The sequence below is a fragment of the Carex rostrata genome, chromosome 1 (genome assembly GCF_964058835.1).
Source record: "Carex rostrata chromosome 1, lpCarRost1.2, whole genome shotgun sequence".
In the NCBI taxonomy this organism is placed as follows: domain Eukaryota; kingdom Viridiplantae; phylum Streptophyta; class Magnoliopsida; order Poales; family Cyperaceae; genus Carex; species Carex rostrata.
Genome location: NC_135918.1, coordinates 15631058 through 15703146, shown reverse-complemented (window position 1 = coordinate 15703146; position 72089 = coordinate 15631058). Strand labels below are relative to the sequence as shown.

General features: G+C 33.7%; 3 protein-coding genes across 5 annotated transcripts; 1 reads left to right on the top strand and 2 right to left on the bottom strand.

Annotated features, from left to right (window-relative positions):
* Window positions 1-2212: 2212 nt before the first annotated feature.
* On the bottom strand, window positions 2213-3015 carry LOC144546469 (uncharacterized). Its single transcript, XM_078295312.1, has one exon. It carries the CDS (start codon window positions 2964-2966, stop codon window positions 2220-2222), a length of 747 nt encoding a protein of 248 aa, XP_078151438.1. The 5' UTR covers window positions 2967-3015; the 3' UTR covers window positions 2213-2219.
* An 11060-nt stretch (window positions 3016-14075) lies between these two features.
* LOC144565698 (extracellular ribonuclease LE-like) lies at window positions 14076-16070 on the bottom strand. The gene is made up of 4 exons (XM_078315555.1): window positions 15975-16070; window positions 15436-15591; window positions 14527-14725; window positions 14076-14371 (listed from the first exon to the last, which is right to left on the bottom strand). The coding sequence occupies exons 1-4, from the start codon at window positions 16068-16070 to the stop codon at window positions 14076-14078; spliced, it is 747 nt and encodes a 248-aa protein (XP_078171681.1).
* An 8265-nt stretch (window positions 16071-24335) lies between these two features.
* On the top strand, window positions 24336-57248 carry LOC144560662 (uncharacterized). Of its 3 annotated transcripts, none has more exons than XM_078309920.1 (3): window positions 24336-24491; window positions 25739-26246; window positions 57196-57248. In XM_078309920.1, exons 1-3 carry the CDS (start codon window positions 24489-24491, stop codon window positions 57231-57233), a joined length of 549 nt encoding a protein of 182 aa, XP_078166046.1. In that variant the 5' UTR covers window positions 24336-24488; the 3' UTR covers window positions 57234-57248. The 3 variants fall into 3 exon arrangements, with proteins under 3 accessions (XP_078166046.1, XP_078166037.1, XP_078166029.1); XM_078309911.1 differs by lacking the exon at window positions 57196-57248 and adding an exon at window positions 26325-26607; XM_078309903.1 differs by lacking the exon at window positions 57196-57248 and having other exon boundaries at window positions 24337-24491; window positions 25739-26607.
* The last annotated feature ends 14841 nt before the right edge of the window (window positions 57249-72089 follow it).

The window sequence follows — 72089 nt, the reverse complement described above, 5'->3', positions numbered from 1 at the left end:
CTGAGAAGAAGAAAGTATCTAGTGGAGGTGGACCAGAGGAGGCAGGAGAGAGAAATAAAGGGAAAGCAGCAGAAGCGGGTGTGTGTGTGTGGGCAGTGTGCTGAATTCTGCAAGGAAACGGTGTAGAGACTAGAGAGGAAGTTGGTTCTCTGCTCTCCTCTGCACTCATCCCCTCTAAGAAGAAATCATGACCATCAACATTCTTGCTATTGCTCATGCTCCTATATTTGTCCACAATATATAAATTATTTTGCTTATTTATGTGCTGTTGGAATCAGAACTTGGAATGAATACCAGTAGGAGTGGGAACATGGTGCATTTGTTTGTAGTAGCATACCGGGTATGGTATTATATGATAAGATAGGAAAAAGAGTAGCTACCTAGCCAGTTAACTAAACAGCATAGCAGTACCATTTGTTTGTTGCAACTATAATGTACTGTACTACTGTATGTGCTAATTCTGTCGTCCTGTAAAAGTGTAAATATCAGATAGATATTGGCTGGGAGGGTTTTATAAATATGTGGTATTGTGGCCCCATTCCATTTTTGTATATATTTATTTATTATATCATAGTATTGTTGAAAATTAATTCAAATTGATTAAAGCATGTACAAATCAGTTTTTAACAGCATAAAAAACTGTATTGGTTATTTTGGGTATTGGTTATTTTAAGCATAGTTATTTTCGGACTAGTTAGCGTAGTGGTTAGTTATTTTTAGCATGTTGTGTAGTGGGTGCTTAATTTAGAGAAGTTGTGGGTGCTTATTTTAGGAACATTGTATTGCTTTAAATACTGCATTACTTTATGTAATTGAGTAAGAGAGAAAGGAAATAAAGCGTTGTTTCTATTCAGAAAAATATTCTTCTCTCTTCAATCTTTTGCATACTGGCACAAAGCATTGCTGAGTTTATCCCAACAAGTATTCCCTCTATGCTGTTGTTGTGTCATGTGTGGTGTGGGTGCTGCGCCTGTCGTATTAAACCAGTAAGTTAATTGTATCAAAGAAGGAAAATTAGGTAATTAGTATTTGTTGAAATTAGGTAATTAATATTAGATCCATGGCTATTATAGTTAGCAATTTCTATTTTAGTAGAGTCAGTAATAAGAGCCATGATGTGCAGGAAATAGCATGAACTGCAGTTTTGGCCATCAGGGGTAGTTATGGTAATAGGTGTTAATTTTAGATTGTAGTGCAGTTATAGGAACTAGTGGCTTCTAAAATTAGATAGATGTATTTGTTATATATCATTAAGCATGTTATGTAATTGATTGCAAGGTGTAAAAAAAGACAATTGAGCAGTTTTGATAAATATGTTTTCTGTTCAGCAGCAGATTTCTGTTTACCAGAATTTTCTGTCAAAATTTTGTTTTCGTACCAGAAAGTATACCAGTTCGTACAAGCAAAAGGCTGCTGCAATCAGCCGAGTATCCAACAGTATTTAGTAGTATTTCTTTGCAGCAATTTGATAATTAATCCTTGGGTATATATTGCATCTTCAAACTAGCAAGGCGTATTATTAAACCAGTATTTGCGTAGTTTCTCAAGGAAAGGAAAAGAAAAGAGAAGTAGTGGAATCAATCAAATAAACTAGTTCAGATGCCCGGTGTGGTACACTTGTGCATCCATGTACGCTCCAATATTTCCATCTTAATTTAGAAAATAAAGTAGACTAATTAAGAGAGGAAAAAGTCCCAAAGCGGATTAACTAGCACAACTTAAATATATACTCTAACAATCTATCTATTTCACAACCATTTATCTCTGTGTGTGTGTAAAGCACATGTATTCCTATATATTATATGGAATCTATTGAAAATGGTGGTAGATCATAAACTTCACATAATATAACATAAATGTCATGAAAAGAAAAACAATTGTAATTAATAGATGGAGGAAAACATAAAATATAAAAAGCAAAAGGGCTGATGGTTCTTTTCACCTTTTCCTTTTAGAGTTGTATTTGGCTGTAAATAAGGGAAAGTTCATTGTGTATGCCTTCTGTTCTGTCATTCGGATTACAAGGCATGCATATGATATGATCATATCATACTTGCTAAATTACCCTCCTTTAAGGCATAAATCTCACAACCAAACAACCAAATAACTAGTAGTAATGATCAACTAAAACACAATTATTATTAATTATTGTCAGATCAAGATGATGATGACGACGATGACGACAATTAAATATTAAATGATTCAGAATATTAAATAATTCAGACAGACGAGCAATCCAAATCCATCTGGTCAGTCTTAGGAGCAGCATGATGTCGATCACTGCACACAGCATCCAAGACGTCGAGGTTGTACAAGATGGGGATGATGAGAAGGGAGCAGAGGAAGGAGAGAATGGGCCCGAAGATCCATAGGAGGAGAGGAAGAGCGGTGTAGAAGAGGCGGTTGCCAACGGTGTTGAGCAGGAAACTCTTCTCGAGCAGGTTGCATATGTAATCCTGTGAAAGGCGGTTGGCGATGACTGATGCACCAGCATCATGATTATGGTCAAGTTTGATATTGATGAGGAAGTTGACCTGGTTGATGAATCGGATAGAGAGGGAGTAGCAAAGGAAGGCGAAGACGAATAGAAGCAGCAGGGAGACATACTTGAGGGAGAGCATAAACTCCCCATGGGCTCCGAACACTGCATCATTCAGTGGCCGCTTTATGCTATACGTGCTGCTCAGCACCCCCGCCAGACCCGTGCAAAGCAAGATTGATGTTGTCCCCATCAGCGTGGACCCCATGATGGCATTCCGGATTGACTGAACCGCCAGGATATTCTTCTTGTCGTTGTCCTTCATTATGGCCGCCACCCAGAGGTGCCGTCCTGCAGAGTTGATGCCGATGAAGGTGCGGTGAGGCTCAGTGCGCACCTTGTGCCATAGCCACCCGTGGTATGCCATCAGTAAAAACACGGCAAGAGGCACCAGAACCAAATCCAGGTAGCTCGTTCGCCACTCCATCGTATTAATCTCTCTCTCTCTCTGTCTGTGTGTATATATGTGTGTGTGATAATTTAATTATATATATTAATTTCCTTGTGTTTCTTTGTTTGCAAACGTAGTAAGGGAGGTGGCGGCTATAACATGTTCTGTGCCTGTGCGAGAGACGTGTGTATGTGTATATATATTTATGATAATATGAATGGGGGATGTTAATTGGGGTTGTATAGAATAATTAAATGGCAGCAGGGGCATAGCATTATCAATTTAACAATTTAACATCAACATCCGCATGCATGACCTATAACTTAAAAGTGCGTTGTAACTATAAAACCTGATCTGCCCAAACATATCATCCAATTTTCATTATAAATTAAAAAATAGGTTAATATTTTTCGTTTTTCACAATATATGACAACAATTATCTTTCTAAGAAAAATAGAACCGAAAAATGGGTTAATAGATTTACTTATGAAATAATCTATTTATCAGCCTCAAAAATAATATAAATTGTTGTAAAAACATTTTGATCATTTTATAATATTTAACGATGTTTATAATAACTAATTTTATGAAATCATAAGTTAGACAAAAAATGGATAATATTAAAAGTTCATAGACATGCAATTATTTATTAGGGATGTAGAGAAGTCACAACATCATTAGACACATCATGGCACAGTACGCTCGTCAATTACATGAAGTGACTCATGTGTCACATATTGTGACCTTCAAAATACATGATCCGACATGACATGCAAATTGGCATGATCACGATATGACACGTCACGTGACCAAACATGACTACATGTGATCAATACAACATAAACTTTATGTCATTATTTGTTCCAAATAACAATTCAAGTTTTAGACAATAAATTATATTTTTTTAACAAATAGTTTTTTAGCAATGATTGATGATTCATAATATTACAATTTATTCACATTTTCGACATTTTTTTCTTTCTTAACAAGCTTGTAGTTAAAAAAAATATAGTTAAATATAAACAAACGTGATCAAACATACCTAACATGATCAAACATAAATGGATTTGCATCACATATAGTTCACAAAAGTGAATTTATATAAAACTTAAAAGAGTACAAAAAATAGAATGAGATAGAAAGGGCCATGAAAAGCAAGTTATGAAAATAAAATGAATGCAAACAAAACAGTTTCATTCTTTTTTTTTTAAATAGAAAAGAAAAAAAGAACTAGTTACTATTATAACCTTGCTGTCTTTGTTTTTATTTTATTGAATTTGTAAAATACGTACAAATACATGTGAGAAGATAAGGCATAACAGTCATTCTATATAAAAATTAGAACAATTTGTCTTGTTAGGTATAATGCATGCTTCATCCCCTTTTTAGCTAATAAAGTCCGCCTCTAATTTTGTATGTAAATAATTAATCTGGTTTCGGTTACTAGTGGATATATATTTGACTCAAGAAGAAAAGAGCAGGACACAATGTTTTCCTTTAGTTGACGATTACAATAAAATAATATCATGCTATCTAGTATTAGAATTTTTTATGTTTATTTCGAAATATGTATGTTTTTTTCTTATTATTGTTCTTCAATTAGTACATCAGAACCCATCAATTCGTTTATATTTCAGATATATATTATTATTATTTTTTTTTTAGAATAGGACATTATTACTGTTTATTGTAAGTTAATTAATTAGATTGACAACCGCTGAAAAATCAAGAGAATTATGTCGAACGCATGCAGTTGTATATATCCTGATACATCCTATCTCGGAGAGATTAGGGTGAATGTGAGATTTGAGTTGTTGACATGTCCTGTTTCAGAAAGTTAGGCTGTGTGTGAGAGATCTGGATTATCGGTTCCCGAAATAGGAGAAGATTGAGCTATTTATCAGACTCTCACTACTAAAGACAGACACTTTTCGTAAGGATAAAAAATGACTTTTCGCAACGGAGTACCGTCATAAATGTGTTTTTTCTATTCGCAACGGAGTCCCGTCATAAATGTGTTTTTTCTCTCGCAAAAAATGTCTACTTTGTTGTTGTGTAATTCAGTCGAATTTAGGGCCTTATGTAACTCATCTAGCTACAATGTGGCCTAACAGTTAGTCACTTAATCACCAAAATGGAATAGAAACGTCCGCATAGAAGTGAGGACCATCCCGAGCTTGTAAGGGGATTGCTCTGGAGAGGCTCACAGAGTGAGCTTTCTTGGGCTGTCGTGAGCCTCTCCGAGCCCAATCGCATAGATAGGCTCGAGAAGCTCCCGGCATTGGGACCAATATTTGACTTGTGAGGAGCTTGTGGAGCCTTTGACACATGGACCTATCATATTCTAAGCTCCATATCAGTATTGACTATTAAATATTAATGTTGAAAATGAGTGGAAAACATCTCATCTCATTTTTCTAGAAAAATTGAAAGGAAAGTAAAAAGTTATTTTGTTTGTTTGCGTATGTGCATATAATATAAATTGCACTTTTTTGTGGATGGAATAATGAATATGGCGGAGAAGTTGTCCATGTTCAAAAATAGTGGCAACTCTGATCTCAATTTGCACTTCAATCTTCATATAAACTTGATATGTACATAGTGCTACTGCTACTATTGTTTTATATATATGCTCTTTTTGGGTCGTAGGGTGTACAGGTGTGTGTGGGGGGTGGGGGTGATGGGGGGATATTGCTTGATTATTTTAATTTGGGGGATTCAACTGAACCCCCATGCATATTGCATGCATGATGATTGAAGAACACTACTTGATCTTGATCAAGTGTTAAATTAATTAATTAATTATTTAGTCTGTTATTGTACAATTAATGATATTCATTTACATTGAAAATCTAAATAATAAATAGATATGAACGTTAATTAAGATTAAGAAATCCAATTGACCGATCCAGACAATAATTTATATTAAAATACTCAATAACCATTCGTACTGAAATCTGTACAACTTTATTTGAATCGGTGTAGATGGAGATTTAATTCGACTCTTCGTCCCTCATCTTCATTAATTCTATCCTCATCTTCAACTCTTAGTGTGGAATCTTGACTTTCTGTCGATGTTTAACACGATAGCATTTAGAGGAACTAGTTGAAAAATTAGTAATTTTGTTTTTAATCATCAGATTGTGAATGTTTAATCACATAAGTTGTGAATAACCTTGATTTTTATTTTATTTTATTTTTTTTGTAAAGTTTTTTTTGAAGAAACTTGTTCAAACTTACAAACCAAAACAGTTGTACATGTTGTAACCTGTATGTTTGATCCAAAATTAACATCTAAAGTAGTTCATCATAAAAAAATTTGTATGTTGTAAATTGTTTCAAATTTGTACAAGTTGGCTTCTTTTGTATTTCTTTAATGGTCAGAATTAAAACACTTACATGGATGCTAGAAAGCACATTATAAAAAAAATTTAATTAAAAACAAATCGTACACAATTTTTAAATAATTACCGTGTATAAATATTGCTAGGGTTTTCCGTTTTTCCCGCTAATAAGATATTTGTAGTTTGTTCAGGAAATGTGTTGTGGATTATACACGGTCTTTTGTATATGAGAAAAGGTTTCTGTCCACTGGGTTTTGTCCACCATCTGTCCACAACCTTATCCAACTTCCATTCTAACTGTCGGTCCTCCACTTTCTTCTAACGAGCTCTCTTTCCGATCTCTCTTTCTCTCTTCTTTCTCTCTTTCTCATCTCTCTTTCTCTCTTTCTGATCTCTCTTTCTCTCTTCTCTCTTTCTCTCTTTCTCTCTCCTTTCTCTCTTTCTGATCTCTCTTTCTCTCTTCTCTCTTTCTCTCTTCTTTCTCTCTTTCTCATCTCTCTTTCTCTCTTCCTGATCTCTCTTTCTCTCTTCTCTCTTTCTCTCTTCTTTCAATTGAATATCTCTTTCTCTCTTCTTTCTCTCTTTCTGATCTCTCTTTCTCTCTTTCTGATCTCTCTTTCTCTCATAGAAACAAAAGTTTCGATCTCTCTTTATCTCTTTCTGATCTCTCTTTCCAATCTCTCATTCCCCTTATTCGATCCAGATCTACACGACACCGCCTATGACAAGATGAAGAAGGCGCTGGTGTTGAAGTCCATTAGCGACAAAGGAAGGGATGAGAATAAGACTTCCATCAATAAAGCGGCTACCAGTATCATTGGGAGCACATAGATATCCACATACTCAAGGTTACACTTATTCTTATAATTTTCTGTAGATTTATGATATTTTGACAAATTTCTTTCTGAAATATTACGATTTTGTGATTTTCCAGTTTAGATTTGCGATTTTGATATTTTAAAAATGTGAAGTACATTTTTTGTAGGATTTGTTATTTAAGTTACAGCATTGAATGATGAATTTTACAGTATTGGTGCATATTGAAAGTTTCTGGATGTTTGAAAATTTGAATGACATTTTTTATAAGATTTGTTATTTAAGTTACAGCATTGAATGATGAATTTTACAGTATTGGTGCATATTGAAAGTTTCTGGATGTTTGAAAATTTGAATGACATTTTTTATAAGATTTGTTATTTAAGTTACAGCATTGAATGATGAATTTTACAAGATTGGTGCAAGTGAAATGACACTTTTTCTTTATGTTTTGAAAATTGTTATTATATTATTTTAAGCAATGTCCTAACAGCAAGGTCCTAACACTGATCCTTTTCAAGCAAGGTCCTAACAGCGCCAAACGGGTGGCAGCGACGGAGTACGAGCATACGACAGGTGGGGGCAGAGACTGGATTTGCTCTTGCTACTAGTACTAATACTTACAAGAGGGAAGTTAGGGCTGAAACTGGAGGGTTGCTTTTCGGGGCAAGAAAGGAGGTAGAATTGATCTACACGGCTTTGATTTTGCCGTTAAAGATCAAATCGCAGTCTGAATCCGAATCCGGATTTGATCTACACATCCTTTGATAGATTTATATATGTCTCAAGGTAATTAAATGCAGTTCTTTTCTCTTTTGATCAAACCGATTTTGAATTTTGATTTTCCTAATTAATGCATAGGTGACAAACGAAGAGGAACAACAGCCTCAATCATTGATTTCCCTTCATCAATTTGTTGTTTGTTTTACCTTTGCTCTTCACGAATTTTTGAGTTCAATGGGATTGGAGATCTATTTTTAATCGTGTCTGGTAAATTTACTACAAATTTCGAAAGATTTTCAAGTTTGATTACATTGCACAATCGTCTCTGGTAATTTTCAAGTAGTAGCAGCTCAATTGTCTATGGTAATTTTACATGATACATGAAGTAATTTGATACATGAAGTAATTTTACTTTACTGGATATATGAAGTAATTTTACAGGATACGTGAAGTAAATTTACAGGATACATGAAGTAATTTGATATATTAAGTAATTTTACTAGATATATGAAGTAATTTTACTGGATATATGAAGTAATTTTGCAGGATACATTAAGTAATTTGATATATGAAGTAATTTTACTGGATATATAAGTAATTTTACAGGATATATGAATCAATTTTACTTTACTGGATACATGAAGTAATTTTACAGTATACAGGAAGTAATTTGATATATGAAGTAATTTTACTGGATATATGAAGTAATTTTACTTTACTTGATACATCATTGATTTTGATTTGAATGTTTTTGATAGTTTGTTTTGTAGTTGGTTGAAATGGTTCTGAGTGTCATGCAATTTGAGACGCCTGTCAAGGATAAATGGTTCTTCATTAATCCTTATTTGTCTGTAAGTATCTTTTTATTTTTGCTGTTGAAATACTTGAGTACTCTTTAATGCGTTTTATTTTGTATGATACAGGTTTGTATGCATGATTACACTGCATATGCTTTTCAGTTAGGTAAATAACTTGTAAGATTATTTTGTAATTCTTATTTGTTATAAATCGAATTTGTTTCATTGTTTATTTTATTATTATGCAGAATGACATCTCAAAAGAACGTGTTGTTCTTGTGATGAGGCTTCTTATTCATCCGAACAATGAACACATGAGGTTTTTAATGTAAAAGTTATTTGTCCATAGTTTTTTTTGTTGCTATTATGCTATTCTGAATGTTGCGGTGAATATTTTTATCTTGTGTTGAACAGATGTTGTTTGTGGTGAACAGATTTTGTGTGATGATGGATGTATGTATAGATTTAGCAATTTTATAGTATACATGGTATTATTTTATGGTTTATATTTTGCAATTTTACAGTATACATGATTGTTTGCAGGTTGTAGTTTAAACTGAAATATAGCATTTTTTACATTTTACAGTATAGACAATTCAATTGAAAATTTACAGTATTATTTGAAAATTTTACAGTATACAAGATTCAATTTTACAATATATATTTTACAGTATACAAGATTCAATTGAAAATTCTACTGTATACAAGATTCAATTTACAGTATACAAGATTCAATTTTACAATATACAAGATTCAATTATAAATTTTACTATGTAGAAGATTCAATTTTATAGTATACAAGATTCAATTGAAAATTTTACTGTATACAATATTCAATTTTACAGTATACAAGATTCAATTTTACAGTATACAAAATTCAATTTTACAGTATACAAGATTCAACCCAGTGCAGACACTAATAACTCTAACTGCCAATAACCGCTAATAACTAACTCTAACTGCCAATAACTTCCTATAACTGCAATTTCCGAAAGTACAGTTTGAAAGTACATTTATTTTGTCATGTTGTGCAAGTTGGAATCTTTTTCTAACTATCATGGAACCACTTCAAATAGTTGATGGATGTTTTGTGATTAACTGATATTTTTTATGTGATATATTGTATAATTATACAGCATGTAGAAGTAATTTTACAGTATTCGCGCAAGTCAAAGTTGTGGACAAATGGTGGACAGAAGGCTGTGGACAATTAGACGCTTCCTAATTCCCACCACCCTCCTGTCTAATCAATTAACTCTCCCTTCTCTTCTCTCTTCAATTAATCCTCTCTCTTAGAGTTTTGGCATTGTTCGCTTTGAAAGGTCAATGTAGAAACCAACACCACTTTCGTTACCACACTCAGATCCATTTTTAATTCTAAACTAGGTTAGAGTTTTCATCTGTAGGGAAAATACGAACTAGGATTTAAAGGCGAAGCGTGGAAGACTCAAAACAAAGGATTTCCTCGTTCTCCTTGGTTTTGAGTCTTTTTGCATTTGGACTTCATCATCAACATCTAAGCGAGGTAGTAGGATTCGGAGACCGGCCAGGATGCACTGTAGGAGGCCAAAATGAAGCGAAGAAAGACTCAAAAGGACGTATTTCATTTAAGGAGCAGCTTTGATTTAAGCGATATTTCTGTGTTAATCTTTTAATTTATGTGTTAATATTTTAAATTATGCGCAGTAGGCTTCAATATGAGTATTACCACACTAAAAATTATATGAATTTATATAAAGTTCTGAATGTTTCGTTGGCTATGTATGTTTGTTTATGTATATGAACATGTGATTTCTGAATGTTTATGTAAAGAACCTTCTTCTTCAACCTAGGAAAAGATCAAGAGGTCCAATATTGAAGAAGAATATGTCGAAGATGCAATCACCCCCTCCCTTGACAATAACCACAGTCAATTTTTTTTCTAACATTTGCGCGGAAATCAATTTTTGTTTAGAATAAGTTCCATAAAATATGTCATAAACTGATTTTGAAAGTTAAAACATGCTCTAAACTTTAAATAATGTTTTAAAGCCAAGTTTTGGATAGTGTATGAAAGATATGTGACAGTACATTATTATTTAATCTCTTACAGAAACTTCTTTTAAAATAAGTTGTGGTTTGCGAAAAAGTTTAATGTACTGCCGAGAACATAGTTTTAAATCATGATTTAATTTTTAGAAAATATTTTTATCAGTTCAAGATCAGTTTGTGACTCATTTCATACACATAAAAGATGTTCATGTAAGATATATATGTATATGTATATGCCTATGTCTATGTTTTGTTTATTAGTTGTTTCTGGATGTTGAGTGTTGAATGAATATGATTGATTTTTGTATTCTTTGATGTTGATTATTTATTGAATTTTGGATGTGTAATATTAACTGTATGTTTAATGGCTAGCAAATATGAATTCTAGTAAATTATAATCTTGTAAAAAAGAAAAACAAGAAATCATACACTGCTGTAAATAACAAACTGTGTAGGGTTCAGAAAATAATATAAGGACACCTATATAACCGTTGTTATTTAACCCGGTTAATTCGACCATGTAGAAATCACTTTTCAGCACCTTTTCTTAGAGACTTGACACAAAATGTTTCTATTAACCGTGTATGTTAGTTCTATACAGACACGGTTTAGATGTCGTGTACAATGTACCTACCTATTTATACATGACGCTCATTAACAGAGTCGTGTAACCATATGATATTAGCTTTTCAGATCGTGTATGGTCGTATTTTTTGTACTAGTTTGGCGCGGTTGGGGCGGCTATTTTTTTTAAAATACTGAAGGAAGTTGTGTAATTTTATTTAATTGAGGATATTATTAAAAAAATCGAATGCACAACACTACATTAATATTATTTTCTTTTTCTTTTTCTTTTTCTTTTTACAAAAAAAAGGAATATGTATTATATATATATAATTTTAAAAAGAAAGGGAGAGAGAGAGAGTGTGCTCATCTACTCTCCAGCTGGGGCTGCGAGACAAATTAATAATTAAGTGGAAGTGGTGCTTCGATCTTCTTGGAATGAATGTGGCGCCACATGTTGACTACATTAATTCAACCCACTGGCTGACTCATCAATCACCATGCAATGAAAGAAGGAAGAAGAAAAGATATATAGTGAGTCATGGAGCACAAATATATGTAGATTTAATTTGTCCCTTTTTAGGATTCCCTGTCATTTACAATTATATATTTAATTTTACTACGGTACCGCCGTACCGGGCCATAGCTAATTGATAATACAATTATTATAATCTGGAAATTAAGATCCCATTAATTAGAATTAGAGCTTGTACCCAGACTATGAAGGCCTTGTTGCACAACAAGAATGAGACACTTTTTGAGAGAATAAAAAACTGACTTTTTGCGACGGACTACTCTCATTGTTCAGTTTTTTCTTTTTGCGACGGACGACTGTCACAAAAGCGTTTTTTCCCTCGCAAAAAATGTCTACTTTGTTGTAGTGTTGGGCCTTAATTTCTTCGGAATAGGATAAGTTGGCAATTGGGTGCTCCCTCCCTTAATCAGTTAATTGTTTATTGCATGTTGCAAATATCAAGCCTCAAGTCTCTACGGAGCAGGCCTTAATTACTTATTGTTTGCTCAACCTCTACGGTTAATTGTATACTATAAGTTGCTATTTTATTAACACGTACTCAAATTGCAATTATTGTTTTGTTGATGAATTTACATTTAATAACAAAACATACTGCCTGCAAGTCCACTGTTCATGTCTCTCGAAATTAATTTACAAAATTATTTTTCTATAAAGTTCATGATGAATCGAAAATTTGGATTGGGTGCAAGAATAATTACGTACACGTTTTTTGTTGTCACAGAACTATTGACAAATGTCATATTGAGCAAAATTTCAATTTGACTATTATGAATAGACAATTTATGGACAAATGTCATAATGAGCAAAAGTTTAACATTAATTGAATTAGTGCTTAATTATACATATAAAGTGTATGTGTATTTGGTAAAAAAAAATCGCAGGTTTGGGTCGTTGGTTTTGTTTCATTTATCTTGAACACTAGTTCGGTGCACAATCGATTATAAACATCCATATATATCTGATCCAACGTCCTGTAAAGCATCTTGTTCTAAAGTGGATTTGATCCGACGGTTACATAAACATCGATCTCTTTAAATTTGTACATCATTTTACATTGTTCTGTTGCTCGCTAAATTTATTGGATTCTTTTCTTTATTCTATAGTTGGCGTTGCAAAAGCTGATATAAAGCACAATTAGTAGACATTAGCTGCCAATTTCGATTTTAACCATCCATGAAATTTGATGAAATCCAATGGTTCATTACACGTCAAGGGAAGAATTGTTTCTCTACCCTTGCTTCTCCCCAGCTTTAAAGAGTTGTATATTTGCAAGCATGAGAATGACTGATATTGAAGATTAGATATCTTTGCCTCAGATATTTCTCATCATTAGCAACTTAGGCAACTATTTGGAGTATATGGAAACATCGAAATGACTTGTGCTTTAATAATGTTAGACCTTACACTGCTCGTACTCTTATCTTACAAATTTTGTCTTTGATCACTTATTGGTCAGGTACCATTCAAGAGGACATCCAACAGGCAATTGGAACTTGGACTCCAAGTGATTTAGATGCTATTCCCTTGCAAGTGGTGGATCCGGCTGATGATATGATGTTGGAATGGGTCATTGGCAAAGAAGATGAAGAATGATGCTGTTTTCTTTTATTATCACATTCATTTTGTTGTACTCAATCTCTTGAGTTTCTCTTCAAGAGATGGGTGTAGAATGTGGTATATTCCCCTATATATATTTTGGATGCCTGTGTGCATCAATAAGCACTTGGACTTTGTTGCTTCTTTAGTCTCTATGGATGCTAGTAGGTACCTGTTAGGAATGTTGTTTGACTCGATGGACTGAACTCTAGTCATATCGTATAGGGAGACTTTGTAAGTTATCGGTTTCAAATATATGAAACGGGCTTTTGCCTTTTTTAAAAAAAAAAAAAAAAAAAAAAAAAAACTTAGGCAACAAATAATATAGCATACAATTGTATATAGCTGTCACATTGATTAGGTATCTAGCTGAATATTAGCAACGGCTAATAAATCTTGTAATTAAGACATAAATTACAGCTTCTATAGATTAGGAAACAGCCTAATGGCTAGTACAATTTTAGCCTATAAATAGTCATGTACAAAAACACAGCAATCAATAAAACAGTATTTTCATCATTCTTTTTTCCACTCTAAATTTCAATAGCTGACTTGTTATTAAATTTACACACATGCAGTTTCTCGTGTCCTCCAAAGCTGGGAAACAAACCCACTTTACAGCCATTAAGTTATAGATAACATTGAAAAACAAACCCACTTTACAGCCATTATCAGCAAAAATAATAAAACATCATTTTGTATTGGTACATCAAGGCTACTAGTATTCAAAATTTAACCATTATTTTTCAATAGATCCCTTTTCATTGAACGTGGTTTCCAGCGGTGATGTCTTGCCATGCTGCCCTACAAAGCTGGGAAACTGGATTGATGAAGTACTGCATCCTCCTCTCGTCGGATAAACAGGGCAATCAATCAGCACCGTGCCAGAATGGTCAATGCAAATGTATACTTGGTACAATTGATATGTACCAGCTGCATTTTTGTTGCACTGAATCCATGGTGTATGACCGACCCCTGCCTTGATTGCCGTCTTTATGTTTGTTAAACTGTAAAATTCATTGTTTGGCGTAATCCCTGCCGAATTTCAACCAAAACGAAAGGTTTCATGAAAGTCTTCAACAATTTTTTGTTGGCTAATAATGTATGCATGCAATACAAGGCTTAATCTCAACAAACTCATCATGTTAATTCTTCAACAAATTAAAAAAAAAAAAATGTTGTTGCATTACCTGCCGATTGAAGATATTGCAGAAGTTTGATTCTGCTCTTCAGATTTAAATTCACTTGGAAATAAGCATGCTGATTCATCACCGATTCAGAGCATGTTCCATGCTTGTTCCACTCATGTTGCCAATATGAGGTGCTATCAATGCTTGGGCATGCCAGCGAAGGCCAATTTGTCCTCAGACTTGTTACCAGATCTTGAATCTACAAGCAAATTAAATTATAGTGGCTTGTAAGTAAAATAAGGAAAAACAATTTCATGCATGAAATCCTGAATTTGCAGTCGTCTACTAGTCGTTTATAATGAATGTTATGCATGTCAATATGGGAACTGCATGGTTCCAATATTATGAATTAGCTTATAATTAAATAAAAAATTAAGCGCTCATATATATATATATATATATATAGAGAGAGAGAGAGGGAGAGTTGGGCTACGGTATTTCGTGAAGTAAAGCGAGTATTTTAAAGTTCAAAACGTTGATCCGAACTGTTCGAGTTGATTTTCATATTAAATGTCCATAGAGACCAAATTTTTTATTTTTTAGAAACTTTACTATTTTTTTGAAATTTTTTAAAATCACTGATTTTTTTTTTTGAAAACCTTCGCAGAAGCTGCGAAGTTGTGAGGGGGAATCGAACAAAATCACTGATTTTTGTGGTCTAAACTTTTCTGAAAAAACAATAAAAAATTGCAAATTTTGGTCTCCAAGTAGAATTTTATATGGAGATCAACTTGAACATTTCGGATCGACATTTTGAAAATCGAAATTAAAGATATAGATGTGAAGTTAAACACTCGTTTTAGTACTTCGTGAAGTACTGTCGCCGAACTCTCTCTCTCTATATATATATGCAGTAATAGACAAAATTGAACTGACTTCATATAGAAGGGTTGTCGAGATGATTAGTACCTGGCTTATATTAAAAGGGTTGTTCGGATCACAGTTAGCAGGGTAAGAGCTGTTGTTATAATTTGGCCAGAGACCATGAATTCCAAAATTCGATGGTGGTTTTCCGTAAGACGGATAGCAGCAACCAGAGCTTGTGTCACAATTTGATCCAGGCCACTGATAATTTGTTCCACAGTGAAAGCAAAACAAAGAAATTTAGTTAATTTATGGTTCACAATTATGTAAGCCAAGCTTTAATTAAACCATCAAAGTATCTTGCTTGTATCCACCAAAGTGAGACAAAACATTTATGAAAATATTTTAATTTCTTACCATGTAAACAACAAAATTAACAGCCAATTTCAGATACATATATAGCCAACATACTTACTGTCAAATCGGACCAACATTAATCTAGATATGTAGTAACTTCTTATTTTTAAAGTAACATGCTATTAACGACATATATAGTGCACATGTCGATACCTTGGATATTTATTTATGTTTTGTTGAGAGATTCCTACAAGTATACTAAATATTTTGTCAGATATAGCAAGTACCTGAAGAACAAAATAGAAGAAATCATATCCTGCTTGTGCACTTGAAAGAAATACGAGTAACAAGAGAATGCCAAAAGCCGAGGAAGTGATCCTCATGTTGTTTGCGTGTGTATGTGACACACCCCAACGACAAGGCAGACAACCCGCCACACTCATCAGATCAAAAGGCGATTCTATTATCTCACACAATAATATATATACATACATTACCAATGACAATGACAAAAACCTTGCATAATACGTATGAAGAAATTTTCTTTTAAGTTCCGTAATTTATATGTGACAACCAAATTGAAAATAAACCCGTTACAGTATAATAAAATTCAATTGAAATATCATAACATATTTATTGAAATGATCAAATACTTTTCTTTGTGGCAAGTCCAATAGTCATCTAGTTCGATATCTCATTTTTTTGTCTTGCATTTTGTACTTGGAACCCACCGAAGTGGAAAGGTGAGAGATTGAAAATCTCTCAATATGGTATTAAGTTCCATACAAGTTATTCTAGGATCCAGCCAACCGAACCAAAACTAGCACCGAGCACAAATAAAAGAAACCAACAATAATAATATAAATCAAAGAAACAACTTGCAAAAATGTAACAAACCAAGTAGCATGTTAACTGTTCACCAAGGAATATGTATTTGTCTCCTAATCAAACATCAACCTAAGTTTCCAGTGTACAATACTAATGTATCATGTCAAATATGCAAATATTCATGTGCAGTAGTGTAATGAATTCATTCAATTTTACTTATATTAGTTAACCATTATGGTATTTACCATATCTTAGTCATGCGCTACAAGTTCAATGGCTACATCACTGTGAAGTTCGAGGTGTGAGCTTCAACCAAGTAGCTACAAGACTCCGTGCACTACCACGAATATGGCACCTACATAATTTATATTATGCACTTTCCCCGAATACAGTGCCTACATAACTATAATTTTGTGCTACAAGTTCAACGCCAACATAACTATAATTTTCTATGCAATTTCTATTATGTGTCACAAGTTCAGTGCCTACATAATTGAAATTACATACTTACCCTGAATATGGTGCTTACTTTTTAGGAAATACTTATGCATCCATATCATGCTAACGGTTCATTTAAATCAAACTCATGTTCTAGTTAAATTGCTTTGTATCATGTCATGCACTAGCTTATGGAAAATATGATCAGGTCCTAAAACATTTCAAGCATTCGTAGCATGCAATTTTCATCACTATTATAAGTACCTAACTATTATCCGATAAAAGAACAAGAGAACAACAAGCAATAATCATTAAAAATAGCAATCACATTAAAACCATAACATGGATACTTAAAACCATAACATGCTATGGTCTCAAGAATTGATATGGAAACCATAAAATACCGGACTTAAGTTTCATGCATGGTCATTTAAAGTTTCAGTGCCTTGATGTCTATAGTTTTTCACCATATCAACTGATTTGGTTAACAAATTAGCGGGGTTGTTATTACAAGGTCTACTAATTTTAGTGCAGTCCATTTATATCAATTTCATTGCAATCCCTTTATATTTGGTCAATACCCATAGGCTATGTTAACTATGTATGCCTTGCAAACGTCAATCGTTTCCCCATGATTCATCTATACTAGCTATATAACATTCAAGCCACCCAAATCAACCATAATAAGCCAACAATTAGGAAGTATATAACAACCATCAAGCAAACAGCGTGCAATAAAAAGCAAGCATGAAACCCGCAAGCAATCAATAACAATAAAACAAGTAGGAAGGAGTTGAGAATAACTCTAAATCCGCACCTATTAACGATGGACACAACGTGGCTCGAAGTCAAGTTCAAGTTCATTGCTCTGCAATACATGTTCGATTCAGAATTAGGAACTAATTCCAAACTTATTCACAAAATCATTTATTTTATTTTACGTATGTTTTTGAATTCATAATTTGGTTGAGCTCAATAGTCCAAGTCTACGCTTTAACATATTACTTTTCTTCATTCTCTTTTAAGTTCAGTTAGCATACATAAGCCTCTCCAACAATATGAACTGTGCCTGGAAATTAAATGGAAATACTGGACACGTGAACGAGAGAGGTATAATAGTTGTAATGCTTACCAAAAATTGAATCATGTTTCTTCTCAACGATTTCAATTAATTTCGTAAGGCCTAATATGCATTCCTATACAGACAATTTATACCTGTAAGCTTTTAGAGGAACTTTAAGTAATCATCAAATAGCTTGGATAAGTGGGACCTTTTATGGAATTTTGTTTCTAATTGAAAAATGCCCCGCTACAGTTAAAACAAGAAAGTAACTCTAATTGGATCAGCAAGAACTGAGAAGACGAATTACCAGAACTAACCGACCAAGCCCGCAAGTTTTACTTCTCCTCTGTCCTGTCGTTGTAGCTTAGTTACTGACTCTTAGTATTTGTTCAGAATACAAAAGGACCAAAGGGCGAATTCACCGAGGGGTAAAATAGAGGGGAAGCGGCAATGGAAAATGAAAAAAATTAGGTGATAAAAATGAACTATCATAGTTGACAGGTGTCTCTACATAAAGCTTTGATACTAAGATATTTATTTAATTAACTATTATTCTTATTTTCATGATTATTGACTTGCACCGAACCCCATATAGTTTTTAAAAAAAATTATACATTTTTTTTTTAATAAGATCTTAATTTTAATCAACATGTAGTTAAATAAATTTAAAAAATATATCAAAGCTAATAAAAAATCGATTTTATCACTTGTAAGAATTTGCAAGTAAATAAATTTTAAATAACAATCAGATTAATTTACCATATCTTAAGACAAGTAAAAATATTTCATATTTTATTAAATAGGCTCCTATCACCAAATAATATTTAGTTGCTCACTTTTATTTACAAAAGTTCAAGGTCAGTCTAAACATGTTATGACTTTATAAAAATTTCTCAATTCATACAAATTGTTCAAATATACAAAAATTGAGATGTTACAGTCCTTAAAGTTATATACTTTCTTTTACAGTTGTTTAATTGATGGACATGAGGTATAATGAACAAACTTATAGTGCATGCATCATGAAATATGAATTGTATAGCATATTATATTGTTGTGCTTTTTACATATATAAGCATAAAGTTGACTAATTATTTTTATATCCACAAATTCTTGTATTGAAGATTTACATATATAAGCATAAAGTTGACTAATTATTTTTATATGCACAAATTCTTGTATTGAAGATTATATATGAAAGTATATTCTATATGAAAGTTTGCAATCAATAATGAACTATGACCTACTAGAGATTCCAAACACGTAATTACAAACAACTAATTTAATTTTGTGGAAAGAAATAAGGGCCTTGCAAATTACAAATAGATTTTCTCCTCTATAATTAATTTTGACTAATTATTTAGATTATCTTTTAAGAAGGCATTGTTTGACACAATAAATTTCTAGAAGGTCACCTCTATAATTAACCTAAAGCGAATGTTTAATTATATGCTCTACAGAAAAAATATATATATTTTTTATTATTTTCTTGCCGAGTTCATAATTGATATATATGCTGGCCCTTTGATTGTTATAAATATTTAATCATCCGCTATAATATAGTGGATATCCTGTTAGAAATATTAATTTCAGATGGTTTTATTATATAACAGTTATTGTATTCGGATTGTAGTTAATTTGTGATGCTGAGATGTCAACAGAAGTTCAAAAAGCGATGATAACATATTATTAGAATTAACATAATGTCAGTTTACATAATTAACATAGGACCAAATAAGGAGAAGTTATAAAGAGAAGGGATACAATAGTTATTTTTGAAATTTCTAAAATGTCAGTTTGAAATTGAATTTATTTTGAAAAGAATTAACATAATCAAATCATATATGGGGAAATATGAGAGAATTTTCAATTTAGATAGGAAATATTGAAAAATTGATTGCGACATTTTTAATTATACAAGTTTTGATGAGCATGCACTTAACTTATCTTTACTCTTTATGATAGCATAATGCACAGAAATATGTATTTCTTTTGTCCACAATTTATGTAAGATAAAGTTAATTTAACGAATTAAGCAAAAAAAAAAAAATGTCACACATATTGAGAAAAATTAATTGTATGTGAATTTTAAAAACATTATATTCCACACTAATTTTTAAAAAATAAATCGCGGGTTTAAAAACATCATATATATAATAATATTTAGATATTAGAAAAAATCTATTATTCACCAGAGTTATATCATGTAATATTTAGATTTTAAAATGTTTTATTCCCACAATTTGTAACATTTGATAGAGATGTAGTGTATAAGTAAAGTCTTGTAATTTGTCATATACAACAAAAATGAGAGAAGAAAGGAAATATACTGATTTAGATTGGAATATAGCAGATATACACAACGTTTGTCAGGTTACGAAATTTATCCTAGTTAAGGATCGGATAATCTTTTTTAGCCCTACATCCTATTATTTTAAAAGATGTAAATCATTAATTAAATAAAATGATAAAATATGGTATAAATAAATTTTGTCGTAAATTTATTTGTGCTTCTTTGTATATGTATTCCAGCAATACACGAGAATTTATCATTATATTTTGAAAAAAAAAATGTCATTGTGCATTTGCTAATATGCACACGGATAAATTTAGATTGTTTAAAATTTTAAAATCAATTAATTGATGAGTCATTTGTTTCTTATGTTTCTCAAAATATAATACTCAACATATATATACGACAATTATCTTCAATTTAGTTAAAATTTGGACCATTCTACAATTTTTTTTTTTTAGGGAATGGGATTATGATTGCCGCCTTTTTTTTATATTTGTTATGTTATTGTTGTGCCTTTTACATATACAAGCATAAAGTTGCCTAATTATTATTATATATACAAATTCTTGTATTGCAAATAATCCAAGCTATTAATACAATCTGTATGAAAATCTGGAAAATAAAAATAAACTATGACTTACTAGTGATTCCAAAGACCCAATTAGAATTTTTTTTTCTATTTTGAGTAAAAAAATAAGGGTCTAGCCAATTACAAATTTATATATTTACTCCTCTCTATTTCCTTTCCTTTTACTCGAATTAATTTGAAGTATTTACAATGTCATTTCCACAGGCATTGTTTGAAACAATAAATTCGAAACATTAACCTAAAGCTAATGTTTCTGTGCTCTATAGAAAAATATTTTTTTGTTTGGTTATTTTCTTGCCGAATCCATAATTGATATATATGCTGGCCCTAAGTTTAAGAGTAATTTTCCTTATTTGACCCTAAGTTTGAGGAGGTATATTTAAAGAAATTACGGTTCAAATGTTGATATTTTTAGAAGGGGTCTTATTTTGAGGGTTTAATTTATAATATTTAGCGCTCATGATATTTTTTTATATCAATTTTGTCTATAATAAGATTAGTGGAAAATTAATTCGTCATTGGGTAAAACAATAAAGAATAGTAAATATTTTAATTTTTCTATTAAATGAGATGCTTATCTTTATGTTGATCAGTTTATTCGTTATCTTTACAATGAAGAAATATTAAAAATATTAACGGTATTTTTTTCAAAGATTTTAAATCGATAAATTTCAAAGATGCTAATGCAAAAAATTTACTCTAATCAATAAATTAATTTTAAATCGAGTGTTTCTGTTTGCAACACTAATAAAGTTGAAATATAATTTCAACGAGAATTAACTAACTTTTTGTTAGCAAGAAAAATATTTTTTTAAGTAACAAATTTGTTTAGTTAACTTGTAGCGTGTTGTGATGCAGATTAGTTAACTTTATTTTATTATTTGAACTATATTTTTATTCATATTCTATTCATTAGATATCTGGTTGTATGTGTATTTGTTTATTATCTAATTTACATCTGCATATCTGAGACCATCGGTATTCAAATTTGGCGTCAAAATAATAACGAATATGAATTTGATTTGACTATTTATTCATCTATATTTGATACATTTACGTCCCTAATTTTTCTGCTTCAAGTTATAAAAGGATGAATTAATCACCGCCATGGTTGTTCAAAGGAGGTGAAGAAAGAGAAAGGCGACAAGATAGAAGGTAATGAAAATAGTTTTACATTTTCTTTTCTGGTTGTTCTTAGAGCATCAACATCCCCGATTTTATTAGAGTTTCTAATCTGATGTGATAATTTTTAATCCAATTTCAGAGATGTGGAAGAGTTTCTTATTTAAAAATTATGCAGTAAAGTTTTTAGAGCATCTACATTTTTGAAACTCAACTGAGTTTCTAATTAAATAACCGTTAACCATTTTTTTTAAAAATTAAGGTCTCTAAAGTTTTTAACTCTTACATTCCAGAAATTAATTTTAGAGTTTTTATCAAGAAGCTATTTATAAACTATACACTGGCCAAATGATTGACTCAAATTATTTCACCTTTTTAATTTATTACTGACTTAGCTTAATAGAAACTATAAAATTGATTTCAGGATGTGAGAGTTAGAAACTTTAGAGACCTTAATTTCTAAAAAGTAGTTAACAATTATTTAAAAATCTCTTTAAATTGGTGGGATGTAGATGCTCTTGTTTCCTGTGGTATACTCTAATTTAGAGGTTAATAAAATATAAAATTAGGAAGAGGATTGTTTAAATGCCTCTATTTTTTGCCTCTTTTGCGTTGTTATTTTTACAATTACAATAACTTAAAATTTAAAACTTAGACGTCCGAATAAAACCATTAGATATAATATGTATGATCTTCTCTATATGCATAAAAAAAACATCATGTCATTTCAATAATGTTTGATTAGTATCAAGAGCTCACAAAAATACACCGTTGGGGATAAATTATAGACATTGATTTTTTAACTTATTGATTAATATAAAATCAAAACCAAAAAATTACAATTTTTTATGTTCACATAGAAAAAATAATGTAAATCACAATAACGATTTTATTTTGACATAAAACTTTCAAAAAATTTATTATTAAAAAATTTAAAATAAAGACATAATAAAAACACATAAAATGAAGACATTTGAACTCTCCTCATTTAGAAATTATAAATTAATTAATTGTTGTTGTCATGTATGTTGATATCAATCTATATATATATATATATATGTGAGTCACACGGTTTAGTATGCATGTGGTGAGGCAACAAAGATAACTAAGGTGTGGTCAGAATTATTGTGGGACCAATAGCTGAAAATTAAAGCTTGCATGAGTCACACGGGTAGTTAATTATACGATAGCTACCTTGGACCACCCCCCCCCCCCCCCCCCCCCCCCCCCCCCCCCCCCAATAATTTTATTTGGTTATATTTATATATTATATTTCGTAAGATTTGGATGTAAATTAATCGATACCTTAATTGTCAATAGCTTTTAAATATAGACTAGACAATTGTGTGTATAAGTCGTTCGATGAATTGTCAAATTTATTACATTTAATTGAGGTAAATTTTTTTCTTGGGATAATATAAATAGCATAATTTAAATTTGAAATGTTAGATTCCAAACTTGACTAGTTAATAGTATTGATCCATCACCTCATCTACTATATCGATTAATTGTTTGGTCACAAACAAGGTGCTATTACTTGATTATTTCAATGAGATATATGTATATACTTGGTGGAACTTGTATATTTTCAGCAATACATATATGTAACAATCAACAAATATTGTGAATAATTAGTATTTAGTTTTGATACATTAAATTTATTTTATAATTCACATTGTGTGGTGAGATAAATCCTTATATAGAAGTTAATTTCCATAATGAATAAGATTAATAAAAAAAAAAAGAGAATTGAATACAAAATTCATATATTTAATAGATTCACCAAATTTTCAGAAGGTGTGCTTGATCAGGTGAACGCTAGCTTTAACTTTATAGCCGCTAGGAAGCTACATGTTAAACAAAGATTAAATAATTTTTTTTAATAAAATTAATTGATTGATATATTATATATCACAAAATAGGTGTACACAAAAATTCAATTATTGCAATTTTGATATGCATCCGGAGCTAACAAAATGGACAAAACTTGTAAATTTATGTACACATGCATGTAATTTAGATTATTTAAAATATATGTAAAGCTTTGTAGCTCTTAATTTAAACATGAATAAATGAAAAACTTCGCACAATTAATTATGATACAATTGATCAGACTAAATTTGTTAATAATTTAAAAGCAAATATAAATACGAAATTTGTAGTGACCTCAAAAATAACAAGTGAATGTCAAGTTGTCAACACAACATCAGTAATAAGTGGACATCTCACAGGACAGCTCAACCACTCAGATATGGTCATTAAAATTGCACGTGTTTTTGATGTTTGCAGATTGTTAAGTTTCCAATGGACAAATCTGAAAAGTTGCTAGCAACTGCTCTAGTATATATTTATATATATATATATATACTCATCAAGGAATCTAGCCTACACACACCAAAGCAATCAACAAACTCAGCGATCGATAATACTTCCATCCTCACTATTGTGCTCTAATTTTCTCAGAAATGGTACCCTATTAGCTCTATCTTTTTATATACATCGATCAAAATGTTGGTTTTCTATGTTGGTTCATCTGAAATTAAGATACAGGCAATTAGATCATCATTAAATCATATATTGGTTTTCTATGTTGGTTCACCTGAAATTAAGATACAGGCAATTATAGATACAGGCCAAATGTTGGTTTTCTATGTTGGTTCATCTGAATTTTCTTTTTCATATATATTATGTTTGTTTTTGCTTTTCTAGTCTCTATTACTCCCGAAATTTTTATTGTTACCATATTAAAAATAAAAAAATAAACCAAAACACCCTCGTTTTGGGGCAATTCCATCAATACTTAAGCCGTAGAGTCAATCCGCGGCCCCAGGCTAGAGTTCGCATATTTTGAATCTGCGGCCCCAACTTCATTTTTTCCTTTTCTTTTTTACTTGAAAATCATGCCCAAAGACTCAAATTTGAGCCGAATTGAACCCCTGTAATTTGCGTTGACTGAGATATATCAAAGTTTGTTCCTTTCTTATTAATTAATAATTTTTTCTGTAAAAGAAATAAAAAAATAATTGTGGAGCCGCAGATTCAATCTGTGGACCCTTGTCTTGGTCCGTGGATCAGCTGTGAGTGGTCTCCATTAAATGGGTCCATGGAATGGCTCTGCTGCCTGGGTAATTTTCAAATTATGACTAAACGAGGGTGTTTTGGTTTATATATATTTTTTTGAATATGGTAATAATAAAAATTTCGGGTATTACTCTTCTTGGTTTTACATTTGTCCTCGTATATCTGGACTTCTAATTAATGCAGATCAATTTGTTGGTCTGAGCATGTTTTAATTGGTTGATGATTGAAGTATCATCTGGTTCTCATTTTTTATAGTTTAGATTAGATGCACAATGCACACCGGGGATTGATACCAGTGGTTTGGTACCAATTCCCTTATGATTTTGATTTCAATATGAATAAAATCGGATCAGCATAATAAAAGAAAATATTAGATACACGAATACAATGGTCTTGCAATATGTTTCAAGGGGAACTGTTTTGCATGTTCGTGTTATATTAAGTTTTTTTTTTCTTGAAAAGGAAGTACACATTTTTTTTGTTAATTTTTTTTTTTTTGAGAAAATTGCTTATTAAAATTAATTACTTTAATTAAATGGATCTACTTCAGTAATCAGTAGTTTGCATATAAATCCTAATCATATTGTCACTGATCCACTATATATATATCTTGTTGATGTTTTTGGTGAGGTAGGCTGGTAATATGACGGGCGGCCCAGGTGGCGGTTGGAATGCTGGCAGGCCTGGTACACAAGGGGACAATGGTTGGAATGATGGTAGGCCTGGTACATGGACACAAGGTGACAATGGTTGGAATGCTGGTAGGCCTGGTGCACAAGGGGACAGTGGTTGGAATACTGGTAGGCCTGGTTCACAAGGGGACAGTGGTTGGAATGCTGGTAGGCCTGGTACATGGACACAAGGTGACAGTGGTTGGAATGATGGTAGGCCTGGTGCACAAGGTAACAGTGTATGGAATGATGGTAGGCCTGGTGCACAAGGTGGTAGTGGTTGGAATGATGGTAGGCCTGGTGCACAAGGTGGTAGTGGTTGGAATGATGGTAGGCCTGGTACATATGGTGACAATGGTTGGAATGCTGGTAGGCCTGGTACACAAGGTGCTAGTGGTTGGGATGCTGGTAGGCCTAATACCTGGACACAAGGAGACAGTGGATGGAATGCTGGTAGGCCGGGTATGCAAGGTGACAGTGGTTGGAATTCTGGTAGGCCCGGTATGCCAGGTGATAGTGGATGGAATGCTGGTAGGCCTGGTACGCAAGGTGACAGTGGTTGGAATTCTGGTAGGCCCGGTAATCCAGGTAACAATGGTTGGAATGCTGATAGGACTGGTACCTGGACACAAGGTACTTACAGTGATACCTGGTATGTGGATCGCCCAGTTAATTCTAGGCCATAACAATATGACATTTCAGGCAATTTAGATTGGTTTTATATTGACATTTCAAGCAATTTAGATTGTATGTAATGGATCCTTGCCTATGAATGTAATTGCATGTATGTAATGGATCTTTTGTAATTGCATGTATGTAATCCTCTGAAACATCTTGAATTGTCAGTTTATTTAAAGTTGGGTCAATTTTTTTTTTTTTGTGCTTATTCAGAATGCAGGGGGAAAATATTATTGTTCTTTGAGATTTGTTGAGAAAGAATTTCATGAACTGCCGGATACTCCACACATCAAATCAAAATTTGAGATATCCCAGGTGTTGCAAATTCATGACGCAAGTCCTCAATAAAATGAAATAAAGTTTGTTGTATTTGTATGCATGTGTTGAGAACTAATTCATAATTATTTTTATATGATCTCTGCATAAGTTCAGCTGATTTATACGCAGTTGTTAGACGTATGAAAAATTGAAAACATCATTGGTTATTTTAGGCATTGGTTATTTTAAGCATAGTTATTTAAGAAATAGTTGGCATAATGGTCAGTTATTATTAGCATGTTTGTAGTTGACAGATTAGTGGGTAGTTTCCTTGTTCAACTGCAATCTTTTATTTAAATAGAGATGCACACATGTAATTTGAAAAGAGAAATTATTAAACAGAATTTGCACTGTTATTCCTCTCTCCCTCCTCTATCTTTTGCGTACTGGTACAAAGCAGCGCAGTATCGCAAACTGAATTTATCTCAACAGTACGTGGAATACAGTTAGTGCATAAAGTTATGGTGGCCACTCACAGCTTCGACTATGTTGGAACTCCTGGATCTGCAGCAGCTAATCAGCTATCAGACTCCAGTACCGAACAGGAAAAATAATGTTATTTGGAAATGGGAGGACACAGGAACTTTGAAGGTGCACCAAGCATAAAAGTCTTTGGATGGCTAATGCTCCTAACAAGAGATTAGCAATCAATAATTCACTCAAACGTGGGTGGCAAATGGCTAACAGTTGCATATTATGTCAGAGGGTATCTGAGTCAGTAAAACACATATTCAATGAATGTAACTTCTCTAAGGTGCTGTATGTAGATGTGGCACACATGACCAGTACACTGGTACACAAGATGCTGGTACCAATTTAGGGCATAATCAGCCTGCAAAACACAGAAAAAGAGCTGAGCATCTTGCTTATATCACAGTTCATGTTATGGTAAATGAAGTTCTGCAACAACTCAGATACAACTACTGTACTTCATGAATACAGGCCTCCATAGGACGAGACTTTTCTTTGTTTTTATTTCCTGTGCTCTTTAATTTGTTTTGTTTACCTTTTCTTTTTTTACTGTGTTTTATTTTAATTTAGATCAAGTGAATTGAGCTTGCGTTTTGTTTTGTTTTACCAGTAAGTTACTGGACGTCCTAATAAGGTCAATTAAATCCCATCATTGTTGCCATTATTTGAGTTTGACAGTAAGTCATGTGGATATCAATGTATACTGTGTAAGATGGAATCAGAATCGGTAAGACACTTATTCAATGATTGTGCATTTTTGAGGGCTCTATATGTATAGGTGGCACACAAAACAGGTACACTGGTACACACCACGCTGGTACCAGCATATGCAATATTTGAACAGGAGAACATGGAGAAGTTGAGGAGCATCTTGCTCATAGCACAATTCATGTTATGGAGGGAGAGGTGCTGATGAAATTAATGAAATTAAAGGAACACAATACTCCCATAAAACTCCCTTCCCACCCTTATTTTATTGATATAAATTATGTGTATTACAATCCGAGGAATTACAGCCTCTTCAAATAGGGAGATGAGAATTGGAGAAATAGGAAAGAAGAAAAAGAAAAAGGAAAGAGATAAATTACAGAAACAAATAATCTAGCATCCTCAATCCTATCATTACATATCTTCCTTTCTATCTTTAGATAACACAAACAGGGAAACAAATAGGAGCTGTGATTGTGCGCCTCTAGCCTGCTGGATTTTCTGTGTGCACTTGCTTCTTTCAACAGGTGCGCATGGGAGGCCCTGCATGGGAACGAGTATTGTATTTCTTTTCTTTCTTTTAATTTTCTAGGTTTTTCCTCCGTCTTGTCTTTCCTTTCAATTATTTTCACTCAACTGTTTTGAGCTTGTGTTTCTTGTTTTACCAGTAAGTTAATGCTTCATGTGAATTTCATTTTGGAATAGAATGCAGGGCTTGACCCCCATTTTATCTCAAAAAAAAAAATTATTAAATAATTAATAAGGAAATAGTGTCAAGTGTTGTAGAATTTAAAAGCTGTACATAACATAGTTAGGTAAGAGATTGTTTGTCTGTCATATAAAACTTTACAAGTTTAAAAAAATCCAGTGTTTGATGCCTGTGCGATTCGAAGCTTTTATCCTCATTTCATTATGAAAAATTGTGTTGTGTAATTTAGACAGGAAAATTCATTTAACACATTTTTGCGCTCCAAATCACCAAAATCATAAAAAACAGAACTTATCATGACCATTAAACAAATCAAGTTACAAATGTTAAAACAAATAGTTTTTTATATTTCTTAAGATCAAATTTAGGCTCTCTCACTTTTATGTTGAGTAGGAACACTATTTTAAAACTAATTTTATTACTCACTCAAAATATTCTTACAACTACACCTCTACTAAATGTGCCATAAAACAAAGTAGTAGCTTTCAAACCAAACCAGCCACAAGCTTATTATTAATGTTCTGTTGGGTCGATTATATATGGACTTGACCCATAATAAAATTATTGAAGCTAAAATTTCCGCCGTAGTGATTCAGACGCACACAAAAAAAAATAAAAAATGAACTCATAGTGCTAGAGGGAGACATTAGCTTGTGGCTAATTTACTTTGAAAGCTTATTTTGTTGTTTTGGTACATTTTCTTTTGTATTTAAGACTTCTGAAAGAGATAAAGTTTAGATCTAACAAGATGTTATTATATAAACGTTAGAGAGCTTAAGCTATCTTAATAATTGCAGTACTGAATTTCCAACTTGTAAATTAATTTTATGAAGGAAATGTCTTACTTAGTTGTGTGCAGTTCATTAATTCCACAACACTTAGAATTATTTCCTTATTAATTATTTACTCAAGTCTACTTGTCAAATAAGTTAGTGCGATATTGAAGACATGAGGAACAGATAAATAACTTTATTGATATTCAAACAAGCAAAAGAGCTTTCATGCCCAAACCAAAGTCCACGTACACCCGGACTCCATTTTATTTTATTGCGGATCTGCTTCATGGGCAACGATCCATAACAAGCACAAACAAAACAAATTAAGATAAAAAGGGAAACCAAGATTAGGATTGTCAAATTCCTAACTTAGAACCCCTACAAAAAGTGCAAAGATGAAAAGGGAAATGATCTCTTAGGAAGTTTGTCTTTATGTCCCAGAATTAAGTTGTTGTCACAGTGCTCACGCTGCCACTTGAGCTGCCGGTCATTGTATTAGCCTACCTCAAATAGGATTAACAATATATAATATATCAGTAACATTATGATTAGGGTTCATATGCAAAATGCTTAATTTTATCCATTTATAAAGTAATTAATTAATCTTTAATAAAACAGTATTACTACAAAAAATTAAATGGTGTCGGTATCTAAAATCTTACGTACCTTGACGTATACTCCAATTCTGTCAAGAACATCCCCTGCGCTTCCATGGAAACCAATAATTTGACCACCAAATGCTGGAAGCTCGAAAGGAACTCCTACGTTTCCTCCATATGGTCCAAAACTTCCCAAGTTTGTCTCAAATGTAATTGAATTAATAACAGTGGTTGGAACGAGATCACCAATGTGGCCTTTAACGGAGGTAATATACTCAGAAGGCTGAAGTTGGAACTACAAGACCAATAGCATATAATTAACAAATTAAATAATAAATATCATAAACTGCCCTTTTGGTGGCTACAATTCAAATGGTCCTGATAACAGTACTAGGATAAGATGTTCTCCTTTTCATTTCATTATTCTTCTGCAATGGATTAATGTGGTCACAGCGTAAAGAAATGCAAAAAAAAGTACCTCTACCAATTTTCCCGGCGTGCTGCCCCACATCCCAGCACTTTCCTCACGGCCATCACGTATGAAACTTACACCAAAACTATTAATAACTGTGCTAACACGAACACTTATCTTAACAATGCGACTGATACCATTGGTATCCATATCGAACCTTGTCCCGCCATGGCCACCAACTGGCCCAATTTTCTGTATGAGAACTTGAGTTGGCACCTTCATTAAATAAACACAGTCCACTCAATATCATTATCATATGAAAATATACTTGAAAATTAAATATTATATTTTTGAAAATATTTTTTCAGTTTATTATATAAATGGAAAATTAAATGATCAGAAGATTTGGAACCATCTGTCTAAACGAATATTGAAAAAAATTCACAATAATAATCATTTTACATACCTGTATGTATACTCCAATTCTGTCAAGAACATCCCCTGCGCTTCCATGGAAACCAATAATTTGACCACCAAATGCTGGAAGCTCAAAAGGAACTCCTACGTTTCTTCCATATGGTCCAAAACTTCCCAAGTTTGTCTCAAATGTAATTGAATTAATAACAGTGGTTGGAACGAGATCACCAATGTGGCCTTTAACGGAGGTAATATACTCAGAAGGCTGAAGTTCGAACTACAAGACCAAGAGCATATAATTAACAAATTAAATAATAAATATCATAAACTGCCCTTTTGGTGGCTACAATTCAAATGGTCCTGATAACAGTATTAGGATAAGATGTCCTCCTTTTCATTTCATACTTCTTCTGCAATGGATTAATGTGGTCACAGCGTAAAGAAATGCAAAAAGGTGGTACCTCTACCAATTTTCCTGGCGTGTTGCCCCACATCCCAGCAGTTTCCTCACGGCCGTCACGTACGAAACTTACACCAAAACTATTAATAACTGTGCTAACACGAACACTTATCTTAACAATGCGACTGATACCAGTGGTATCCATATCGAACGTTGTACCGCCATGGCCGCCAACTGGCCCAATTTTCTGTATGAGAACTTGATTCCTTGTGAGAGCTGGAGTTGATGCCTTCATTAAATCAACACAGTGAACAAAAGTAATGTTAGAAGATGATTAATATATCGGAGGATCCTTTTGCCATTATTTGGTCTTAACACTCGTTTGCCACAGAAAACCAACATTTTGACCTCTGTACATATAAGAAAAGTAAGCACTTACCATTTCTAATAAAATTAGAGCACACTAGTGAGGATGGAGTTATCACTGTGTTAATTTGTGGATTGTTTTGGTGTGTAGGATAGAGGTCTCTGGATGGGTATATATATACTAGAGATGTTCCAACTTTTCAGATTGGTCCATTTGAAACTTATAATTTACAAGTATCAGAACACATAGGCAAACTTAATAACTGCATCTGGGTGGTTTAATTAGATAGCTGTCATGGGGAAGTCCACCCTAATAAGTTTTTGCAAAAAGAACCATTGGGGAACCCCAAACTGATGTTGTGTTCACAGTAATTCACTTGTAACTGTGCGTTCAAGCGGGACCGTTGATATCAATCGGTGAGGTCCTTCAATTAATAAATTTAAATAGTTAGATACACTACTACAAAAAAACTCTTTCATATCGGTTAGAATCGCATTCCGCCATCGAGATCCGATGGGATGCATATCGCTCCGATAGGAAATGTAAATACACTAACATCGGTTAAAAACAGATGACGTTAATCAATATACCATCGGCAGAGGTCGTTCGGCCATTGGGTGGAATGTACCCAACGCCATCGCTTTTGTTTGGCAATCGATGGTAAATGTGATTGACGGTGGGTCGCTGCGCGTTCTATGGCATTGCTTGCAGTTTTTTTTCTGCCGATGGTAAATGCATCGTTTTTGGTTTTATTTGTGTTGCCATTGTTTTCTTAGCTTTGCATCTGTTTTTAATTTGAACCGTTGGTGATTTATATATATATATTTCTATTACACCCCACTTAGGAGCTAGCTAGCCTCCATTTGCTAGCCCTTTTTTAAACCTACCATTTCAACCAACAATTTTAAACATACATTCAACCAAATATATAAATATACAACATGCATAATGCATATTGTACCCAATAACAACATACATATCTATAACATAACAACATTATAGATTAGCAACAAGCCATATATATTATTAACTGTATATATCATTAATTGTACGAGCAGAAATGTATGTATCTTCTCACAACAAGTCATAATTATCATCAGCAAAGCTTTCACACAATTGTACCCACTGATTGTACCAATGAAAAAAATGTACATCATATATGTATACCAATAACTAACTCTTGTTCCCAAGTGCCAACGACAAAAATGTACATCATATATGTGTACCAAAAACTGACCAAATTTCAATTCAGACATGCCTTTGTCGAGGAGGTAAAACATGATCCAAGAAGTACTTGCACCATGTTGTACGGATCGCATATAGATCACTTTCTTGGTACGGCCTACTACTCAATTTGGCCTGCATGAACGAACCCCGAACATATTAACAACATATACATATATATTATATATAACAAATGAATCTGAAAACATGCATGATAGATAGATCAAAACGGGTGATTAATTGGCAAACCTTTGGAAAAGATCTAAAATAATTTTTAATGATGAACTCCATGTTCTTCACCACAAAATAGTCGTATTCCAAGTCTTTCACTTGACTAGGGCACTGAAATGTGTATTATTTTAAACAAAATATAATTAGTACTGCAATTGGATATTACAATAAATTAGAATAAAAACTCATATTGAAATATTTTCTTACCACATAGTCTCTAACATCCAGGTTCCTCCTCATGGCCTGCAACTTGTTTTTATTCCTTAGCAAGTATTGCCGATGAGCCCTGGAAATAATACTAAAGGTCAGTATGCAGTACCTAGAAGTATGTTAGATCAGTGTGTTGCACTTAGGGGCACCTCTAATTGCTCAAAAACTGAAATTAAATTGCAATTGAAAGTAAATAGATGAGTTTAGAGAAATTTGACACGCGGGGTGATAACGGAGTTCGGCAAAACAAAGGCCTACGTCTCCGGGACTTCGCAACCTTGTGAGGTGCGCCTTCCTATTACCCAATACGAAAGGATTACAACTTGTGAACCGTTGAGCCCTTACACACCAAGCGGGAAGTCAAACGGCCAACTCAAAGAGATGAGAACAAGGTCTCGATTGTCTAGGAACACAAGAGAAACACTCAAAAGATCACTCTAACCTAATCTATAACAAGATTAGTGAAGTAGGTTTGAGGTTGCTTGAGGGATTTTGAAGTTTTAAGCTCTCACAACAATGGAGTAGGCTAAGCTCTCAGAAAATCACTTTTGAATTAATTAGGGTCGGCTGAGGTGAGTGAGAAGAAAACCTCACTCACCTATTTATAGTGGCAGCTCAAAAATGAGCTGTTTGACATAAAACGTTACCAACGTTTTATTCAAATACGATTTAGGGTTTTAATTCTCTGACAGCTTAGAAAAACGTTACATAACGTTTTATAACCGTTACAACGTTTCAAAACCGTTATAACGATTTATAAACGTTACAACGTTTATTGTTTGTATTGAACAGCTGCACTCCAGTTGTTCTGTAGCTTTTAAACGTTACAACGTTTATCAACCGTTATAACGTTTGTAAAACGTTACAACGGTTGTATAACGTTATAACGTTATAACTTGATTCTTTTGAAGCTTCTGATTATTATAAAACGTTACCAACGTTTTAAAAACGTTCATAACGTTTTATCTCAATTTAATCAACCTCACACATACTTTACCAAGCATTTGATTTTACAATATGTATTCTTGATAAAGGTCTTCATGATTTCTTCAGTCCAAGCTTATTATTCAACAGTTCTTACTCTTATTGGACCTACATATTCTCAAAATAGAAGAAATCGTAAAATTCAATAATTGTATATTTTTGCAAATTAGTCAAATAGACGTAAAAGATTATTGTACGAACAACAATCTCCCCCTTTTGGCGATTTGCAAAAACATACAATGTGAGTAAGTGCATAAATCGAAAATTTTCAGAAATTAGTTTATCCAATTTTGATTTTGCATTCAATCCATTTGTACCAATTTCTCCCCCTTTTGGAAATCGACGAAAGGGTGAAAAATTAGCACTAATTTAAAGTGCTCCCCCTCAAATTATGCACTCCCCCTCAATTTAGTAATATAGAAATAATAATTTACAACCAAGAATAAAATTGAGGGCATAACTTTAACATGCAGGATAATTCAATTTCAATTCACCATATCAACTTATATATATCAATATGCATAAACCATGCATATAAACCATTTCAATTCATGCCTTCCAAGTAATTTAGTAAGATTTGTCAAGGCTCCAATATATCCAATTGGACATATTCAAACAATTTTGCAATTTTGCAATATAGTCCCTAACAAGTTATCAATTCATACATCACAACAAAACATGTACATCTCATACATATCCACACCAAATTCCAAATAACACCATTCGAGTAATTCAACTAAATTAACCAAATTTAAACCAACATTTCATCAATTCAACAATTCAAATTAACCATGCAATCAACACACAATTCATGCAATCCATATTAAGCATGCAAACAACAACAATTCATGCAATCAAAACAAATAATTCATGTAATCAAACACACAATTAATCTATCAAGTTTTTATTTTGAAATTTGCGGTCTACTCGTCGTTCATGGGGTCATTTGGTGCATCGGGCGCTTCTTCTTCTCCATCACCTCCAAGCTCCTCTTCCAAATCATCTAGGTCCTCTTCCTCAACTAGATTCTCACGTGCTCGTGCCGGGCTTCCCGAGGGACCATATTGCCTGATAAAGCGATTCGAGAAACTGGATTGTGCTTCATCAAGCGTGTTGAGAGCTCGAGCATGTGCTCTCAGTTGTCTCCTTATCTTCAACTGTCCCTTGTCCAGGTTATCGAACCTCTTTAGCATTGCTTGATGATTTTGTTGAATCTCAAGGCGTTGAGCATTCATTTGTTGGCACAACCACAACAGTTGTGCTTCTTGGCCCTGTGGAGGAACAAAATCACCCGCTTGTGGCATGTATTGTGGTTGTTGAGGTTGAGGTTGAGCCGGGGCCACTACTTCTTCCGGATCCCAATATTGATTGGGTAAGGCTTCCGGATGGTTTATCCATTGATTGATGGCTCTTGCATCGGGTTCATAACGCCTCAGACCGGATTGTGAATGACCATGGACCCACCCGATTTTTGTCAAGTGATCAACCAAACTGGTCGGGAATGCCACTTCTGCATCTTCCGGTAATCGGATATGGTTGAGGCGGATGATTTTATGAATGAGATGGGCATACGGCAGAGAATGGTTGTTGGTTGAAAATGCACCATTAATGTGACGAAGAAAGAAGTAGGGTATGTTGATCCTTTTCTCATCCAATTGAATGAGGTGACGAAGAAAGTACATGGGTCCCCATTCAAGATTGGTTTTGATTGTGGCTTTGGGCATGAGGATGTTGTTGATAAAGAGAAAGAGCAACCGATGTAGAGATGGAAGGTGAGAAACATAGATTGAAGACCCGGATATGTAGTTTCGGTCAAACCATTTCTTGTAATCAGTTGAGGATCCATCGGCATAAAGAGGCCAACTCCTCAAGGGGTAGGTTTCCTCCCCGTCATTCTCAACCTCAAGCCATTGAGCCACATTGTTGAGAGAAAGCACGAGTTCTTTCCCGCCAACCCAAGAGGTGATCCTAAAGGGTTCATCACTAGTTTTGATGTTTGCATAGAACGTGCGGGTAAGAAGTTGAGTGTATGGTTCAAAACAAGTCACAATTGGTTCCCAACCCCAATGATTCACATATTCAATTAACTTGCCATCCTCGGGTTGGGAGAAGGTAACTACAGATTTGTCAAACCGATAGCATTCGGTTATCTTCCTATTCATGAAAGAACCTATGTAGTTCTCATATGCCACAATATCCCGGAATAGGTATCTATTAGACCGGTGAATGGTCCAATTTGGTTCCAAATTCCCCCCACTTCCTTGACCAGTCTCCGATTCCATACGTCTTTTCTTATTACCCTTAGCCACGGCATCTTTCTTTGGAGCCATTAGATTAGGTTTAGAGAGAAAGTTTACCGATTAAGAAGTGAAGCGCTAAACCGAGAAGAGGAGGACCGTAGAAGTGCAGTGGTGAAGACGGATCATCAATCCAACGGTCGGATCGCCGGATTTGCGCCTAGGGTTTTGGCTAGGGTTTTGGAGAGAGAGAGATAGAGAGAGAGAAATGGGATTTGGAGAGGAGAATAGAGTAGAGAGAAGAGAGGAGAAGAGAAATCAAGAATAATCTCTTGATTTGGTGAAGAAAATGACTAGAATGGGTAGAGAGAGAGAGAGAGAGAAAGAGGCGGAATAGAGGAAGAAGGAGAAGAAATGAAGAGAGAATGAAGAAGGTAAGAGGAAGGGACGGGTTTAGAGCCAATATAACACCTTTTCGCTATAAACCGTTACCAACGATTTATAAACGTTACCAACGTTTGTTAAAAATACATGGTTTTTACTTAAAACGTTATGACGTTTTTGTAACGTTTGTCCAACGTTTTAATTCTCCTTTCGGACTTTTGAAATCTCACAAAGCGTTACCAACGTTTGGAAAACGTTACAACGTTTTCACAGGTAATTTTTGCAGTTTTGGTCCCTTGTCAGGTAATCGTTATAACGCTTTACAAACGTTACCAACATTTTGAATGGAACTTTTACAATGTTAGCCCCTTGTCAGACAAGCGTTGCAACATTTGTAAAAACGTTGTGACGTTTCTCAAACGTTATAACGTTTGTATAACGTTTGTCCAACGTTTTGTTTCACCTTTCGGACTTTTTGAAGTTTCCTAAAACGTTACCAACGTTTTCAAAAACGTTATAACGTTTTATTTCTGTAAAACACTCATTGAATGAATTATTTTGATTGAAAAGGTTTATTTTGAAATGAGTTATGAATATGTTTATTCTCTAAGTACAAGCATGCCTAATTTAAATCTCAATTCATTGTGTTGTTGAGTATTTAGGGGTTTTGTGAATATATCGGCAATTTGTTCTTTGGTATCGATATGTATGAGCTCAATTTCACCTTTTTCTATATGATCCCTAATAAAATGATGTCTTATCTCTATGTGCTTGGTTCTAGAATGAAGGACCGGATTTTTAGATATCATAATGGCACTAGTATTGTCACACATAATTGGTACGTTGCGGAAGCGAATTTCATAATCATTTAGGGATTGAATCATCCAAAGAATTTGTGTGCAACAACTACCGGCCACTACATACTCGGCTTCCGTTGTGGAAAGGGCAACCGAGGTTTGTTTGCGACTTGACCAAGATACAAGTGAACCACCAAGAAATTGGCATGTACCACTTGTGCTTTTTCTATCCATACGGTCTCCGGCAAAATCGGCATCGGCATATCCTATCAAGTCTAAATCCGATTGTTTGCCATACCATAATCCCAAATTTAAACTACCCTTGACATATTTAAGAATTCTTTTAACGGCTTTCAAGTGCAATTCTTTGGGATTTGCTTGATACCTAGCACATAGACACACCGCAAACATTATATCGGGTCTACTAGCAGTTAAATAGAGTAGGCTACCTATCATAGCTCGGTATTGAGTGATGTCCACCGATGTGCCATTTGGATCCGAGTCAAGATTTGCATTCGTAGCCATTGGAGTCTTGCTTGTATTGCTTTCGGTCATTCCAAATTTCTTGATCAACTCCTTCGCATACTTGGTTTGACTAACGAAGGTGCCATCCATGAGTTGCTTGATTTGGAGTCCCAAGAAGAAATTCAATTCACCCATCATGCTCATCTCGAATTCACTACTCATAAGAGAAGAAAATTCCTCGGCAAGTGCCGCATTAGGTGAACCAAAAATTATATCATCTACATAAATTTGCACCACCAAAAGTGATCCATCTCTCTTCTTGGTGAAAAGAGTTGTATCATTATTGCCTCTAATGAATTCATTGTCAATTAGAAAGGAACTTAATCTACCATACCATGCCCTAAGGGCTTGTTTGAGTCCATAGAGTGCTTTGGTGAGTTTATATACATGATTATGAAATGTTGGATCAACAAAGCCTTGAGGTTGATTAACATACACCTCCTCATCTATGAATCCATTCAAAAATGCACTTTTAACATCCATTTGAAATAATTTGAAATTTTTGTTTGAGGCATATGCTAAAAGCATTCTAATGGATTCAAGACGAGCTACGGGTGCAAAGGTTTCTTCAAAGTCAATACCTTCTTGTTGTTTGTACCCTTGAGCTACCAACCTAGCTTTGTTGCGAATTACATTTCCATCTTCATCCTTTTTATTTCTAAAGACCCATTTGGTTCCAATAATCATTCTATCATTTGGCTTAGGTACAAGTTCCCAAACTTTGTTCCTTTCAAATTGAGCAAGTTCTTCTTGCATGGCACAAATCCAATTAGGGTCTACATTTGCATCTTTGAAATTTTTAGGTTCGATATGAGATACAAACGCACAATGACCTATCATTTGAGTTAATTTGGATCTTGTTTTAACTCTTTCCCTAGGATCACCAATAACATTAGAAAGAGGATGAGATGGTACTTCCCTTAGGTCTTGAGGGATTTGGTACTCAATTCTTGTAGGTTGTATCTCTTCGGTTTGCATTCCTTCAACTATTGGATCCATCTCCTTATTGGTTTCATCTTCAATTTGTTGATCCGTCTCAATATTTTTGGTTGTATCCATTTCGGGTTGAGTTTGCTCGGGTTGATTCTCAATTTTGTCGGTTCTTGTCTCAATTTCATCTTGATCGAGAATTGGCACTTCAACACCTACAATTTCAATACCTTTCTCGATCTTTTGATTAGCATTTTCATCAAATTTAACATGTACGGATTCAATTACGATTCTTTGAGATGGAATGTAAATTCTATAGGCTTTACTTGAGTTTGAGTATCCTACAAACATTCCCTCAATTGATTTAGAATCAAATTTGGTTACTTTGGGAGATTCATCAAGAACAAAGCATTTTGAACCAAATACTTTAAAATGAGATATCTTAGGCTTGTACCCTTTCCATAGCTCATATGGTGTTTTATTCAATATGGTCCTTATGCTTACGCGATTTACCACGTAGCATGCCGTATTTACTGCCTCGGCCCACAAGTGTTTGGGTAAGGAGTATTCATTTAGCATGGTTCGGGCAAGCTCAACTAAGGTTCGGTTCTTTCTCTCAACTACCCCATTTTGTTGAGGTGTTCGAGGAGCCGAATACTCATGTTTATATCCCCTTTTAGAGCATAGTTGGTCAAATTTTGCATTTTCAAATTCCACCCCATGGTCGCTTCTAATCCTAATGATTTTTTATCCCTTTTCATTTTCAACACGTTTGCAAAATTCAATGAAGTTGCTAATTGCTTCATCCTTGTGTTGTAGGAACAAAACCCAAGTAAAGCGACTATAGTCATCTACAATTACATATGCATATTTCTTCTTTGCTAAACTTGGTACACTTATTGGTCCAAATAAGTCCATATGTAATAATTGCAAAGGTTGATCGGTTGAAACCATATCTTTGGATTTAAAGCTACTTTTGGTTTGTTTACCTTGAACACATGCCTCACATAATCCGTCAAGTTCTAGTTTATGTGTTGGTAAACCACGCACAAGATCTAATTTCACTAATTTCCTAATGGTATCAATTGAAACATGACCTAACCTACGATGCCATAACCATGATCCATTAGATATGGCACTTAGGCATGTTTCACCGGAATCAAAGTGAGTAAAATACAAGTAATAAACATTTTTCTTTCGTTTACCCGAATAAATTAGAGCATCATCCGAAGACCTAACTATGTGACAAGCATTAGTATCAAATTTGGTATAATATCCCGAATCACATAGCTTACTCACACTAAGTAAGTTATAATCTAATCCATCAACAAGATATACATTAGATATGGTCAAGTGCTGGTTACCAATTGAGCCTATACCAATAATAGAGCTCTTTCTTTGATTATTTCCAAAGGTAACCGTACCTCCATCATATGGTTCTAAGAATTTAAAATTAGATTTGTCACCGGTCATATGGTGTGAGCATCCACTATCAATGATCCAATCACTTTCCTTTTGAGATGAAATCAAACACACCTACAAAGTATATATTAGTTATTATTGAGTTAGTAACTAACATATACCTTGTCTTTAATCTCCCCCTTTATGTTTGGCAATTATAATACTTTTAGGGGAGATTAAGTATGAACCTAAGCTAGTATAGCTTTAGGAACCCAAACAACATTATATTTGTTGTTTACATTCCTAAATCTACATTCTAAGGAAGTGTGGCCAAATTTACAACAATAGTTGCACATTGTAGTTGATTGCTTTTGAGTAGTAGAACCTTGTTTGAGAATGGATTGGTACTTCACTTCATGCATGTTACTCTTGTGACTACCATGTGACCTATTTGCAACTTTAGATGCAATGCTCTTGGTTTTGTTAGAATCAAATCTATTATGATGTTGGGGAACATCTCTAGCTAAACCATTTCTTTGAGTTTGGTTTTGTAAAGCAATTTTATTTTTGAATTCATAAAACCATCCATCGGGTCCTTTAAAATAGGTCTTGTTTGACTCTTTTGGATTAAAAGTGTTCCTATCACTATTGTTAAAAACATTTTTGTTCTTAGAATTTCTTTTATTGTACTTGTACCTAAATGCATAATTTGGAGACTTTTGATCTTGTTTAGCATTTAAGGCATGAGAAGACTTCAATTTTGATGACTCTTTGTTCAAAGGAGTTAAACCCTTTTTAGTAAAAAATTGATAAGTTGAATATTGTTCACAATTAAACTTTAGTTTGGCATTAGGAATACTTGAGGTTTGAGAATGTTCCCCTTTTTCTTTAGGGCCTTGCATGTGATTAGATTTAAGTGAGGATTTACCCTTCTCAAATCCAAGACCAACTCTATCATTTTTATAATAGGATTGATCATGTATCAACTTGCTCACATAATAGGGATCTAGACTAGTGACTTTTGATAATTCACTAGGAGATCTCAATGCCCGAATTTCGGTTTCTAAGGTTTGAACTTTCACTTTTAAAATGCCTATTTCACCTAAGTGTGATGCTTTTAACTTTATATTTTCAAGTTCTAACATGTCATTTTTAGCAATTAATTTTTGAATAATACCTTCCTTCTCAACCAAGGTTTTATTGGACTCATCAAGGAGTGATTTCAACCTAGATTCATTATCATTGTGCATTAGAATTTAATCTTTGAAAGTGCTTGCATCATTGGTGTCTAACCTATTGGTACACAAGTCATTGTTGGTCTCATTTGTGATTATGCAATTTTCAATATCAATTTCACCGCTATATTCTTCACCACCTTCATTTATATATTCAAGTTCGGTCTCATAACCATCAAGACTAAGTGTTGAATGTACCTCACTAGCGATGTTTGTTGAGGTGTTGACACCATCATCTCTCTCCTTGGCATTCCTTGATTTAACAAGCTCCATAAGAAAGTTGATGGTTGTTTCATCGGTGATGTTCTTGCTAGCTATAATTGAGTCTATGTCAATTTTCGAGGTATCTTCATCTACACTTGCCATCAATGCAAGGTTGATCTCCTCTTCATTCTCCGATTCCGTATCGGATTGTTCGGCCTCACTATCCGAGAACAAGGCTTGCATGGCCTTGGCTTTCTTCTTTTTGTACCCATCGTACTTTTGTCTTGGTTTTCGATCTTGTTGTGCTTCGCCATCCGTGTTCTTCAATTGTGGAAATAGCTTGAAGCATGTTTGAATGGAATGCCCCTCTCTATGGCAAGCGAAACACATTAACCTTTTGTTCTTCTCTTCTCGTTCCTTGTTGTATTTCCTTTCAAAGTCAAGCATTCCTTAAAACATCTTGGATAAGAGAAGAGCATCCTTGGATGTTTCATGATCAATTTTGTTGATAAATTGATCATTTGAGAGACGGGTGTTTGAGGAGCTTGGAAAGTTTCGGTTTTGTGCCGGAAAAGCTACGGTTTTGGATTTTGAGCTTTGCTTCAACTCACCGGATTGTCGAAGTTTTTCTTCAAAACTCCTAAAATGTGCATAGAGGTCATCCGGTGTGAATGTGTCGTGCGTGCCTTGAATTGCTTCTAGGGCACTCACCAATCCGGACCATCTATCTCTCATGAGCATTACCCTCAATAGCTTTCCTACAATTTTATTGTTAGAAAGTGGTTCTCCCAATTCGGTAAACTCATTTTGGATATGCATAAGTCTATTATACATATCCTCAATGCTTTCACCATCTTCAACCTTAAAGGTTTCAAATTTTGCTTCTAAACCGGTTATTTTGGTTCGTTTGATTTGGGTATTGCCTTCATACCGGTTTACAAGAGCATCCCACATTTCTTTAGCACTTGATGCACTACCAAAGAGTGAGGCTACCGATTCACTAACCAAATTGAATATGGCATTGGTTGCTAGGTCATTGTCTTTCTTGGTTTGTTTGGAATCAACGGTCTCAGTTTTGGCATCCGTTGAACCCTCGGTAGCTACACTTGTGTATGTTGGTGTATACCCTTTTTCAACAACATACCACACCTCAAGGATATTCAAGTAGTTAATCATGGTTTTCTTCCAATGCATGAAATTTTTGGTGGTAGTACCAAAAATTAGGGGTTCTTTCACGGATCTATAGGGTGCCATTTGTCAAGTTGATCTAATCTCCAATTAAGTGTGTCTTAATTCGAGTAACTTGCTCTGATACCACTTTGTTGCACTTAGGGGCACCTCTAATTGCTCAAAAACTGAAATTAAATTGCAATTGAAAGTAAATAGATGAGTTTAGAGAAATTTGACACGCGGGGTGATAACGGAGTTCGGCAAAACAAAGGCCTACGTCTCCGGGGCTTCGCAACCTTGTGAGGTGCGCCTTCCTATTACCCAATACGAAAGGATTACAACTTGTGAACCGTTGAGCCCTTACACACCAAGCGGGAAGTCAAACGGCCAACTCAAAGAGATGAGAACAAGGTCTCGATTGTCTAGGAACACAAGAGAAACACTCAAAAGATCACTCTAACCTAATCTATAACAAGATTAGTGAAGTAGGTTTGAGGTTGCTTGAGGGATTTTGAAGTTTTAAGCTCTCACAACAATGGAGTAGGCTAAGCTCTCAGAAAATCACTTTTGAATTAATTAGGGTCGGCTGAGGTGAGTGAGAAGAAAACCTCACTCACCTATTTATAGTGGCAGCTCAAAAATGAGCTGTTTGACATAAAACGTTACCAACGTTTTATTAAACGTTACCAACGTTTTATTAAACGTTACAACGTTTTATTCAAATACGATTTAGGGTTTTAATTCTCTGACAGCTTAGAAAAACGTTACATAACGTTTTATAACCGTTACAACGTTTCAAAACCGTTATAACGATTTAGAAACGTTACAACGTTTATTGTTTGTATTGAACAGCTGCACTCCAGTTGTTCTGTAGCTTTTAAACGTTACAACGTTTATCAACCGTTATAACGTTTGTAAAACGTTACAACGGTTGTATAACGTTATAACGTTATAACTTGATTCTTTTGAAGCTTCTGATTATTATAAAACGTTACCAACGTTTTAAAAACGTTCATAACGTTTTATCTCAATTTAATCAACCTCACACATACTTTACCAAGCATTTGATTTTACAATATGTATTCTTGATAAAGGTCTTCATGATTTCTTCAGTCCAAGCTTATTATTCAACAGTTCTTACTCTTCTTGGACCTACATATTCTCAAAATAGAAGAAATCGTAAAATTCAATAATTGTATGTTTTTGCAAATTAGTCAAATAGACGTAAAAGATTATTGTACGAACAACACAGTGTTTTGTGTTTTAAAATATGTACATGTATTTGAATTACTTTCTAAGGTATGTAATGAACAATAAATCTCTGTCTGGATGTGGTAACGAGTCCAGCTTATATACAGCAAAGCTTTGTGGCATTATAACGAGAAGCACCCAATGGTTACTACAATTGAAGCAATAAAAAAAAATCAATACAAACTTGTTAAAAAGTAAAAACAGACAATAAATTACATGAGTAGAATTAATTAACATCTTACTATTGGTGGTATGGTGCAAATACAAGTTTCCTTGCCTCATTCTGTAGCAAGGCATCAACCAAGTACTCCTTAGCACTTTCATTGTAATGGGTCATATATGTTTCACATATCAAATTTTGGGTCTAGAAAAAAACAATGTTATTATTGTTTTTCTCAAGTGGAGGAATTATTGACCTACAATACCTGAAAATAACAAGTTTGAAATTGCAAGGAAAGAGTTAATTTCTGAAAGAATAAAAACCTTTAAAATTCGAAAGATTCACAATGTCCAGACTTGTAGAATAGAGACGTCAAGCCCCCCGTACGTCATCAGGTCCTTGATATCTTGCAAACCCACTGACATTTGAAAGCCTTGAGGCTGCAACACTCTAGGTTCTACAGGCAGAAGAATCCTGCTTCTCCATCCATTGGCACAGCAAGATATCTGTCAAGTAGCATTTGGAATTCAATTCCCAGTTCTTTCAACTCCGTCTGAGTGACAAGCAGTTCCCGACTGCCTATGGATAAAGAACCCTGCTCCTTGACCATTTCAGCGGCCAAATCCGCAACCGTCGTATTTGCCAAATCCAACAACCTGATCTATATCTACACACACACACACACAATGGATGTATCATTATCATAAGTTTTATAAAGAGAGTAAGCTAGTTTAGTGTAGCTGTTGGGATTTAGGCATTTCTATTTTCCAGATATCCCATTCTTTCAGCTGTAGCAAGCCCAAATTATTGTGTATTTTTGTTAAATAACCAAAATTGTGTTTATTGATTTTACCTCATCACTATCCAACTGTATCCCGTTCTTTGGCCATTGAATGCAATTTGTTAAGGCATCACAGAGTAAAACAATATCATTTGTAACGTCGAAAATGAGAATTGGCATCAGATTATACATATCATTGGTCGAGACCACCTGTACCAGCATGTGAATTGGTTCGAGGGGTCTCCCTCGTACCACCTCATCAGTACATTCCATGGCCGGGAACACCTGAGCCTTGGCCAGAATCATTGGCCCAGAGCCAAAGTTGACCGCAAGATTACAACTCTTCACCTCATGTAGAATGAATCAACCAAGTCTAAGGGTGTTACAATGATTCTGGTTACTTGTACAGTAAAGTCGACTGTCAGTTGTTACTTGTAAGATAAAGAGATGTGGACTTATCAGAATGAGGTCCAAGGGATCGACATCCGGATGTTGACTTGCTCCTTTTGACTTCACTGATTTGGACTTTACAGCTGCAATATCTATCGACTTGATACAAATCTTTAAACAATGAATTACTCAATGTTATTTTCCAGTAAGGCAATAGAGCACACAGATCAGTATATTAAATCCAAAAAAAAAACCCTAAAACCTTAGCGAACAGAGCACACACAGATCAGTGTTTTAAATACCAAAAAAACCAAAAAAAAAAATCCCAAAACCCTAGTTAACAGAGTATACATAGATGAGTGTGTTAAATCCCAAAAAAACAAATACCTAAAACCCTAGCTAACAGAGCACACAAATCAATGTGTTAAATTCCAAAAAAAATAAAAATACCCAAAACCCTAGCTAACAGAGCACACGGATCAGTGTGTTAAATCCCAAAAAACAAAAAAAAATACCCAAAAATCTAGCTAACATAGCACACAGATCTCTGTGTTAAATCCCAAAAAACAAAAATACAGAAAAAAACTAATGACGAATTTAACCTTGATGACATGTAACTTGCTAATAATGACGAATTTTTGCCAACCCCTCGTCATACGGTATTTCGCTTTCCCTTTGTGCGAAGTCCTCCACGCTGGAAGTGAGGTGGTGACGACATGGCGGCCAGCAAAAAAAAATATCAAAATAAGTTCTTAGTCTAAAAAACCTCCAAAGTTATAAACAGAGAGTAAGGGGGAAAAAACTTTAACTTCAGTGACAAAGATCAGGAAGGGTGGCCGCCCAGTGCAAGTGAGAGAAAAAATCTTGATTTTTTGAGACCTTTGGACTTCTCGCTGCAGAGAAAGAGATTTTTGAAAATATATATGAAGTTGGAACGACATCTACGGTTGCGGAGAAAGAGAGATTTTTGAAAATATATGTGAAGTTGGACTGACAACTACGGTACTGATCGAGTCAATTATCTGAATAAATATTTGAAATTACATGTACCATCAGCTCCGCAAATTCTTAATGATGGCGTATATTCTTAACACCAACGGTTCTATATCCCAACCGATGGTGTATGTACCTAATGCCATCGGTGCAATACAATGGCGTATATTCTTAATTACAATTATGTCCCTAATACAATTGCTAAGCATGTGTAGGCACTGCTTTTTCCACGAGTTGCCAAAAAATCACCCTAGATTTGAGAACTTGACGCTTCTCACTGTTTTCCTCTGTTCTTATTCACATTTGGATATGCAAGCTTGGATCTTTGAAAATTGTCCAAATTTGATAAAGCTTACAGTGGTACAACATCAGTTTTGTGTAAGTTTTTTTTTTCCCCAAATATATAACTAGCTTCTCGTCATTTTTAATTTGATGTTTTAGAGGGTTTTTTTAAGAAAGTATAAAGTAAAGATTTGGTTATCAATGAGAAAATTATTTGTTGCAGTTTTGTGATCATGATTTTCAACTATCATGGCAAAATACTTTAGTTCCAGTCCAACTGGTTGAAGCATCTGACACAAGAAGCCTTAATATGGTTGAGGTTAAATTTACGAGGTTCGATACCATCGTAAAACGAGTGATACAGTATCTCATGTTTGGTAACATGGAACTGAGAAACTATAGGAACTACGAAACATATCTGAAAACTGCTACTAGTCACAAATCTACACTGATGTTTCCAACACTGGAAGTGGGTATTTTCAATCGGGGCTAGATATTTCTAAATGTGCTATTTGGTAGATATAATCCTATTTGGGTTATTGGAAGACTTTGCGGTTCCACCTGTAGAGCATTCTTCTAGCTATAGCTAGTTTATATATAGATGTGTATGGATGTTCTGGATGTTTTGGATGTTTAATTTGGATATGGATGTTATAAATGTTATTGATGTTTTGTAATATAATATGTGGATCTATTTAATTTGGATGTTAATTTGGTAAAATTAATTAACACCACTAGCTAGGTCCAAATATCTCTTCATTTTTAATTTCTTGTTCGAAGTTTTTTTTTAAGAAATTTTAAAGTACAAAAATCAAGTTATCAATTGATCAATTATTTGTTGCAGTTTTGGATCGAGGATAATGATGATTAGCAATATTCTTCTATTCGAGTCCCACTGATTGAAACATTTGACAGAAGAATTCTCGAGATGGTTGAGGTCCAATGTTGGAGGTTTGATACCATGGTACAAACAGTGATGCGGTATCTCATGTTTGATAAAGGAGAAATGAGAAATTTTAGGTACTTTGCTGTGTTGACCACTTGTTCCGAATGTTTTAGTAGAACAATTACTCCAACAACAGAATTGGGCTATAGCGATCGGGATTGGTTGTTTATACATTGGATGCTTGGTCAATATGAATATTGTTGTCTGAAGACTTTGGAGCTTTACTAGCTGGATGGTTGTCTTGGATGCCTGAAGTTTTGTACATGTATGGTTGTTTTGGATGTTTTGTAGTACATATATATATATGGAGAGTGACTAATATGCATTCGGTAACATATGGGCCAAAATGCATACGGTCCAAATTTGAAATTTCAAAATCCAAAAAGTTGGTCTGAATAGTTCATCTTGTTCTCCATATTAATATGTGCTTAGAGACCAAATTTTACATTTTTCTGAATTTTTTTTATAATTTATTAAGCCACTTTGAAAATTGCTGATCCAACGGTGGCTGTTGATTTTACTGTTTTGTTAAGCCACCATTGGATCAACAATTTTCAAAGTGGCCTGATAAATAGTAAAAAAATTCAGAAAAATGTAAAATTTGGTCTCCAAGCACATATTAATATGGAGAACAAGACGATCTGTTCAGATCATTTTTTTAGATTTTCAAATTTCAAATTTGGATTGTATGCATTTCGACCCATATGCTACCGAATGCATATTAGTCTCTCTCTCTCTCTCTATACACACACACACACACACAAACACACACACACACATATATACATATACATATAGACATACATATACTGTAGGAAATATCAGTATTGGGATCAAGATCGGTCCCTACTGATTTGGATCGGAAAATTGGACTTTCTAGCTAGAAGCTTGTTTTACACTAAAAAAAAGAAAAAATTGATAAAAAAGTAATTTGTCAATAATTTATGTTTAGATAAATGATTACAATCAAATAATCCACTAATACAATATAATAAAAGGTTTAAAACTATAAACACACTCTTTCACTACCAAAAACTATGTCGTGCTAACTGCATATATCACTTCATCATCATCTGTATTATAATAAAAATGGGGATATTGTTGTCCAGAACCCAAAAAAGAAGATATTGTAGACCCAAATAAAGGATTGTTAATATCTTCATATCCATATGCATATGGTGGCTGATTATACCCCGCACTAAACCCTGAAGTACTCGACATCACATCATAAGAACTAACATTTTGAAGTTTTGTTAGTTCATTAATATTTTTAAATCATGTTTCCCTTAGTTCAATTCCTGAGGTAGAGCTCCATGGTTGTTCTCTATACTAACATGATTTTTATTATCAAAGAATGATTGTTAATCACTTGAAAATTAGAGAATTGAGAAGTGAGAATTTCATTGTAAATCCTTCAAATTGCTTTGATATGACTTGAATTGTTGAATTGGCACTGGCAGCATCTGCATGTATAGTTCTCTAGTCTATACTTCTATTTAATCACGGGTCGGCAGCATTGTTGAATTGGCACTGATAGCATGTTCATGTATAGTTCTATAGTCTATAGTCTATACTTCTATTTAATCACGGATTGGCAGCAAGTGTCAGCATGTGCATATATAGTTCTATAGACTATACTTCTATTTAATCACGGGTTGGCAGCATTGTTAATTTGGCACTGGCAGCATATTCATGTATAGTTCTGTAGTGTATTGTCTATACTTCAATTTACTCACGGGTTGGCATGCAGCAAGTGCCAGCATGTGCATATATAGTTCTATAGTCTATACTATTTAATCACGGGTTGGCAGCATGTTCTATTTACTTCTATTTAATCATTAATCATGTGTTATATATGAGTATAAAAATCATAGATCCAAGTATATATTCGGAGTGATCTGAAATTATTAGCACGTGTGGCGCGAATCTTTCTGGGATTTACAACAATTTTTTTGTCATTTATCCGATCAGCATGAAATTTCCAACGTTGTTGATGATGTTTTTATTCGGTCGTGTTAGCTATGTTATATTTATGGGACGTGATATGAGTACCCGCACTCTCATCTCCCCATTATCTCTTCAATTTTATTTGTTCAATCTCATTTACATTTCTCATGATCTATAAGAAATTTTGCGCATCTAAAATCACGAACGTCTTCTACGCAATTTTATCTTTCAAATGAGATCCATGATGACATACTTTCGAGCTCGTCATCACACAAGTATTTATACCTCGTCATTTAAGTATTTATACCTAGTATTTTTCACATATGACACTGCTGACATTTAAAAGTATTAATATCAAGTATTACAAAAATTTATACCTATGCACGGAAGTATTTATACCTATGTGGTCAACTATTTTTGTTAGGGAAAGGTTGATGCAGGGACGATTAGGGAAATATAATGCGGAGATGCGGGGTCCACGATTAGAAACAAAATACTTACAAGTATAATTATAAATACTTGCACGATGAGGTATAAATACTTGTTTGATGATGAATCCGAAAGTACGTCATTATGAATCTCATTTGAAAGATAAAATTGCGTAGAATACGTTCATGGTTTTAAATTCGCAAAATTCCTCGTGAGCAATGTGGAAGATATTGAAAAAAAAAACTCATCTCTAAAAACATGTATGATTCTGCTCCCATGTAGTTTGAGTGGTCCCTCTATATAGTTATATCAAGTTAGACATGCAAGTATTAATATCTTAATTTGCAAGTATTAATTTATTATCTTCCAAATATTTATACCCACGAATTTAATTAAACTTGGAAGATCACAGTGTTGTGAATAAATTTAATTAAACTAGTTAGTTAAGTTTGTTTATGGGAAGTTAAAATCTGTTTAAGAGATGGGGGTACAATGCGGGTACTAGAGTGTGGGGATTGAAATAATTATTCTATATTTATTTATTATGTTATAACGTATTATTATGATTTTTAAAATTGTTAGCTTTTTTTTAATATTTAAAAACATCATATATATAATAATATTTAGATAATAGAAAAAATGAATTATTCATAAGAGAGGGTATTATTATTTCCTGTAATTCACATACATATAATCAAAATTACTAATTCAAATCAAATATTTTTGGAGCCTAATCTCCAGTTTAGGAAAAAACTAATTTTTTATTTATAATATAATCAAACAAAAAATAAATAAAAGCAATTCATTTCTCAGAGAATTTAATATATACCCAAGCCATCAAATATCATTGGGCTCTATAGGCTTTGGGGCACCAGGCCATTTGGAGGCCGTAGAATATATATGGAATTTTCCCAGACACATGATATGTTGTGGTTCTTTTTTTATTATTCTATAAATAAAAATTTCGTTGAAAAACTTGTATATATTGGATGAAATGATAAATTTGTATATTTGATTTTTAAAATAATTAAAAAAGTAAAATAAATAAATAGAGATAGAAAAAAATAAGCTTTAATAAGAATATTACATATTATAAATGTTTTTTGAGAAAATTTACTATTTTGAAAGTTTTTACGAGCACATGTGAAATTCCTATTCCCACCTACATTGATTAATTCATCAATTAACATCCTATATTACATATTATCAGTGCAACACTTTTTTGTAATCTCCTTATTTATTCTTGAGAAGTACTTCAAACTATTCAGCTAGGAAGCTATTTAAATAAGATTAAAAAAAAAAATACTGTTTTTAATATTCTTAATTAAAAGTAGAAGGTGGTAGTATTGCATCCATGCATGCCCAATACAATATCCGGATTGAAAATTAAAATCTACTTATAGAAAAAAACCAGTGGCTAAAATTTGAATTTACATAAATTGTTGTAACAGTATCAAGTATCAGTAGTTAAATTGTTGACCACTTGACTTTAGAAGGTTTATAAATTAATTTTAGTGCATTCATTTTTTTAATACTTTTTGACCACTTGACGTTATACAAAATTAATTCTAAAATCTAAAATCTTTACATGTAAATTCATCACTCATGAAGTAAATCGGTTTCAACGATTTTGATTAATTGTTTGAAGTTAATCTAATAGATTTTGGAATTAAGCTCACAAACACTTTGGTGAGCTTAGGAACACCATCCTTTCTACTCTGTTTTCTTTCTTTTTCTTTCTAATATTCTATAAATAAAAATTTGGGAGAAAAATATTATATATTGGATTAAATGATAAACTTGTATATTGATTTTTAAAATAATTAAAAAAGTAAAATAAATAAATAAATAAAGATAGAAAAAAATTAAGCTTTAATAAGAATATTAGATATTATAGATGTTTTATGAGAAAATTTACTATTTTGAAAAAGTTTCTACGAGCACGTGAGAAATTCCCCCTAAATTAATGAATTCACATCCTCTGAGATATCTCATATTTTGCGTGACTTTTTGGAAAATCTGAACTGTTCAAATATGTTCTGCACGAATCTCGAAGCTCAAATACTACTGGCCCCGATTAGGCACCGGACATGCATGTCCGGTCACTCAAAAGTTGAGATATCTCAGAGGATACGCAATCTAAATTAATTATGACTTCATCAATTAACAATTTAACATCCTATAGCTTTCAGTTAATTTATAAATCAATTATATATGGGAGCTGATAATAGTACCTGTGCTACAGCACCCGCACTGTATTCGTAGGGGGGACCACCGAAAATTAAATGTTAAAATATAACTTCTTGTGGAGATTGCAGAAACTGCACAATCCGAAATTTTTTTTCCTAAAGTATTAATACCTATGAACGGAAGTATTTATACCTATGTACAAAAGTATTTATACTTATGATGTGAACAATTATTTATTTTGTGGATTATGTAGCGCCAAGATAACATTACCCGCGCTACAGTACCCGCACAGTACTCGCGCTACAGTACTCGAGGACCACCGACGTACTTTCAGGCTCGTCGTCACGCAAGTGTTTATACCTCGCCGTACAAGTATTTATGCCTACACTTGCAAGTATTTTTTACATATGACACTGAAAGTATTAATATCTAAATATTGAAAGTATTTATACTTATACACTGAAATATTTATACCTATGAGGTCAACTATGTTTATTAGAGGAAAGTTGACACGGGAATGATTGGGAAACTCGAAAAAAGATTATCATAACAAGTTACGCATCAAAGTATTAACATCTTACTTTTTTAAGTGCTAATATCTTATCTTCTAAGTATTTATATATACGAAGGTATAAATATCTAAGTATTTTTTACATATGACACAGAAAGTATTAATATTTAGACACAGAAAGTATTTATATCTATGCACTGCAGTATTTATTTTTATGAAATCAACTATTTTTGTTAGAAAAAGGTTGACGCGGAATTAGTGCCGGGACATTGAAAGGGGAACCATATAATTAGTGAAGACCATAGAGAAAGAGTACTGCTAGGATTTTAGAATAATAATTAGTTTAGACTATATATATAATATATTTTTAGAATAATAATTAGTGGAAACAATATAATTAGTGGGGACCATAACACATTATTTTTTTAAGTCCGGATACTGTAGCACGGGTACAAAAAATAATTATTCATTATATATTCACACCGCCGATCAGTGCAACACATTTTCGTAATCTCCTTATCCTTGAGAATTAAAGTACTTCAAACTATTCAGTTATCAAGCTATTTAAATAAGATTAAAAAATTACTGTTTTTAATATTCTTAATTAAAAGTAGAAGGTGTTAGTATTGCATCCATGCCTAATACAATATCCGGATTGAAAATTAAAATTTAATTATAGACAAAACCAACGGCAAAAATTTGGATTTACATAAATTGTTGTAACAGTATCAAGTATCATCAGTATTAAATTGTTGAAAATAAAAGTAAATCGTTGATTATAATTTTGTACTAATAATGGTTGCACTGATAATTTTAATAATTAGAACGATTTGTTGAATTTGAAAAAGTTGATTGTATAATCAGCTTATATATGAAAAAGGGGTCAATTGTAACATTATAATTTATCTAAACTTTTACCAAATCAATTAGTTATCTCGTATGGAGTTCCTTCATAGACATTTTTATTTTTCATTCTTAAGCTTTATATAGCTAATATTTTAATTTTGTTCAATTAGTCATGGAGTGGAGCCTTATCTCCAAAGTTTAAATAGAGATTGATCAAATGAGCAATCTTCTATTTTTATGAAAGACGGATTGGTTATGAGAGAGAATTTTTTTTTTTTTCTCTCTTTGTGATGTACCAGGGAATGCTTCAAAAACATTTTGTGCAAGTATGAGTAGAACATTTCACAAGGAAATGTAACAGTAAATGCTTCAACCTAATGCAGCCAGTATGAAAAAAAATAGTGAATTTAATAAATATTATTATTTTCCCTCTTTGCGAATGTGAAGACTGATAATAGTTGATTAACTCAATGTTCCAATTTTCTTAATCAAAATTAACTGTAAAAAGTCACCGCTATCCTTCACAATTTTCCTAATATTGTGCTCCAAATCTGTGCCTTAATCGTCAAATTTCCAAATACATCACCATAGAACATCTAAAATGTACCAACAAAGACCATTACAAAGGAATGTATAAAGCCAGAGAAAGATGTGCAAAGAGGTTATATTAATTAACAACACAATGAAACACAGCAAACTCCAAACTAGAAGAATTGAAATTATAGGTTATTTTTATAGCTAGAAAGTTTAATTAATTGTACCAGAAATCACAGCTAACAACAAGCGTGATGTGGTCATTGAACAGAATTAAAAAAAAAAAGAGAAGTTTTACAGGCAACAAATGAAACTTAGAACAGAAAGATAGCTAAAGAAATATATAGCATTAAACTAAAACAATTCTCAAACTTGTTAATTGAATTGAAAGATGATCGACAAACTTAGAGAATTACAATTTTTCCTATGGCCTTTACAAGCATACCCAAAGTTGTGACTACCTCACTGACCGTTTCTTTACTCTCCTTTTTTACCCTTATCTCCAGAGTCTCAAGGAAATCACGTTAATATGAAAAATGTTCTGGCAACGCTACTTCTGCAGCAACTTCACTCTGATTTGGTGATGGGCCACACTGTCTCCTACTGAATGTCTAGTGATAGTTGACAATAAAATGTTAGTAAAACAGTAAGATAGTTTCCCCAATGCTTGTGATTTTGCGCAGACAAGTGATCAAGCATTAGATTGCATCCTAAACATTTAACTTTTCAGTATTAAAAGATGTATGTTTGTAAGTCCATTAGTTGTTCAATTACAAAAACAATTACTACTTTCTCATTATCAGTCTTCAGAATTTGAACCAATCAGCTGCTGCAGTAATATATGTTATATGTGGAATATGCTCGCATGTATTGTATATGTTAAGTTTTATTATTTCAACTATATTTGTATTAGTGATTCAATACCGCTTGTATGTGTATTTGTTTAATTTCTAATATATCTTGTATCTAAGACTATTAGAGCATTCTTATTTGTGCCTAAAAATAATAATGAACATTATAATTTGACCAATATCCATCTATATTTGATCCATTTATGTCTATGATTTTTCACCTTCAAGTTATAAAAGTGTGAAATTGATAAACAACATGGTGGTTCATAGGAGGTGAAATTGATAAACTAATTAATTTTTTCTTGGTATTATATATGTAGTATAATTCAATTTGAAATTTTAGATTTTAAATTTAATTAATTAATAGTATCTTTTGAAATCCGGAGTAACATCCATCACCTCATCTGCTATATCGATTAATTGTTTTCTCACAACAAAAGGTGATGTTTGTTAATGTTTGATATATATTTCGGTGGAGGTAAGAGAGACAATATTCTGAAATTTCTCTATTCAATCTATATTTTCTCTATTCCTGTCTTATTCTCTTACATACAAAAGACTCCTTACACATTATATAAACTCATAGGAACTTTCTAAACACTCCACTATTACTAAATGACATTCAATCATCTCATTAACTCTCTCTTTTCATATACACGATTTTAATCTTTCAAGACAACCTAGAAGACCATAACATACATCTAGAGAATTCCAATACATTAATAACAATTCTAGAGAGTTTACACATTAACTAATATATTTGACTAATTGACCAACTAATTAAGTTTATTATTTTCAAGAATGTTAACTTGTATTTTTTCATCAATAACTTCTAAAAATAGACAAAGACTATGGATAATTAGTATGTAGTTTTGATAGATTAATATATAATTTGGAATTTATATTAGTTTTGACACAAATTAATTATGTAATTTTAATATGCATCCAGAACTCGTAATTTTGACGGCTATCGAAATGAAGCCAAAACTCGTAATTTAATATATATATATGTAATTGACATGATTTAAATATATGTAAAAGTTCATATCTCCTAATTTAAACATGAATAAATTAAAATTTCGCACATTTAATTATGATACCAATGATCATAGACATTGAGCCCTCCTCGATCAGTCCTCAGTAACATATATCTGGTCTGACTAAATTTGTGCTAAAAAATTGGTGTCCAACCTAAAATTAAAAAGCAAAAACAATTTCCAAATTTTTGAGACCTCTCTACGGCACAAATAATAAGTGAATGTGGACACAACATCAATAGCAAATGGACTTCTCACAAGACAACTCAACCACTCAGATGCAGACGTCATTAAAATTGCACGTGTTTTTTATGCTTGTGTTTTTGCACGTGTTTCTCACATGACAACTCAACCACTCACAGGACAACATCAATAACAAATTGCACATGTGTTTGTAGGTTGGATTAGATGCACAATGTATAATATGAATTGGTATCAGTAGTTTGGTACCAATTCATTTATATTTTTTGTTTCAGCATGAATGAAATCGGTGGGTGTACTCACTTTAATAATATAGCAAAGATCAAAAACACAAAAGCAATGCTCTTCCGATATGTTTCAAGTGGAATATTTTTGCAGTTTGCATATAAGTCATAATCATATTGTAACTGATCCATTATACATATCTTGTTGATTGTTTCATGTGGTAGTCTGATAATATGACGGGCGGTTCATGTGGTAGTTGAAATGCCGGTAAGCCTGGTACTTGGACACAAGGTGACAGTGGTTAGAATGGCTATAGGCCTGGTACACAAGGTGACAGTAGCTGGAATGCTGGTAGGCCTGGTACCTGGAGACAAGGTGATAGTGGTTGGAATGGTGGTTGGCCTGGTACACAAGGTGACAGTGGTTGGAATGGTGGTAGGTCTGGTGCCTGGACACAAGGGGACAGTGGTTGGAATGCTGGTAGGCCTGGTACCTGAACCCAAGGTGATAGTCATTGGAACAGTGGTAGGCCTGGTACACAAAGTGACAGTGGTTGGAATGGTGGTAGGACTGCTACACAAGGTGACAGTGGTTGGAATGCTAGTCGGTATTGTTGTGTTTTGAGATCCGTGAAGAAATGATTTGACTGTATGAATTTTGCGCACATCAACTCAAAATTTTAGATAAACCAGAAGATGCGAATTCATGGTCTGCAATAAAATAAAATAAAGTTCGGTATATGTGGAATATGGTTTGTGCATGAAGTTATTTAACGAAGGTATATGGGTGGCTAATCGTCCTTAATAGGATCTTAAAAATTGACAATCTGATCAGGCATGGTTGGCATATGGTTAACATATACTGTGTAAGATGGGATCAGAATCGGTAAGACACTTATTCAATGATTGTGCATTTTTGAGGGCTCTATATGTACAGGTGGCACACAAAACCAGTACACTGGTACACACCATGCTGGTACCGGCATATGCAATAATTGAACAGGATAACATGGAGAAGGAGAGGAGCATCTTGCTCATAGCACAATTCGTGTTATGGAGGGAGAGGTGCGCAAGGGAGGCCCTCCTTGGGAACGAGTATTGTATTTCTCTTCTTTCTTCTAATTTTCTAGGTTTTCCCTCTCTGTCTTGTCTTTCCTTTGTGTTTTCTTGTTTTACCAGTAAGTTATTACCTCAAAAAAGAAAAATTATTAAATAATTAATAAGGAAATAGTGTCAAGTGTTGTAGAATTTAAAAGTGTAGATTACACAGTTAGGTCAAGTGTTTGACGCCGGTGCAATTCGAGACTTTTATTCTCATTTCATTCTGAAAAATTGTGTTGTGGAATTTGGATAGAAAAATTCATTTAACACATTTTTGCTCTCCAAATCACCAAAATCATAAAAAACAAAACTTATGACCATTAAACAAATCAAGTGATAAATGTTAAAAAAAATAGTTTTGATGAAGGAAATGTCTTATTTGTGTGCACGTTCATTAATTCCACAACACTTAGAATTATTTACTCAAGTCTACTTGTCAAATAAGTTAGTGCGATATTGAAGACATGAGGAACAGATAAATAACTTTATTGATATTCAAACAAGCAAAAGAGCTTTCATGCCCAAACCAAAGTCCACGTACACCCGGACTCCATTTTATTTTATTGCGGATCTGCTTCATGGGCAACGATCCATAACAAGCACAAACAAAACAAATTAAGATAAAAAGGGAAACCAAGATTAGGATTGTCAAATTCCTAACTTAGAACCCCTACAAAAAGTGCAAAGATGAAAAGGGAAATGATCTCTTAGGAAGTTTGTCTTTATGTCCCAGAATTAAGTTGTTGTCACAGTGCTCACGCTGCCACTTGAGCTGCCGGTCATTGTATTAGCCTACCTCAAATAGGATTAACAATAAATAATATATCAGTAACATTATGATTAGGGTTCATATGCAAAATGCTTAATTTTATCCATTTATAAAGTAATTAATTAATCTTTAATAAAACAGTATTACGACAAAAAATTAAATGGTGTCAGTATCTAAAATCTTACGTACCTTGACGTATACTCCAATTCTGTCAAGAACATCCCCTGCGCTTCCATGGAAACCAATAATTTGACCACCAAATGCTGGAAGCTCGAAAGGAACTCCTACGTTTCCTCCATATGGTCCAAAACTTCCCAAGTTTGTCTCAAATGTAATTGAATTAATAACAGTGGTTGGAACGAGATCACCAATGTGGCCTTTAACGGAGGTAATATACTCAGAAGGCTGAAGTTGGAACTACAAGACCAATAGCATATAATTAACAAATTAAATAATAAATATCATAAACTGCCCTTTTGGTGGCTACAATTCAAATGGTCCTGATAACAGTACTAGGATAAGATGTTCTCCTTTTCATTTCATTATTCTTCTGCAATGGATTAATGTGGTCACAGCGTAAAGAAATGCAAAAAAAAGTACCTCTACCAATTTTCCCGGCGTGCTGCCCCACATCCCAGCACTTTCCTCACGGCCATCACGTATGAAACTTACACCAAAACTATTAATAACTGTGCTAACACGAACACTTATCTTAACAATGCGACTGATACCATTGGTATCCATATCGAACCTTGTCCCGCCATGGCCACCAACTGGCCCAATTTTCTGTATGAGAACTTGAGTTGGCACCTTCATTAAATAAACACAGTCCACTCAATATCATTATCATATGAAAATATACTTGAAAATTAAATATTATATTTTTGAAAATATTTTTTCAGTTTATTATATAAATGGAAAATTAAATGATCAGAAGATTTGGAACCATCTGTCTAAAAGAATATTGAAAAAAATTCACAATAATAATCATTTTACATACCTGTATGTATACTCCAATTCTGTCAAGAACATCCCCTGCGCTTCCATGGAAACCAATAATTTGACCACCAAATGCTGGAAGCTCAAAAGGAACTCCTACGTTTCTTCCATATGGTCCAAAACTTCCCAAGTTTGTCTCAAATGTAATTGAATTAATAACAGTGGTTGGAACGAGATCACCAATGTGGCCTTTAATGGAGGTAATATACTCAGAAGGCTGAAGTTCGAACTACAAGACCAAGAGCATATAATTAACAAATTAAATAATAAATATCATAAACTGCCCTTTTGGTGGCTACAATTCAAATGGTCCTGATAACAGTATTAGGATAAGATGTCCTCCTTTTCATTTCATACTTCTTCTGCAATGGATTAATGTGGTCACAGCGTAAAGAAATGCAAAAAGGTGGTACCTCTACCAATTTTCCTGGCGTGTTGCCCCACATCCCAGCAGTTTCCTCACGGCCGTCACGTACGAAACTTACACCAAAACTATTAATAACTGTGCTAACACGAACACTTATCTTAACAATGCGACTGATACCAGTGGTATCCATATCGAACGTTGTACCGCCATGGCCGCCAACTGGCCCAATTTTCTGTATGAGAACTTGATTCCTTGTGAGAGCTGGAGTTGATGCCTTCATTAAATCAACACAGTGAACAAAAGTAATGTTAGAAGATGATTAATAAATCGGAGGATCCTTTTGCCATTATTTGGTCTTAACACTCGTTTGCCACAGAAAACCAACATTTTGACCTCTGTACATATAAGAAAAGTAAGCACTTACCATTTCTAATAAAATTAGAGCACACTAGTGAGGATGGAGTTATCACTGTGTTAATTTGTGGATTGTTTTGGTGTGTAGGATGTTGGAAATTTCGGAAGGATACAATGAAACAAAGAGAAGAAATTTGCTGCTGAAATTAACTTCTATTGCTTGATTAAATTCGATTACAACATGCTGAATTTATAGCTCAACAAAAATACTAAATCTGGAACATCTAAATTTAGTACCCCACTACCTATCCTTCTATTACAAGCTGAACCTACTTGTCTAATTATAGAACCCACTAACTCCTACACGCTCCATGACTAATTATAGCACTCCAAATATAAAGATACGAATTTAGACCAACTTTCAACAGAATTCTAAATGTGGAAAGCTAATTTTGGATCAACTTTCAACACTCCCCCTTGATTCAAAATTGGTTTACTCCAAGCTTCAACATCATCTTCTTCCTCAGCAGTCTTGATATTTGCATCCTTATTGGTTTGCAGATTTGAATCAGACGAACTGGGCATCATTTTTGGCCCTACATAGGTGACTGTGCTAACAGGCAGGGTTGTCACTTTCTCCTGTTGTGAGGGATGGCATCCTTCACTCTTGTCAATAACAGCTTGCTCTTGGTTTCTTTCACCAACCTCGACAGTTACCTTCTCATGCTTAATAACAGTATCTTCTGTGATCACCTTTTTCAAAATATCTCCCGTAATACTTTTCATCTCCAGAAAACCTCTTCCATTTCCAAAGGAACCAAACACTTGACTTGGCATATCACCTCCTCTTTCCATGATTACCTCTGCTTGGGTTAACAGGTCTGGAGTCAATCCACTGCCATCCGGTGCTGGAATTCTTACTTCTCTCTTCTTATCAATATTCCTTCCTTTTGCAAACTCTTCTTTTTCTTCAACTACATGATCTTCCTCCTCTGTGATTGTAGGCTCCTGCTCAGGATTGACTTCTACAATATGTAGTCTCATCAAGGAAAGTCTCTTTTCTTCTTTCTCTGCCTCCATCTGTACAGGCTGGTCGAAACATGATTCTGCCATCCTCAGCACTTGTGTATCAGTAATGGTAACCAGATCCCCATCATAATCCTTGTACTTGATCAGCACAGATTTTAATGAAGGAAACATCTTTGTCACAATATCTCTCAACACCTTGAAACTACATTTTTCTGGCATCTGAGCCAGCCGTATATCTTGGTTGTACACCAACTTCAATGGCCTCTGATGAATGAGCCCTACATTCTCCACCTTGAGGGCTTTTTCATCAAACAAAATATTTCTAGTCACCATGATTTTGCTACTTTCTGGACTGCTGCCACCATTATCTCTTGTGTGCACTGCTACTGTGCCCTTGTTGCTTGCATCAATCTTGCTCTTGGTGTATGCCATGAAGAGTGTCGGTTGGTCATTTTCTTTTACAGCATAACTTGCTTGATTCTCCTCCCTTTGTTTCTTGTAGCACTTGGATTGGTAGTGCCCAAACTTATTGCAGTAGTAGCATTGGATGTTCTTCTTGGCTTCATGGCACTCAGATTGATAGTGCCCAAACTTGTTGCAATAATAGCACTGGATATCCTTCTTGGATTCATCATATGATTGACTATTTTTGGCAGTGTTGCTTTTGCCTCTTCCTCTTCCTCTTCCCTTGCCGAAATTGCCTCTGCCTCTACTTCTTGACGTCTCCCTTTGCATATAAAATGCCTTGTCATCGCCTTTATCTTTAGCCTTTGACATCCTTGCTTCATGAGTCTGCAGTGATCCCATGAGTTCATCAAAGGTGTAGGTTGCTAGATCTTTGGACTCTTCAATTGCTGCAACTACATGATCAAACTTGGGTGTTAGGCTCCTTAACACCTTCGCCACCACAGTCTTCTCCTCCATGGTGTCTCCAAATACTCGAATTTGGTTGACCACCCCTTGTACTCTTGAGAGGAAAATCTGCACGGATTCCTCCTTGTTCATCTGCAATGTTTCAAAGTCCCTGCGTAGGCCTTGAAGTTTGATTGCCATGACTCGAGTACTCCCTTGAAATGCTGTTTTCAGGGTTGTCCACGCCTCCTTTGCGTTGGTGGCTGCTGCAATTTTCGAGAAGATGGTGTCATGCATTGCTTGTTGGATGAAGAATAGCGCCTTCGCATCTCGCTTCGCTGTTTCTGTTGGTGTGGGATCTGCGGTCGGTGCTCCCGTCTCCACCAATTCCCATAGACCTTGCGACTTGAGCAAAGTTCGTATCTTGATGCTCCAGAACTCGTAGTTGTCTCCCTTGAATAGCGGAATCGACGGATTTGAAACGCTCATGTTCTCTGCCATGGTCGGATCTGCCCTGATCTCTAACCTTTGGCTCTGATACCAATTTGTTGGAAATTTCGGAAGGATACAATGAAACAAAGAGAAGAAATTTGCTGCTGAAATTAACTTCTATTGCTTGATTAAATTCGATTACAACATGCTGAATTTATAGCTCAACAAAAATACTAAATCTGGAACATCTAAATTTAGTACCCCACTACCTATCCTTCTATTACAAGCTGAACCTACTTGTCTAATTATAGAACCCACTAACTCCTACACGCTCCATGACTAATTATAGCACTCCAAATATAAAGATACGAATTTAGACCAACTTTCAACAGAATTCTAAATGTGGAAAGCTAATTTTGGATCAACTTTCAACATAGGATAGAGGTCTCTGGATGGGTATATATATACTAGAGATGTTCCAACTTTTCAGATTGGTCCATTTGAAAGTTATAATTTACAAGTATCAAAACACATAGGCAAACTTAATAACTGCATCTGGGTGGTTTAATTAGATAGCTGTCATGGGGAAGTCCACCCTAATAAGTTTTTGCAAAAAGAACCATTGGGGAACCCCAAACTGATGTTGTGTTCACAGTAATTCAGTTCTAACTGTGCGTTCAAGCGGGACCGTTGATATCAATCGGTGAGGTCCTTCAATTAATAAATTTAAATAGTTAGATACACTACTACAAAAAAACTCTTTCATATCGGTTAGAATCGCATTCCGCCATCGAGATCCGATGCGATGCATATCGCTCCGATAGGAAATGTAAATACACTAACATCGGCTAAAAACAGATGGCGTTAATCAATATACCATCGGCAGAGGTCGTTCGGCCATTGGGTGGAACGTACCCAACGCCATCGCTTTTGTTTGGCAATCGATGGTAAATGTGATTGACTGTGGGTCGCTACGCATTCTATGGCATCGCTTGCAATTTTTTTTCTGCCGATGGTAAATGCATCGTTTTTGGTTTTATTTGCGTTGCCGTTGTTGTCTTAGCTTTGCATCTGTTTTTAATTTGAACCGTTAGTGATTTATATATATATATATTTCTATTACACCCCACTTAGGAGCTAGCTAACCTCCATTTGCTAGCCCTTTTTTAAACCTATCATTTCAAGCAACAATTTTAAACATGCATTCAACCAAATATATAAATATACAACATGCATAATGCATATTGTACCCAGCAACAACATACATGTCTATAACATGACAACATTATAGATTACCAACAAACCATATATATAATTAACTGTATATATCATTAATTGTACGAGCAGAAATGTATGCATCCTCTCACAACAAGTCATAATTATCATCAGCAAAGCTTTCACACAATTGTACCCCTGATTGTACCAATGAAAAAAATGTACATCATATATGTATACCAATAACTAACTGTTGTTCCCAAGTGCCAACAACAAAAATGTACATCATATATGTGTACCAAAAATTGACCAAATTTCAATTCAGACATGCCTTTGTCGAGGAGGTAAAACATGATCCAAGAAGTACTTGCACCATGTTGTACGGATCGCATATAGATCACTTTCCTGGTACGGCCTACTACTCAATTTGGCCTACATGAACGAACCCCGAACATATTAACAACATATACATATATATTATATATAACAAATGAATCTGAAAACATGCATGATAGATAGATCAAAACGGGTGATTAATTGGCAAACCTTTGGAAAATATCTAAAATAATTTTTAATGATGAACTCCATGTTCTTCACCACAAAATAGTCGTATTCCCAGTCTTTCACTTGACTAGGGCACTGAAATGTGTATTATTTTAAACAAAATATAATTAGTACTGCAATTGGATATTACAATAAATTAGAATAAAAACTCATATTGGAATATTTTCTTACCACATAGTCTCTAACATCCAGGTTCCTCCTCATGGCCTGCAACTTGTTTTTATTCCTTAGCAAGTATTGCCGATGAGCCCTGGAAATAATACTAAAGGTCAGTATGCAGTACCTAGAAGTATGTTAGATCAGTGTTTTGTGTTTTAAAATATGTACATGTATTTGAATTACTTTCTAAGGTAATGAACAATAAATCTCTGTCTGGATGTGGTAACGAGTCCAGCTTATATACAGCAAAGCTTTGTGGCATTATAACGAGAAGCACCCAATGGTTACTACAATTGAAGCAAGAAAAAAAAATCAATACAAACTTGGTAAAAACAGACAATAAATTACATGAGTAGAATTAATTAACATCTTACTATTGGTGGTATGGTGCAAATACAAGTTTCCTTGCCTCATTCTGTAGCAAGGCATCAACCAAGTACTCCTTAGCAGTTTCATTGTAATGGGTCATATATGTTTCACATATCAAATTTTGGGTCTACAAAAAAACAATGTTATTATTGTTTTTCTCAAGTGGAGGAATTATTGACCTGCAATACCTGAAAATAACAAGTTTCAAATTGCAAGGAAAGAGTTAATTTCTGAAAGAATAAAAACCTTTAAAATTCGAAAGACTCACAATGTCCAGACTTGTAGAATAGAGACGTCAAGCCCCCCGTACGTCATCAGGTCCTTGATAACTTGCAAACCCACTGACATTTGAAAGCCTTGAGGCTGCAACACTCTAGGTTCTACAAGCAGAAGAATCCTGCTTCTCCATCCATTGGCACAGCAAGATATCTGTCAAGTAGCATTTGGAATTCAATTCCCAGTTCTTTGAACTCCGTCTGAGTGACAAGCAGTTCCCGACTGCCTATGGATAAAGAACCCTGCTCCTTGACCATTTCAGCGGCCAAATCCTCGACCGCCGTATTTGCCAAATCCAACAACCTGATCTATATCTACACACACACACACACAATGGATGTATCATTATCATAAGTTTTATAAAGAGAGTAAGCTAGTTTAATGTAGCTGTTGGGATTTAGGCATTTCTATTTTCCAGATATCCCATTCTTTCAACTGTAGCAAGCCCAAATTATTGTGTATTTTTGTTAAATAACCAAAATTGTGTTTATTGATTTTACCTCATCACTATCCAACTGTATCCCGTTCTTTGGCCATTGAATGCAATTTGTTAAGGCATCACAGAGTAAAACAATATCATTTGTAACGTAGAAAATGAGAATTGGCATCAGATTATACATATCATTGGTCGAGACCACCTGTACCAGCATGTGAATTGGTTCGAGGGATCTCCCTCGTACCACCTCATCAGTACATTCCATGGCCGGAAACACCTGAGCCTTGGCCAGAATCATTGGCCAAGAGTCAAAGTTGACCGCAAGATTACAACTCTTCACCTCATGTAGAATGAATCATAAACGAAAATCAACCAAGTCTAAGGGTGTTACAATGATTTTGGTTACTTGTACAGTGACAAAACTTTAAGGGTGGCCGCCCAGTGTAAGTGAGAGAAAACTTTAACACATAGCGAGAGAAAACCCCTCATCTTAGTCTAAAAAACCTCCAAAGTTATAAACAGAGAGTAAAGGGGAAAAAACTTTAACTTCAGTGACAAAGATCAGGAAGGGTGGCCGCCCAGTGTAAGTGAGAGAAAAAATCTAGATTTTTTGACACCTTTGGACTTCTCGCTGCAGAGAAAGAGATTTTTGAAAATATATATGAAGTTGGAACGACATCTACAGTTGCGGAGAAAGAGAGATTTTTGAAAATATATGTGAAGTTGGAATGACAACTACGGTACTGATCGAGTCAATTATCTGAATAAATATTTGAAATTACATGTAGCATCAGCTCCGCAAATTCTTAATGATGGCGTATATTCTTAACGCCAACAGTTCTATATCCCAACCGATGGTGTATGTACCTAATGCCATCGGTGCAATACAATGGCGTATATTCTTAATTACAATTATGTCCCTAATACAATTGCTAAGCATGTGTAGGCACTGCTTTTTCCACGAGTTGCCAAAAAATCACCCAAGATTTGAGAACTTGACGCTTCTCACTGTTTTCCTCTGTTCTTATTCACATTTGGATATGCAAGCTTGGATCTTTGAAAATTGTCCAAATTTGATAAAGCTTACAGTGGTACAACATCAGTTTTGTGTAAGTTTTTTTTTTTCCCAAATACATAACTAGCTTCTCGTCATTTTTAATTTGATGTTTTAGAGGGTTTTTTTAAGAAAGTATAGTAAAGATTTGGTTATCAATGAGAAAATTATTTGTTGCAGTTTTGTGATCATGATTTTCAACTATCATGGCAAAATACTGTAGTTCCAGTCCAACTGGTTGAAGCATCTGACACAAGAAGCCTTAATATGGTCGAGGTTAAATTTACGAGGTTCGATACCATTGTAAAACGAGTGATACAGTATCTCATGTTTGATAACATGGAACTGAGAAACTATAGGAACTACGAAACATATCTGAAAACTGCTACTAGTCACAAATCTACACTGATGTTTCCAACACTGGAAGTGGGTATTTTCAATCGGGGCTAGATATTTCTAAATGTGCTATTTGGTAGATATAATCCTATTTGGGTTATTGGAAGACTTTGCGGTTCCACCTGTAGAGCATTCTTCTAGCTATAACTAGTTTATATATAGATGTGTATGGATGTTCTGGATGTTTTGGATGTTTAATTTGGATATGGATGTTATAAATGTTATTGATGTTTTGTAATATAATATGTGGATCTATTTAATTTGAATGTTAATTTGGTAAAATTAATTAACACCACTAGCTAGGTCCAAATATCTCTTCATTTTTAATTTCCTGTTCGAAGTTTTTTTTTAAGAAATTTTAAAGTACAAAAATCAAGTTATCAATTGATCAATTATTTGTTGTAGTTTTGGGTCGAGGATAATGATGATTAGCAATATTCTTCTATTCGAGTCCCACTGATTGAAACATTTGACAGAATAATTCTCGAGATGGTTGAGGTCCAATGTTAGAGGTTTGATACCATGGTACAAACAGTGATGCGGTATCTCATGTTTGATAAAGGAGAAATGAGAAATTTTAGGTACTTTGCTGTGTTGACCACTTGTTCCGAATGTTTTAGTAGAACAATTACTCCAACAACAGAATTGGGCTATAGCGATCGGGATTGGTTGTTTATACATTGGATGCTTGGTCAATATGAATATTGTTGTCTGAAGACTTTGGAGCTTTACTAGCTGGATGGTTGTCTTGGATGCCTGATGTTTTGTACATGTATGGTTGTTTTGGATGTTTTGTAGTACATATATATATATGGAGAGTGACTAATATGCATTCGGTAACATATGGGCCAAAATGCATACGGTCCAAATTTGAAATTTCAAAATCCAAAAAGTTGGTCTGAATAGTTCATCTTGTTCTCCATATTAATATGTGCTTAGAGACCAAATTTTACATTTTTATGAATTTTTTTTATAATTTATTAAGCCACTTTGAAAATTGCTGATCCAACGGTGGCTGCTGATTTTACTGTTTTGTTAAGCCACCATTGGATCAACAATTTTCAAAGTGGTCTGATAAATAGTAAAAAAATTCAGAAAAATGTAAAATTTGGTCTCCAAGCACATATTAATATGGAGAACAAGACGATCTGTTCAGATCATTTTTTTAGATTTTGAAATTTCAAATTTGGACTATATGCATTTCGACCCATATGCTACCGAATGCATATTAGTCTCTCTCTCTCTCTCTCTCTATATAGACACACACACACACACACACACACACACATATATACATATACATATAGACATACATATACTGTAGGAAATATCAGTATCGGGATCAAGATCGGTCCCTACTGATTTGGATCAGAAAATTGGACTTTCTAGCTAGAAGCTTGTTTTACACTAAAAAAAAGAAAAAATTGATAAAAAAGTAATTTGTCAATAATTTATGTTTAGATAAATGATTACCATCAAATAATCCACTAATACAATATAATACAAGGTTTAAAACTATAAACACACTCTTTCACTACCAAAAACTATGTCGTGCTAACTGCATATGTCACTTCATCATCATCTGTATTACAATAAAAATGGGGATATTGTTGTCCAGAACCCAAAAAAGAAGATATTGTAGACCCAAATAAAGGATTGTTAATATCTTCATATCCATATGCATATGGTGGTTGATTATACCCCGCACTAAACCCTGAAGTACTCGACATCTCATCATAAGAACTAACATTTTGACGTTTTGTTAGTTCATTAATATTTTTAAATCATGTTTCCCTTAGTTCAATTCCTGAGGTAGAGCTCCATGGTTGTTCTCTATACTAACATGATTTCTATTATCAAAGAATGATTGTTAATCACTTGAAAATTAGAGAATTGAGAAGTGAGAATTTCATTGTAAATCCTTCAAATTGCTTTGATATGACTTGAATTGTTGAATTGGCACTGGCAGCATCTGCATGTATAGTTCTCTAGTCTATACTTCTATTTAATCACGGGTCGGCAGCATTGTTGAATTGGCACTGATAGCATGTTCATGTATAGTTCTATAGTCTATAGTCTATACTTCTATTTAATCACGGGTTGGCAGCATTGTTAATTTGGCACTGGCAGCATATTCATGTATAGTTCTGTAGTGTATTGTTTATACTTCAATTTACTCACGGGTTGGCATGCAGCAAGTGCCAGCATGTGCATATATAGTTCTATAGTCTATACTATTTAATCACGGGTTGGCAGCATGTTTTATTTACTTCTATTTAATCATTAATCATGTGTTATATATGAGTATAAAAATCATAGATCCAAGTATATATTCGGAGTGATCTGAAATTATTAGCACGTGTGGCGCGAATCTTTCTGGGATTTACAACAATTTTTTTGTCATTTATCCGATCAGTAAATTGAAGTAGTGTTAGCTATGTTATATTTATGGGACGTGATATGAGTACCCGCACTCTCATCCCCTCATTATCTCTTCAATTTTATTTGTTCAATCTCATTTACATTTCTCATGATCTATAAGAAATTTTGCGCATCTAAAATCACGAACGTCTTCTATGCAATTTTATCTTTCAAATGAGATTCATGATGACATACTTTCGAACTCGTCATCACACAAGTATTTATACCTCGTCATTTAAGTATTTATACCTAGTATTTTTCACATATGACACTGCTGACATTTAAAAGTATTAATATCAAGTATTACAAGTATTTATACCTATGCACGGAAGTATTTATACCTATGTGGTCAACTATTTTTGTTAGAGAAAGGTTGACGCAGGGACGATTAGGGAAATGTGATGCGGAGATGCGGGGTCCACGATTAGGAACAAAATACTTACAAGTATAATTATAAATACTTGCACGATGAGGTATAAATACTTGTGTGATGATGAATCCGAAAGTACGTCATTATGAATCTCATTTGAAAGATAAAATTGCGTAGAATACGTTCATGGTTTTAAATTCGCAAAATTCCTAGTGAGAAATGTGGAAGATATTGAAAAAAAAAACTCACCTCTAAAAACATGTATGATTCTGCTCCCATGTAGTTTGAGTGGTCCCTCTATATAGTTATATCAAGTTAGACATGCAAGTATTAATATCTTAATTTGCAAGTATTAATTTATTTTCCAAATATTTATACCCACGAATTTAATTAAACTTGGAAGATCACAGTGTTGTGAATAAATTTAATTAAACTAGTTAGTTAAGTTTGTTTATGGGAAGTTAAAATCTGTTTAAGAGATGGGGGTACAATGCGGGTACTAGAGTGTGGAGATTGAAATAATTATTCTATATTTATTTATTATCTTATAACGTATTATTATGATTTTTAAAATTGTTAGCTTTTTTTAATATTTAAAAACATCATATATATAATAATATTTAGATAATAGAAAAAATGAATTATTCATAAGAGAGGGTATTATTATTTCCAGTAATTCACATACATATAATCAAAATTACTAATTCAAATCAAATATTTTTGGAGCATAATCTCCAGTTTAGGAAAAACCTAATTTTTTATTTATAATATAATCAAACAAAAAATAAATAAAAGCAATTCATTTCTCAGAGAATTTAATATATACCCAAGCCATCAAATATCATTGGGCTCTATAGGCTTTGGGGCACCAGGCCATTTGGAGGCCGTAGAATATATATGGAATTTTCCCAGACACATGATATGTTGTGGTTCTTTTTTTATTATTCTATAAATAAAAATATCGTAGAAAAACTTGTATATATTGCATGAAATGATAAATTTGTATATTTGATTTTTAAAATAATTAAAACAGTAAAATAAATAAATAGAGATAGAAAAAAATAAGCTTTAATAAGAATATTACATATTATAAATGTTTTTTGAGAAAATTTACTATTTTGAAAGTTTTTACGAGCACATGTGAAATTCCTATTCCCACCTACATTGATTAATTCATCAATTAACATTCTATATTACATATTATCAGTGCAACACTTTTTTGTAATCTCCTTATTTATTCTTGAGAAGTACTTTAAACTATTCAGCTAGGGAGCTATTTAAATAAGATTAAAAAAAAATACTGTTTTTAATATACTGAATTAAAAGTAGAAGGGGGTAGTATTGCATCCATGCATGCCCAATACAATATCCGGATTGAAAATTAAAATCTACTTATAGACAAAAACCAGTGGCTAAAATTTGAATTTACATAAATTGTTGTAACAGTATCAAGTATCAGTAGTTAAATTGTTGACCACTTGACTTTAGAAGGTTTATAAATTAATTTTAGTGCATTTATTTTTTTTAATTCTTTTTGACCACTTGACTTTATACAAAATTAATTCTAAATTCTAAAATCTTTACATGTAAATTCATCACTCATGAAGTAAATTGGTTTCAACGATTTTGATTAATTGTTTGAAGTTAATCTAATAGATTTCGGAATTAAGCTCACGAACACTTTGGTGAGCTTAAGAACACCATCCTTTCTACTCTGTTTTCTTTCTTTTTCTTTCTAATATTCTATAAATAAAAATTTGGGAGAAAAATAGTATATATTGGATTAAATGATAAACTTGTATATTGATTTTTAAAATAATTAAAAAAGTAAAATAAATAAATAAAGATAGAAAAAAATTAAGCTTTAATAAGAATATTAGATATTACAGATGTTTTATGAGAAAATTTACTATTTTGAAAAAGTTTCTACGAGCACGTGAGAAATTCCCCCTAAATTAATGAATTCACATCCTCTGAGATATCTCATATTTTGCGTGACTTTTTGGAAAATCTGAACTGTTCAAATATGTTCTGCACGAATCTCGAAGCTCAAATACTACTGGCCCCGAATAGGCACCGGACATGCATGCCCGGTCACTCAAAAGTTGAGATATCTCAGACGATACGCAATCTAAATTAATTATTACTTCATCAATTAACAATTTAACATCCTATAGCTTTCAGTTAATTT

What these genes read in the sequence shown, in the direction of transcription:
- LOC144565698 (XM_078315555.1), bottom strand. Translation starts at nt 16,070, where the DNA reads ATGAGGATCACTTCCTCGGCTTTTGGCATTCTCTTGTTACTCGTATTT. An exon ending in TCTTCTATTTTGTTCTTCAG is followed by an intron (nt 15,592 to 15,974) that starts GTACTTGCTATA and finishes ACAAATTATCAG; the next exon opens with TGGCCTGGATCAAATTGTGA. An exon ending in GCAATATCTTCAATCGGCAG is followed by an intron (nt 14,372 to 14,526) that starts GTAATGCAACAA and finishes GAAATTCGGCAG; the next exon opens with GGATTACGCCAAACAATGAA.
- LOC144546469 (XM_078295312.1), bottom strand. Translation starts at nt 2,966, where the DNA reads ATGGAGTGGCGAACGAGCTACCTGGATTTGGTTCTGGTGCCTCTTGCC.